Consider the following 71,199-nt stretch of genomic DNA (forward strand, 5'->3'; position numbering starts at 1 on the left):
AATGACGAGATCTTATGCTACGCTTAATTGGGTGTGTCCATTACATCATTCATATAATGATATAACCTTGTTATTAATAACATCCAATGTTCATGATTATGAAACTAATCATCCATTAATCAACAAGCTAGTTTAAGAGGCATACTAGGGACTTCTTGTTGTCTACATATCACACATGTACTAATATTTCGGTTAATACAATTATAGCATGATATATAAACATTTATCATAAACATAAAGATATAAATAATAACCACTTTATTATTGCCTCTAGGGCATATCTCCTTCAGTCTCCCACTTGCACTAGAGTCAATAATCTAGTTTACATTTGTAAAGATATAACACCTTGGCCTTCTGGTGCTTTATCATGTTTCGCTCACGAGAGAGGTTTTAGTCAACGGATCTGACATGCTCAGAACCGTATGTATTTTGTAATTCATTTGCGTCTCAACGCATCACTCATTTCCAAATGAGTCGGCATTAAATATGTTTGGTCTTCTGATGGAACCTTAATTCCGCGGTCTGAAATATGTTACTAATATTGTCACACACAATATAGCTTCAAAGTTCTGACTCTGTCGGAAATACACCAAGTTCTCAAAGAACCTTTTGACTTAACATCCTTTGTCATTGTCAAAACAATGACATACTCTGCCTTCTTTTGTAGATTCCGTCACAATATTTAGAACTCTTCTAAATCTAGCATAGACAACTTCTAGCTCATTGTGCTACCTTTTAAACAACACTTAGTCTAATTTGAGATTGAAATTATATTTTATATGTGACAAAACCAATATCGGTGTAACACCTTACAGCGATTTGTTTGTCATTTCATCATACAAAAATATATATATATCCTTAGTTCTTCTAAAGTACTCAAGGATATTCTTACTATCGTCCAATGATCATCATATGAATCATTCTGGTATATGCTCATAACACTTTATGGCACATGATATCTGATTGTGTACATATTATTCGTGATCTATAATCACTCATGTGTTTTTACTCATTGAGTGTCAGATACACTCAAGTCTTGTTAAACCTTCATATGACAAGAACATTTTCTTAACATTTCTATATTGAACTACTTCAATATCCATTCTATGTACTTTGACTTTAAACTTATTATGTGTTTCAATCTATCTTCATAGATTTTGACACTAAATATGTTTCAGTCCATATCCTTTCATTGAAGTTTAATTTTCAATGAAACCTTTTCAATCAAGTATATAATTACATCATTTATAACCAACTATATGTCATCTACATAAGTATTATAAATATGTCTCAGCGCTCTCACTTAATTTCTTGCAAATGCAAAACCTCTTCATCGTCTTTGATGAAATCAAAAACTCTTTGACTATTTCATCTGGTGAAGATTAAAACTCCGCGATACTCACTTCATCAAATTGAAGTTTGTATACCTATCTAATATTCCATGGATCAGCAAAACTCTTGGTTGTATCTTGTATACACCTTTAATACACACTTCTGATAAGTAATGTATTTTGCCATCCTACTAGCATATCTCATAAAAGAAATATGTAATGATTACTAGAATAATCCACATAGACTATAAGCATTGCTACGGAAGATCTAATCTTTATCGTAGTCAACTCTTTGAACTTTGTCATAAACAACTTTTCGACAAGTCGAGCTTCTTTAAGGATATTCCATCCAAGTCCATCAATTTTATAGATCCATTTACTTTCAAAAAGTATTTATCTATCTTGGATTTCATGGCATATAGCCATTTTAACGGAGTCAGGGCCCATCATAACTTCTTTGTTTGTAGTTGGTTTATTATTGTTCAAAATCAATCCTTTGTCCACAAATCATTTATTTGATCACAAAGTAAACCATACCTACAAGGTTCAATATGTACTTCGATCTCCATGGCTAAAACACTTTGTAGTCATGGGAACCATGATCGTCGTAGCCGCTTCCGAAACCAATTCCGATGCTGCGCTACTCTGATCATTATGCTCAGGTTCATAAACCTTATCAAATTATATTGTCCTCCCACTCAAATACTTCACTAGAAACAATTTCTTGGAAATAAGAAACATCGACAAACACTTTTGTCTTTGTCTCGTGGGAAGAATTCCCAATTAAATCTCTGGGATAACCAACAAAAGACATTCATCCGATTTTGGTTGTAAACTTTTAGACCAAAATTTAAAGAAAAGACTATTATGGTTTATACCCATGCCATAACTCGTATGGTGTCATTTCAACGGATCATGATGATGCTCTATTCAGTGTAAAAGCGGTAGTCACTAAAGCATAATTCACAAAAATATAATGGCGTCTAATATTTTATCTCATCATTAATCCAACAAGGTTTGGATACATATCTCGGATACTATATCATCATTATGATACTCCAAGAAATGTGAGTTGTAGAACAATTTCATAACTCTCTTAGATGTTCGCTAAAACTCGTAATTCAAATATTTCCACCATGATCCAATCATAGATATTTGACTTTTCTATTACGATGATTTCTACTTCATGCTGAAATTTATTTGAATCCATTCAAATGTTTCAAACTTCTTCCTTATTGAATATATCCACATATATATACTCAATTCATTGTTGAAAGTTTTCATGAAGTAGAAGAATCTCCCGCACACAACTATGCCCAGTGAACCACATACATCATCATGTATTTTTTCACTAAGTTAGTTGCCCGTTCAACTTTTGGCCTATGAACGGTATTTTAATCATTCTCTTTAGAAAAGATTTGCAAGCGCCAAATGATTCAAAATATCAAATGACTCCAAAAATCCATTTGCATGGAGTTTCTTCATGCGTTCCTTTCTAACATGACCTTAATGGCGGTTCCACAAATAAGTGGAATTCAAATCATTTGCCTTATGGCATTTTTAGCGTCAGTGTTATGTATGTGTGTTTCACCATTAAGATTTATAATAACTTGTCCATTGTACATGGAGTAATGTCATAATTTAAACAACTCATTGTTTTCATTTGACCAGAGCAAAATAACAATTATTAAGTTCTTTATTATAAATTCTAAGGGCTAGATAGAATGCTAACGACGAACACAATAACACTTTATTTTGTTCCAGACGTGCATTCCTATCATATTCCTTGTTAGTTACTTAGGCCATTGTATTCTTGTATTGCGTTGTTTTGTATGACACTTCATACCAACCAATATGGTACTTATACCCAAGAATTTCATTGTGTGACTTAACTAGGAATACAACCATAACATGTATATCATTTATATACACCTGAGCTAGACTTTCTAGTCTTTTTCTTTTCTTTTTGCCAAAATATCTTTTGCAGTTTCTCTTTTAGCTTTCCTCATTATTCAGAAAAACACTTCAACATCAATAACTTCTAGGTTTGTTGGTCTAATACCAATAACCTTGAGGTTCTTACTTTGAAGTTGATCATCATATGACAAGTGTTTCAGATTTCACTATTAGTAACTTTGTAATATGATGAACAATTTCACTCATAATTTTATCCATTGTATCATGATGACTTTCTGAGACCATGTCTGTACATGCTAGGCTCGTAAAGTTTTAACCTTGGTATTCGCATGTGCAAATCTGGCTTGCACCCGTTGTATGCACACGTAGAATCTATCACACCCGATCATCACGTGATGCTTCGAAACGACGAGTCTTAGCAACGGTGCATACTAAGGATGATAACTTCATGGATATGCGAATATTATTAGTGCCCCAAAAGTTGGAGGATTGTGACGCCTGGCGTCTTCAACCTTCATACATTCCCATAAAACTTATGAGTTTATGTAGTCTCACCAAATTTATATTCTATCATCTTGCAATAAGGTCTTAGATATCACATATATCTCATACCTTGATTATTTCTGAAAACTAAATTTTCAGCTCCTTACTTTTCAAACAGATTTGAACTTCAAGTTTCACGGAGACAAGATAACTTTAGGTACTAATAGCTTATTGAATCAACAATATGAGGTTTACTAAAAGTTTGCAATAGGACATAATCAATACTTGATTCTTTAACAATACGGTACTAATCCGTAAAGTTTCTTGTCAGATTTTAACAGTATTTCTATCTCAATAACAAGACTAGCGCATAGTAATAAACGGATGCCAAAACTACAAAATTAATTCAAAATACTACTCAGACTATGTTCATGATAATTAGTTCATGTTTTAATCTAATTACTAATGAACTCCCACTTAATACAACATCCCTCATAGTTGTTAAGTGGTACACGATCCAAATCCACTACACCAAAAACCGATCATCACGTGAGATGATGTAGCTTCAATGGTGAACATCAACATGTTGATCATATCATCCATATGACTCGTGTTCAACCTTTCGGTTTCCGTTGTCCCGAGGCCATGTCTGTACATGCTAGGCTCGTCAAGCAAACCCAAGTATTCCGCGTGTGCAACATTGCTTACACCCGTTGTATGTGAACATTGAGTCTATCACATCCGATCATCACGAGATGCTTCGAAACGATTTAACTGTACAACGGTGCATACGAGGGGAGAACACTTTATTATCTTGATATTAATGTGAGGGATCATCTTATAATGCTACCGTCGCGATCTAAGCAAAATAAGATGCATAAAGGATTAACATCACATGCAGTTCATATGTGATATGATATGGCCCTTTTGTCTTTGTGCCTTTGATCTTCATCTCCAAAGCACGGACATGATCTCCATCATCTTCGGGCATGATCTCCATCATCGTCAGCGTAGCGTCAAGGTTCATGGCGCCGTCTTCATGGTTGTTCACCTCATGTAGCAACTATTACAACTACTTTGAAATACTACTCAACATGAAAATTAAAGACAACCATAAGGCTCCTGCCGGTTGCCACAATACAATAATGATCATCTCATACATATTCATCATCATATCATGGCCATATCACATCACCAAACCCTGCAAAAACAAGTTAGACGTCTCTAATTTGGTTTGCATATTTTACGTGGTTTAGGGTTTTCGAGTAAGATCTAATCTACCTACGAACATGAACCACAACGGTGATACTAGTGTTGTCAATAGAAGAGTAAATTGAATCTTCACTATAGTAGGAGAGACAGACACCCGCAAAGCCTCTTATGCAATACAAGTTGCATGTCGAACGAGGAACAAGTCTCATGAACGCGGTCATGTAAAGTTAGTCCGAGCCGCTTCATCCCACTATGCCACAAAGATGCAAAGTACTCAAACTAAAGACAACAAGAGCATCAACGCCCACAAAACCATTGTGTTCTACTCGTGCAACCATCTATGCATAGACACGGCTCTGATACCACTGTTGGATAACGTTGCATAGAAAACAAAAATTTTCCTACCGCGAACACGCAATCCAAGCCAAGATGCAATCTAGAAGATGGGAGCAACGAGGGGATATCGAGTCTCACCCTTGAAGAGATTCCAAAGCCTACAAGATGAGGCTCTTGTTGCTGCGGTAGACGTTCACTTGCCGCTTGCAAAAGCGCGTAGAAGATCTTGATCACGATCGCTTCCGGCGCCACGAACGGGCAGCACCTCCGTACTCGGTCACACATTCGGTTGTTGATGAAGACGACGTCCACCTCCCCGTTCCAGCGGGCAGCGGAAGTAGTAGCTCCTCTTGAATCCGACAGCACGACGGCGTGGTGTCGGTGGTGGTGGAGAAATCCGGCGGAGCTTCGCTAAGCGTGCGGGATGTGGTGGAGGAGAGAGACCGCTAGGGTTTGGGGAGAGAGGGGGGTTGGGCGCCGGCCCTCTAAGGGGTGCGGCCAAGGCTGAGCCAAAGAGTGGCTGCCCCCTCCCTCTCCTCCTCATTATATAGGTGGAAGCCCCAAGAGTTCTAGTCCAAGTCTTCGAATAAGACCCCAACACTAAAACCTTCCATATGGAGGGGAAACCTAGCCAAGCTAGGACTCCCACTAGAGGTGGGAGTTCCACCTCCCATATGGGGGGGTGGCCGGCCCCCTAAGGGGGAGTCCACTTGGGACTCCTCCCCCACTAGGGTTGGCCGGCCATGGAGGTGGAGTCCCATGTGGACTCCACCTTCCTTGGTGGTTTCTTCCGGACTTTTCTAGAACCTTCTAGAACCTTCCATAGAACCTTCCGCGACATTTTAATTCACATAAAATGACATCCTATATATGAATCTTATTCTCCGGACCATTCCGGAACTCCTCGTGATGTCCGGGATCTCATCCGGGACTCCGAACAAATATTCGAACTCCATTCCATATTCAAGTACTACCATTTCAACATCCAACTTTAAGTGTGTCACCCTACGGTTCGTGAACTATGCGGACATGGTTGAGTACTCACTCTGACCAATAACCAATAGCGGGATCTGGAGATCCATAATGGCTCCCACATATTCAACGATGACTTTAGTGATCGAATGAACCATTCACATACAATACCAATTCCCTTTGTCACGCGATATTTTACTTGTCCGAGGTTTGATCTTCGGTATCACTCTATACCTTGTTCAACCTCGTCTCCTGACAAGTACTCTTTACTCGTACCGTGGTATGTGGTCTCTTATGAACTTATTCATATGCTTGCAAGACATTAGACGACATTCCACCGAGAGGGCCCAGAGTATATCTATCCGTCATCGGGATGGACAAATCCCACTGTTGATCCATATGCCTCAACTCATACTTTCCGGATACTTAATCCCACCTTTATAGCCACCCATTTACGCAGTGGTGTTTGGTGTAATCAAAGTACCTTTCCGGTATAAGTGATTTACATGATCTCATGGTCATAAGGACTAGGTAACTATGTATCGAAAGTTTATAGCAAATAACTTAATGACGAGATCTTATGCTACGCTTAATTGGGTGTGTCCATTACATCATTCATATAATGATATAACCTTGTTATTAATAACATCCAATGTTCATGATTATGAAACTAATCATCCATTAATCAACAAGCTAGTTTAAGAGGCATACTAGGGACTTCTTGTTGTCTACATATCACACATGTACTAATGTTTCGGTTAATACAATTATAGCATGATATATAAACATTTATCATAAACATAAAGATATAAATAATAACCACTTTATTATTGCCTCTAGGGCATATCTCCTTCATTCCGATGCTGCGCTACTCTGATCATTATGCTCAGGTTCATAAACCTTATCAAGTTCTATTGTCCTCCCACTCAAAAACTTCGCTAGAAATAATTTCTTGGAAATAAGTAAGAAACATCGACAAACACTTTTGTCTTTGTCTCCATAGTGGAAAGAATTCCCAATCAATTCTTTGGGATAACCAACAAAGACATTCATCCGATTTTGGTTCTAAACTCTTAGACCAAAATTTAAAGAAAGGACTATTAGGGTTTATACCCACGCCATAACTTGTATGGTGTCATTTCAACGGATCATGATGATGCTCTATTTAGTGTAAAAAGGTAGTCTCTTAAGCATAATCCACAAAAAATATAGCACCCTCCAGAATAGCACCCTCTATGTGAACTAACATGTTATTGGCTAGATTGTCATCTTCCATCTTATTACGCAACCTTATTTTAATAATCTTTAAACTAGAAAATGCACGTTCAACACTTGCCGTAGAAACTGGAAGAGTAATAAGAAAATGGAGTAATCTATCATTTTTTTTTTGAAGTAGTAATCTATCAATTAAATTGTAGACAATATGTCTTTCCGTCTCCGCAAGGCATCGACAAAGATCAATGAAGGTTGATCAGAGAGAGAGAGAGGGGAACGAACGAGGCAACCAACACTGGCGAACAGACGACCTGGAGCAGCCTACGGGGAGTGGAGGCACATGCGTGCTTGTGGCCTTGTGGTGTTGGGCTGGGCCATAGAGGCTTAGATGCATAGGGGTTGATATTTTCTTTTTGCAAAAATCATGGGCGGGCCATGATCCGGTTTAGCCCTAAAGGACCATCAGTGCCTATATGGTGTGCCCGTGCATGACATTGGGATGCTTGCAACTAACCTTGGTGTTAACCTCTCCATTTCAATGAATGAGTGGCCTCCACTTTTATGTGTTTCTTTGACTAAAATTTACTCTAAATATATATAGGTTATTGGTATAAAACTAGAATGATTAGAAAGTGTTTTTAACACGAATTCAACGGTACTAATTGCTCCCTCAATCCTATAAAAGTTGAAGTTGAAGTTGATCTAGTACATTTGGATATAACTAGACGCTAAATAATATCTAGATATATCTAAATTTTGACAAACCACAAATTTCATGGAACGGGAGTCCATATAATATAATTAAGATTTTGTTAATCATTTTTTTCGGTAAAAGGCAAACACACGCCCCCGTTGGGTATTAATGGTATACGGCTATACGCCAAACACCGAACTGGGTTCGCCCCCATCGGCCCATCCATTCTCAGTAGTCTTCTCAGTAGCCAACCAACCAAACACGGAAGACTGAACTAATGGCTGCCACCAAAAAGGCGCCACACCATTCCATCCATCCAGGCCTGGGCTGATAGATCGACATCCCAGGGTCGAGCGGCGGCGGAGGTCCCCTCCGACGGTGTATTCTCTAGCGCCGCTGTTTTTATCTCCCGGTCGTGCTGAAGGTACCGCAGTTTCTTCGTTCTCATGCCCCTTGTTCGTTGGTTCTCCGGCGACATGTACATGTTTTTTTTTTCCGATTCGATTTCTTGACTGAGACTTGCCAGAGGGAAACACGTAGCATCATCCAATTTATTTAGTTGTAAAGCCATTCTCCTAGGTAGAAAGCAAGCTTTCCGCGACGGACTGTTAGCCTAGGTTGCAGTAAACAGTATAATTTTCTAGTTGAACAGATACTAGATCGGCACTATTTATTGACTGCTGTGGACTAGTCGGTTGAGGAAAACCGATTTAAAGGACACACTCTGATGTGGCGTGATCAGCTAACTTCGCTTCTTGCGAATCTGTGAGCACAAGTTTGAGTAATACATACAGGTGTGGATCCTACAAAAAAGAAGATTGGTGTTATCTAGTAGAAAATCATTTTTAATTCGTTTTGGTTTAATTCCCTTCTTTCCTGCCCAAGAGCGACAAGTACTAATTTGCATGCTCTGGTTTTCATGTGATTAATTTGGTGCCTCCAAATAAGTAGGTTCAGATTAAGCAGTGAGTCTTCTTGCGGAATTGCTTGCTTCAATTCTAGTTTGTTTCTTTGTATTTGCTTCGTTCATTCATTATTCAGGCTCTCCTTATAGCGCTGTTTTAGTTTAATGATGTAGCGTGTAGCTTCATTGTGTTTTACTAGCAATCTACATACAGATAAGGTGCTGGCTACTTTAATTAATTTCCATTATTACGAAGAACGCACAAGTTTTGGATGGATACACTAAATGCTCAAAGTTCATCATTATATTCTTCGTGATTATTGTTGCCAGTGTGATCTCCATCTTCACATATATCATTAGTTTTGGTCCAGCTATTCGGTTGAGTTCTGAACCTTGACATTACCTGATTAATACAGCTGAATTTGTTCAATGGAGGATCTACCGGATGCTTTGGTGACAGAGATTCTCAAGAATATCACCAGGACAAGTGATCTGAATTCTCTTTCCCTCGTGTCAAAACAGCACTACAAGATGGAGGGAAATCAAAGGGGTGCTCTCCGTGTTGGTTCCGGTCTTTGCACTACTACGGAAGCACTGACATCACTGTGTGCCCGGTTCCCAAATTTGTTGAAAGTGGAAATCGATTACTCTGGCTGGATACCTGGACATGGAAATCAGTTGGACAACAAAGGCCTCTTTGTGTTTTCATCTCACTGTTCCTCGCTGATCGATCTCACCTTAAGCTTCTGCTCATACATCGATGACTCTGGGCTTGGTTGTTTAGCTTACTGCAAGACATTGGTGTCTCTCACGCTAAACTCTGCACCGCAAATAACGTCAATTGGGCTTTTCTCGGTTGCAGCTGGTTGCACGAGTCTGTCTGCTCTCCACCTTATTGAATGCGAGAAAATTGACAGCGTAGAGTGGCTGGAATACCTTGGTAGGAATGGATCGTTGGAAGAGCTTGTAGTGAAGAATTGCGAAGGAATCAATCATCATGACTTCGTAAAGTTTGGTTCAGGATGGATGAAGCTCCAGAAGTTCGAGTTTGAGAGGAAAAGAGAAAAATATGATCATCGTCTTGGTGGTGAGGTCTATGACTCCTCGTTTGATGCTCACAACACGGATATATATGATTTCTGCTGTGAGAGTTTGAAAGATTTAAGGTTGGCGCATATTAAAACTTGGCCAGAAAAAGGACTACGTGTTATCCTAGGTAAGTGTAAAGCATTGGAGAACCTCTGCCTTCAGTATGTTCGTGCCCTAAATGACAATGACATGATTGCACTATCTCGGAGCTGCAGGAACCTTAAAAGCATCTCACTTTGGCTCTCACTTCAGCGCTACCATTCTGAAGGCAGCCATTATGAAGCCAGGACGTCTTTTACGGATAACAGCCTGTACGCTCTAGCTCTCAACTGTCATATGCTTCAGACCGTAGACCTCAAATTTTTAGGATGTTCTCCTAGCTGGCCATCAGAAATAGCATTCACACAGAGAGGTTTTCTAGCGCTCATTCGGTCCTGCCCAATTCGTGTTCTCGTGCTGAACACTGCCAACTTCTTGGATGACGAGGGGATGAAGGCCATCTCGTCCTTACCACATCTGGAGACACTCGAAATTGTATTTTCTCATGCAGTAACAGATGCTGGGATGCGCTTCATCGCACACACCCCATGCTTGAGTAATCTCACACTTCAGATGTGTCATGAGTTGACTGATGCTGGAGTGGCTGAGCTGGGACGTGCTCATAAGTTGGAGTCTTTGGTCATCGAGTATTGTGGCGTGGTCTCTCTGCAAGCTGTGCAGGGTGTTGCCAAGTCAGTTCACTACTCCAAAGACTGTTCAGCCGCTCTTAGGAAGAAAATAGGTTTCGGTAACGGCTATTGATGAAATTGCCTCCAAAATTGTCAGTATAAATTTGCTGCTGAAGCCAATAAGTTGTTGAGTGTGCACCATTGGACAAAGCTGTGCATCACCCGACCCAGATCCACTGTCTGAACTCATATTGCCTTCAACCTTTACTTCAATGATTCTCTTATATGACAGGTCTAATGATGAATTCTTGTTGCTGTGGATGTAGTATATGACTGTTTGGTTTTATTGTTTCTAACTATCTAAGCAAATGCCATGAACCATTTTTATTACGGAAGTGATTTTGATGACATGCAGATCTGGCTGCTGTTTTGCGTGGAAAATTTGGTATGCATCAAGTGTAGTAATGGTCAAAGTTTCGTATGGACATGTACGATGGTGGCATGCTGTGTTTTTGTTGATATTGAGTCTTTTCGAGGATGTGTTTTCATTGCTTCTCAAAAGAAAAGGTACTAGTAGTTTTTTTTAACATCAAAGGTACTAGTAGTTACTAGCATAATTTGGGGTGTTTAGATGCCATGAAAACAAGGTCATGCAAAGATAGACTGGATGTCTTTCCATTGCTTCCCATGGATTTATTTTATCAGTAGACCTTGCATGACAACTTCGCATATAGGCTGGACGTCGAGAGATAACGGAAACTTGAGCGACCACTGAAGGAAAACTTCAAACAGAGGTCGAGCTACACGAATCCCTTTATTTTCAAACACTTAGAATTTGTATTTTAAAATTTTAAAAAATCTGAATCAAAATTCTAGAGATAGCCAATGATATATACTACAATGGTGTAAAATCTCAATGCAAACTACTTTATATTCTAGGCTACATAAAAATGACAAATTCTTACAAATTTTTTTAGTGAATATTACATATTTCAGGACTATTTATTTTGTGAGATTTTGTCAATTTCGTGTAGCCTATAATACAAATCATTTTGCATTGAGATTTTGCACCATTGTAGCATACATCATTAGCTGCCTCTAGGATTTTGTTTCAGATTATTTTAAAACTTTAAAATACGAATTTTGAGTCTTTGAAAATAAAGAGCTACATGTAGCTCGGCCTCTAAAACGCCACAGTCAACGACTGAAGGCATATAACACAGCTGTGATCTGATTGCTCTATGCTTCCACAAATTTATGTTTTTACCTTTTAGATTACAGGGTATAGGATTTCTCTTTACACTAATCAAGAGTATGGTTACTATGGTGAGTGTATGAGGATTGAGGAACCCAGAAACCGCGTACACCGTTGGAAGTGATGAGAATCATGTGTTTCAGTGTTTACATGATGCATCATTAGTTCGTCAGTTCAGTGTCGAGATCCTGAAATTGTGAAATTAACACACGTCTCAAAGGAGGTTTCTCACTCTCCAAATCCTGATTTCGACCAGCTCTCTGCCATGTCCTTGTACTTAATTCACGAACCCTGTACAAAGTAAGGGAGTAATTGTCCTGAGGCTGGGGTAAAATCTCACGGTATTGCTTGGGTCCCTTTACAGGAAGCCAGGAAGCATTTGTCATCCTGGTTCTGGGTGCCTCACTTGGTTGTTTGAAATTCTCTTGTTGATTCCGTTCCGAGTGGAGGAGTTGACTCCCCATCAGGTTCTCAGGCAACACTGACTGAATCTGTCAATTAGCTCACTCTGACGTTGCACCTAGTTGGCCTGGCCGAACTCACGTAACCTGCCGATCACGCCCTTTGTATATCCGTCCTTCTTGCCGATCACGCCCTTGACATCGCAGTAGTTGCATCGCACACCTCGCTTCAATTTTGTCCCGTCTGCTGCGTACGTGGTCATCGATGCATGCTACCTGTTTCTTATTTCGGTCTTGCCCCATGGTATTTCAGCTTCCAATTCTTTCCTTGTATTTTTTTTTGCGTGTTTGAACTGGCTGTATTTTTCGGTTCTACTGGGTAAAATCAAGAATTAATGGGTACTTCCTCCGTTCTAGCATAAATATCATGGATTTATCTAAATTCACATGTATTTTGATGTATTTTGGTGTTAGATATATATGAATCTAGTTAAATTTACGTCACGTTGGTGAATTCTTTCGGTCGATGATGTTCACATGCGCAAATTTGGCTACTTTTGATTTGATCGCACATACACGACGATTTTTCGCTTCATGTAGAACATGGAGCCTTTGAGAGAGAGTCATACACGTGAAGAGAGGACGTCAAAATGATACTCCCTTCGTTTCTAGATATGAGACATATAGTTTCTAACACAAAAATTAAAAACACACATTTTTAAAAAATATTAAATCAGTGACAACAAAGAAAGAGCAGTATATACGAGTAGAAAAAATATGAGCACAAAATGGACAGATAAATTAATCGAAATTTCATGCTTCGTACGAATTATGCGTCTCTCGACCAAACAAAGCATAACATCGATACGATGAACAAAAAAAGCACTGTGCCGATCAACACGAACTACTACCAATACTCAAAAACAGAACGTCTCCAGTCTCCTAGAACTGATTGGCCCTGTAGCCCAGGAAGAGGTTGAAGAGGCCGTCGTCGCCGAGGTGGTGCGCGGCGTGGATGAGGTCGATGGCCGCGTCGTGCGTCAGCCCGCCGACGAACCCGTCGTCGAACTCGCCGACGTCAGCGCCGCTGGCCTCGGCTTCGGCGCGGGCCTTGTAGTACTCCACCGCCGTGGCGAGGCCCTTGCCGGAGACCCCGCGCGGCAGCTCCACCACGCGCTCCCCGGCGCCCACCGCCGCCGCGACGCGCCCCGCCCGCTGCACCAGCGACGCTGGCACGGCGAACTTGGCCAGGTCCGCGCTCCGCAGCAGCACCTTCGTCTGATCCTCCTGCGCCATCTCGGTCCCAACGGCTGCCGGACCTGCCGAAGCTTTGATCGCTCCTTCGTGGAGGTGAGCTCGCTAGCTACCTAGGGCTTTTTATTTGTGTGTGCGTGGGCGGCGCGGGCCTTCCAAAGCTGCGACGACGGCGATTGATTTTCTTGGGGACGACGACGAGGGGAAGGCGCGCGTATATATGGGAGCACCCTGCGTGACATACGGCGGGGTTCATGTCCGACTCGGCCGCCGGTGCCGTGACATGATCTAGAAAGGAACGGCCGGCCGTAACTCCGTGTCTTTTGCTGCAAGAATACCGAACCCGTCTCAGTTTCGTCTAGGGTGTGCCCGTGTGCACGGTAGCGATGCTTGCAAGTTGCGACACATGTTCTTTTTCTCTTCTACCTTTTCTATTTTGGATTGCTTCGCAAGTAAGGCGATTTTTACAACTTACTTATACCACAATGTACCGCTTACTTTGATGACAATTAACATGTGGTTAAATGGTTAGAAAGGCAGTGGTAACTTTAGTCTCACATTTATCGTTTTGGTGTCAATAAAAAATGAAATATTTTTCTAATGGGAGGTGATGTTCCTGCCGATATCATGGCGCGAGATGCTCAAAGGTACCAACAATGTTTCTCAATAACATCCATTTTACACTTTCCTCCTCGACTTGCACCACCTTGTCAAACTTGCGCTTGGTGGCGCGCACGTATACCTAAGGTGTGGCGTTCTGCGTGACAATGCCCCTCTAGGAACACTTGCTTGTCTCCAAGCAAGAACACATGGGAATTTGACATTGAGGACGTCCCAATCTTCCGAGGTTGCAGAGTCGTATGGGAATTTGATCTTGAGGACGTCCCAATCTTGCCAGGTTGCAGAGTCGTCGAGGAGCCTAGACCATTTGATCAGTACTTGAGTAATTGTTGATATCCCTAAGTCACCCTATGGCGAAAACATAAATACGGTCTAGCAAACCCTTGGCGAGCATCTTATACCCTCGCTTCAGAAGCCGTCACCACTATCAACCGCTAGTGCATCTTTAGGGCAGAGATTCACATAGCCCTTGTCAGGCAAGTCGTTGATGCCACCATGACGCCCGACAAAGCTTCCACACTGCGCAGGTCCATCACATTGCGTCCGTCACCGAGATCCCACTACACCATGCTGCCGAGACTCGCCAACGTCGTCGCGATGGATGCACACCGCCCTACCACAACACCACCTCCAACCATTGTGTTCTCCAAAAATGACACCCTTAGCAAGGAGAACAGCGTCGCACACCGCCATCGTCAAATCCTGGAATCCCGGGTCTGAGTTTTCATCCCAAGCAGCCCAAACGAGAAGAAAATGCAGGTTGCAGGAACGATGACTTCAACAAGGTAGCAACCAAGAGGCGCCATCATCGTCCTCCATGACCCAAGTCGGGGCCGGTTTTCACCGGAAGCTGTGCATCCCCAACTCACCTCAAACCGCCCGACCACCTTCGCTGAAGGAGAAGACCACCACCGCCATGCCCAGATCAGATTCTTGGCTTCCTTAGTGATGCAGAACTAGCCTAGGGAAGACCCCGCTCGTCACCAACGAAGAAGCAACATGAGAGGTTGCATGCCTGCAGACCGACTAGGCCCATATCGGGGCCAACATCTGCACCACTAACCCAGCTACCGACGCCGAGGAATATGTGAAGAAAATATATACATGAGTAGTCTTTCCTACCTCTGGTTTTTCTTTCTTGAGCATGGAAAGATCATGGAGCCCCACAGATAGTCATACAGAGGATGCGCAACAAAATACGACACTGAAAATAATTACAACACATATTAAGTTCTTTTTATTAAGAATCATGATATACATGATCAATCGAGGCAACATCGATACAATGAAGAAAAAAAAAGAACTTCTCCCGATCAACACAAACTGCCAACAAAAGCTTTACTATACCCCCAAGATCTAAATCATCTAATTAACCCTGTAGCCAACAAAGAGGTTAAAGAGGCCGTCGTCGCCGAGGTGGTGCGCGGCGTGGATGAGGTCGATGGCCGCGTCGTACGTCAGCCCGCCGACGAACTCGTCGTCGAAATCTTCAACGTCCGCGCCTCGCGCCTCCGCGTCGGCGCGGGCCTTGTAGTACGCGACCGCCGTGGCGAGGCCCTTTCCGGAGACGCCCCGAGGCAGCTCGACCACGCGCTCCCCGGCGCCCACTGCCGCCGCGACGCGCCCGGCACGCTGCGCGAGCGAAGCCGGCACGGCGAACTTCACGAGGTCCGCGCTCCGAAGCAGCACCTGCTGATCCTCCTGCGCCATTGATATCTGCGGCTGCTGGACCTGTCGAAGCTTTGATCGCTCTCTCGCTAAGAACCTCTAGGGCTTTGTGTGCGCGGAACTTCCGAAGCTGCGACGAGACGAGGTTTGATTTCTGGGTACGACGACGAGGGCAAGGTGCGAGTATATATGGTGAGCCGTGCGTGAGACACGGGCGGGGTTCCACTCCGACTCGGCCGCCGGCGAGGAGAGAGGACACGCGCAGCGCCCTACGTGTGCTGTTCGGATCGAGGTGTTCTTTTTCCGTTCCGTTCGTGGCATGATCTAGAAGGAACGGCGCTGATTCCGTATCTTTCGCCGCAAGAATAAGAAATAGGAAACCCGTTTCAGTTTCGCCTACGGTGTGCGTCCGTGCACGGTAGCGATGCTTGCAAGTTGCGACGCGTGTTCTTAACTTCTTTTTCTCCTTTTCTAATTTTGATTTGGATTGCTTCACAAGTAATAAGGGAAATTTTCGGCAAGATTTTATTTTAGAAACTAGGTATTCCTGAAATTATATACTCCATTCCAAGATATAAGAGCACCTCTACTAGTGCCGGTATAAACATGAACCAAAAACTCCGAGATCAGTCCCCCGAATTATTCGGTTTCGACGATTTTAGTCGCGACGCAGAATAGAAACTGAAAACACGAACTGAAAAATAGAAATCAAACGTACCGGAAAATTTTGCTCCGATCAACATGTGAAATGAAACGAGGCTTTTTCTCCGATCGAGCTACATTCAAACACAATTTACATATAGAAATGCGAGCTAATTTGACCTAAAATTGGCCCCGGGATAGTCACCAGGCTCTACGCGCGGAGAAGGAAGAGGGTTTTCGCGCCGGACGACGCCTAGGCGGCGACGACTGCGGCGACCTCGAACAGCGCCGCCTCCGCGGAGCTCGCGCAGGTCTGGGGAAGAGTCGGCACATCTTCTTTGTCGTCGTCGCTGTCGCCTCGCGTCGGAAGCATCGGCAGCGGCGGGCTGCACGAGCCAGACGGGGCCTCGGCTTCCCCATCACGCGCCTCAGAGCGCGTCGGCCGGTGCGCGAACCTACGCGGCCACCTACGGGCCGCCCGCTTGCGCGCTCTCTCAGACCGCGCCCACCTCGCGCGGTCCGCCTCCGACTGCACAACTGTAAGACGCGGCGGCAAGCCTCCGTCACCGATTCGGCCCCCTCCCCTACCGCACCGTCGTGCGCGCGCCATTGCAAATGGAGGGGAGGTCGCGGCGGAGCGGCTAAGGCAAAGACGCGGAAGGAATTGCCTGCCGGAAGAAGACCCTTTTCGCGGCGGAGCGGCAGCAGCAGCGGCGGGAAGTAGGGTTTTGGAACCCTACTCCCCTCCGCTGCCTATATAAATACGAGGCGAGCCTCGCGTTTCTTGGGCCCCGAACTGAGTTTACAGGCCACACCGCGAGTTTAGGCTCTAGTCCGAGCCACTTTCGGCCAGAACGCCGGAAAAATACGGTTTTGATAGGTTATTCAGTATCTAGTATCCGTTAGAGTTGCTCTAAGGTCATCTCCAACGCCCCCGCTTCCAGACGTTAGCGTGATCCGATGCGGCCGAAAACACAGCCCCAACGCTCCCCACATCCGGATCACGCACTTTGGACAGGTTTCCTTTAAAGCAAACCTAGCCAAGATTTAGGCTGAGTTTGCGGCAACGCGGACGGGCCGAGAGTCCGCGCTACCATGGGCGGATCCTGCCTATTGACACAAGGGGACCAGCTGCCCCCACTCAAATCTCTAATCTCCTTGTAAAAGCTAGCTTAAATGGTTGTTTGCCTCCACTTAGCAAATAATTTTTTTTCAATAACCATATTTTTGCTCCCTCTCATTTTTTAGTGTAGCTCTGCCCCTGGGTGCTACTTGTTTGCCCCGGTCCCTCTAGCCAGGCAGACAAGCAAATATTCCTTTTTCCTAGCTCCCACCCCCGACCGCGCTACTCAGATATTATTATTTTGTGTAGCCTAGAATACAAAGTAGGTTAAATTGACATTTTGCATGTTTGTAGTACATACATCATTGGCTATCTCCAAAAAATTTCGGATTTTTTAAAGCTTTGAAATACCATTTTCAAATATTTGAAAATAAAGGGTTATATGTAGCTCAGTGTACATGTGTGGTATGTTCTAAAACCACCCCGTAAGATGCGGATTTGGTCGACCTGGATCCATGTGAACCTGGATAAATAGTGAAGTCATAAAAAAATACTAAGTAAAATAAAAAAAAACACGATATAAATCATGTGTATAGAGAATGTATATAGTTATGTGCATGTCAAGTTACCTTTTACCTCCTCAGATTCACAATTGTTTCACGAAAGCTCTCGCGACCATGGAGTGCCGGGGCGAGCTGCCGCCGCCACCGGCTTGATCTCCTCCTGCCGGCGCCCTCTCCGTTCGTCGTGACCAGATCCGGCATCACATCACCGCCCTCTTTCTTCTCCCCCTCGCGACACCTTCTTCTTAATTAATAGATGAGGCAAAGCTTTTGCCTCCGTTTCAAAAAAAAAAAAGTTACCTTTTACGATGATGAACAGCAGCCACTCCACTTTTGCATTAAAGATGGGAAAAAAACCTAATTACAGGGGTTAGAGAGCAAAACAAACTGACCCAAAAATGATCAGAGGGAACAGGATGTTACAAGATCCAACTCAGGTGGCTAACAAGAACAACTAGAGACTGGATTTCTTCTTTGCTAACTCTAAAAGGTTCAAATCAGCTTTAGAGATTCTTTGATTGATAGAATTGGTATAGTAATTGTGTAGGATTTAGATCTTATAGGATTTTTTCTACACTAGTGTTTGATTCATAGGAACATATCTTACTCTCAGAACCACAAACGGACGGTGATGGAAACATCCACACCCACATATGTAAGTACAAAATCGACTCTTGAAATTAAGGAAATAATCCTATAGAAATCTTGTAGTGCAAATCGGTAGGTCATACCTCATGACAAATTTCTTTTGGCACAATCAAATACAACTCATCTTTCTATATAATTCAACTAGCCATAACATCTCAAAGCTATGCTTTCCCTATTCCTTCCTATTCTATGAATCAAATCAAAGGAGCCCTTAATCATCTCCACCTCCACCGTTGCAGATGCAGATTTTCGTTGGAAAATTCGTCTCTTATGCTCTTTCCAAATATGTCAGATAATGTAGATTGACAGGGTTTGTGCTTTTCTTTCTTACACTTACGTTGCTCTTGCACTTGTCCCACCACCAGCTGATCGATGAGGAAGGGCCAGCTGGGCAGCAGCCAGGCACTGGGCTACGACGTGCGGCTAATTGGTACTACCCAGCAAAGGTGCAATCAAAATGTGACGATGCATGCTTCGTATACAGCTTATTGGAAATCCACACAAAACAGCGCACTGTACATCATGTCACACTTTATACAACTTCTGCTCAACAGCAAGCAGCGACGATACAATGAAGAATTCAGCTATTACAACTCCAGGGTTTGGCAATGCAGAAGACATGCCTTCCTGTGGACATCTGGCAAATGATGCCCATGTAGTTTTCACAACAACTGACGACACAATCTCCTCTGTGCGCTCCATGCTCACTTATCAGATCCTTTCTTCGGAATGATAGCCTCAACGATAGCCTCGATCTCTTCCTTGGCACGTTCAAACACATTGGGGCCTTTCACTTTGTCAACTGGGGTGTCCTCGCTTATATCATTGCTTGTACCATGAGTTTCGGTCTCATGGGTCTTGTTATGCGTGGTTGCATGAATGGCTTCCTTGGAGTCCTTGTGCAATTCTGCACGAAATTCAGAGTGGTGCAGAATAATCAAGACAATGTTCTTAACAGAGTGCTAATTAAAGAACACAGCTATACTACCCTACTACTTGTGATTTGTGAAGCAATCCATAGTAAAAAGAACTGGAAATAAATGAATTAAAAACTAGATTCAGAGGGGGTACTATTAATTTATTATCTATTCTTTCCTCCTTGCATATACTTTATTTCTCTTTCCTTCTATCAAAATGGAAGACATGTACTGTATGTAGCATCTAGGGTAGCAATATTTCAGAAACATCTTTTATACCTTAATTTCTTCCCCAAAGTTCTAATGTTTCAACTTTCAAAGTTTTAGGGATGGTAAGTCTCAAAACTTAAAATCATATGCTCAAGAAGTCTCAATTATAAGTTACACAAATGTCCACATGTTCTCGATATCTGGGGAAACTCTGGTACAATGGTGCACGCAACACTACTCGTTCTCAACAAGGTGAAATCAATTCCACACATACATCAAAGTAATGGCTCAACATTGTAAGCAAATCAACTGAATATGCATTATAAGAACAGCAAGCGGAAATGTCATGTTTGCACATGTTTTAGCATTCTACACAGAAGCAGTGTTTTTCCCCAAAAAAGAATTAGGCTCCATTGTGTGAAATCTTTCACCTGTGCGATGCCTCTTTAATCCTATCATCTTCTTTTATTCCCACCTAATTCCTATTTCAAAATCCTACGCTCACTATGACTATACCTGAAGGCATGTAAGAGGAAGCGATACTTGTAGAAATTTAAATCAAGTCAGGCAACAGTGAGATCAAGTTCAGTAAATTACCACCCTCCTTCCTGCGGGGACTGGAGTGGTGCTCCATCTTGCCGTGGATAGCTGACACGAGAGCTTCGATCTCTTCCTTGGCGCGTTCGAGCAGATTGGGGGCCCTCACGCACTCCACAGACGTTTCCTCGCTTATGTCGCCGCTGGTTCCGTGAGTCTCCTTGTGGTGGGCACTGCCTTTTTTCATCACACGCCAGCACTCTGTCAAAATACGCAAGAGCTTTCAGTACGTTGGAGAGGTACACAAGGGGTTTGCAAGCTTTTGAAATTGGCTACTATAAAACTAGGAAAGTACTACTCCCTCCGTCCATTAATAGATGTCTTATATTTGTCTAAATTTAGATGAATCTATACACTAAATAGTGTCTATATACATCTAAAATTTGATAAATCTAAGACATGTATTTATGGACAGAGGTAGTACATAGGTTGAGTATAATCACTTAATCAGCACCAAGTAACACGAGAAAAGAGGAGCAAGAATCTTCTAGGAAATAAACCGAGAGTTGCTAGCAGCCTACGGCTCCAGAAAACGTGGACGGAGCCACATGGTTAGCTTTGACGAGGTCCCCGCTAACTTCCACCCAGAGATCGCAAGAAACGCTTCCCGTCTACTCGATGATCGCAGAATCGTACTGCTGATTCCTAAATGGCTAAATGGGAGCGCGCGTGATCTCGCTGGCATGCCCCACGACCGATCTAGCCTATCCCCGGATCGGGCAAAGACGAAGCACCACCTGTAGGCTGGAGCGCGAGTATGGCACGCGGATTGTTTGAAATTCGAGCGAGAAGGAGAGGTACGTACCTTTGGTTGCTGTCGTCGCCGGCGAGCCGGCGCGGCGAAGTCGATCTCCTGGGTCTGGGTGCTCCGGGAAGGGAAGGGGAGAGATCCGGCGATCGATGGTGGGTAAACGGTAGAGGAGACGATATGAAAGGAAGGGAAGTCGCACAAGGAAGAGCTGGTACTGGTATTATTCCTTGGGCTAGCCCAAAAGCCCATTGGCGAACAAGCACCTGTTCACGGCGAATATTATCTTTTTCTTTTTATCTGGAAGCGGCGAATATTATCTGCAACCCGAATCTACACCCCGACATGTGGGCCCCGTGGGACCCATCGAGGAAAGTCGTCTTTCCTGACAGTCGACCAGAGAAGACCGGGCCCACCTGCCAGCGTCACCCCTCCGGTCCCCGCGACAAGTCGACAGGTGGCCAGCGCCCGGGGAGACCCACTCGCCCGCCGCCCGCCGCCGGCAGCCAGCCAGACGCGTCTCCGCTCTCCCGATGTCAGGGGCGGCCGGCGCCGGCGCGATCGCCGCGCTCCTGCGTGCGCACCGCCTGCCCATGCTGCATTCGCCGTTCCCGCCGCGCTCGCTCGCCGCGGTCCGCTCCCTGCGCGCGCGCCTCCCTCTCCCGCGCGCCCCGGCGTCCGCCGCGCCCCGCTTCTCCCTCCCGAACCTCCGCCTCGGTGCTGCATCCCGTAAGTTCAATCGTGCTACTACCGCGCGCGTACATTGTTAGCCTTCGCGCATGAGCTGTTCGACGTAATGCGTAGCCCTCATGAACCCTTCCAGCGCGCTCCTTCTCCACCTCCTGCCGCGTTGCCCCCGGCGGCGGTGGCGCGGTCTCCGCCTCGGAGGCGGAGAAGGAGCGCACGCGGCAGTCGGAGCTCATCTTCCTCGGCACGGGCACCAGCGAGGGCATCCCGCGTGTCAGCTGCCTCACCGACCCCTCCAAGACTTGCCCCGTATGACACCCCTCCACCTCTAGTCCTCTATCTCGGTATCAGCCACCAGAGTCCTTGCTCCGGTTCTGCTTTCTTTTCGCAGTACTCAATGTGACGATGGCTGTTTGTTCTGCGACGTCCTGCTTGAAGGTTTGCACTAAGGCGATGGAGCCGGGGAGCCCGAACAGAAGGCGCAACACCGGCATCATGCTGCGCCACGTCACGCCGTCTGGCACCTCCAACATCCTCATCGACGCTGGAAAGTACGCGCTATTGTTTGCACTGCTGGTCGCCTCAGTTTTTTCCCGATCAAAGTACCGAGTTACCATTACTGAAAATAAAAGGAGTGGTGACTTATCATGCTGGTTGCTCTGTTTCTTCTGTCAGGTTCTTCTACCACTCCGCAATCCAGTGGTTTCCTGCTTTTGGGTACTGACTGCTCACATGCTCCGGTGTTTGATACCAAGTAACTTAATCATGCTAACCAATTGCTCCTGATCTTCAGGTTAAGGGAGATTGATGCCGTGATTATCACCCATTCTCATGCTGATGCGATTGGAGGTATGCAGTGTCTTTCAACCTTATCAATTCCTATGCGTCCCTGTTATGCACCTTTTAATCGAATAGTTGGGCCATTTTTACCAAATATCTCTCCTAGCGTCTATCCTCTTAAACTACTTTCCTTGAGGCAGTTTTGCTTCCATTAACTGAGACAAGAAACCATTGTTCATATGGTCTTGTTCTTTCCGGAAAGATAACTTATTCTATGGTGCAGGCCTTGACTGCCTTCGTGATTGGACGAACAATGTCCAGCCATCCATCCCAATTTATGTGGCACAACGTGATTTTGAGGTTGGAACATCTTGCGCTGAGTTACGCTATACCTTATTTTTTCTCTACTATTAAAGCTTCGGAAAATCTGATGGAATACACGAAAAAGCCTCATGCTAAGTGAAATATGATCTACTAAATTATTTTTTGCTCTAGATTTTCTGTTTTAGATATTAATTAACAATTGGCTCAGTGTTATTCCTTCCTTTCTTTCTTTTTCCCATTTTCTGGTTTGTATCAGGTGATGAAGATGACCCACCACTACTTGGTTGACACAAGTACGGTAATACCTGGAGCCGCAGTTTCAACATTGCAATTCAACATTATAAAAGAGGAACCATTTACAGTTCACAATCTTGAGGTTGGTAATGTGAAATTATAACTTCAGTACATATATTGTTATAGATGAAAAGTGTTTTCCACCAATATTGTTTATAAATTGCAAAAGGAAATCCCCTTTTCAACTCAGTGAGTGTAGGACTAGTAAGAAAATAGACCATGTGGTCGGGTAGAAAAACGGATGTTTATCTCTTTACTCTAATTCAACTATTGTGGGATGATATCACTTAGATAGTTGACAGTATTCTTAGTAGCATCTGATAGGGCCCATTTGTTAGAGCAATTTAGATGAGATGAAATGCTTTTTATTAAGTTTGAGTAGTTTTTTTTATTGATGGCTGAAGGTAATATGGGGAACTTTTGTATACAAACATAATATGGGGAGTTTACCAACCTGTCATGAACTCGTTATCAATTTGGCATGCTCAAATGCAATTTACTTTTCGTTATGTCAAAATTTCAATATGTGCTGAGTATACTTGACGCTCATAATAAACTGAACTGTTCAGTTTATCTTGCTACAAAAAACTGCTTATGTTTCAGGTGATTCCTTTGCCTGTATGGCATGGTCAGGATTACCGTTCCCTTGGCTTCCGGTTTGGTGACACATGCTACATAAGGTCGATTGAGCTCACTGCATGGCTCGTTTTGTTGTATTGAATTGTAGTGTGGAAGGCATCTTGTCTGAATTTGCTCTGATCTTTGCAGTGATGTCAGTGATATCCCTGAAGAAACCTACGGACTTCTGGAAGACTGTGAACTCCTTATATTGGTATCCTTTTTTATTTGCGTATCTCTGTTAAATCATGAAATTGTTGGTTTCATTAGAAAGCTGTACATGTGTTGCTTTCTAGTTTTATTTCTTGCAAATATCTTATTGCTAAATAATGAAACATCTGGATTCTTCGGATGGCTGTATATTTCTATTAACTTACTTCTCGTGCATATCTGTTAACTGTTGAGTCTTGAATATTGGCCATTTGACTGATCTTTGTTTTATGTTAACTTCGTACAGGATGCTCTGAGACCTGATCGGTCTTCTTCAACACACTTTGGATTACCTAGGGTAAGTTCTAATACATCAGTTTTACCTTCTTACTGCTCCACTGTATTCAGTTATGATATATTCTTCAACTGTTCAGGCCCTTGAGGAAGTCAGGAAAATCAAACCAAAGAAAACACTCTTTACTGGTATGGCCTGACTAGCTAACCATTCTATTTTGTTATTTCTTTTATGATTTTATAGCTAAGTTCTTCTTTAAAAATAGCTTTTAGTCGCAACTCTGTAAGTACATTTGGATTTTCACTACTGGTTTACAAAAACACAGCCTACTCTTAAATAGACTTTACCATTTGGAACAAAAACTTTTACATGATTGAATTGTCTGGTTGAGAAATGCTACCCCCCTGCCTTTTTTTTAATAATGTGCCCGATTTCATCTGAAAGAAAAAGCAAAGCATTTGAACTAAAAAAATCATCCAGTTAGTTGATCTGTTTAGGAAACTGTTCAATAGTTTGATGATTTCGTGTCTGCGACACCAAGCAAAACTCTCACCACAGGTAGATGTATGCCTTACTCTTTTTTAGCTTTTCTTGTTAGATGTTACGGTTCATATACTTGTCAAAGAAAATAAAGTTACCTCTTGACACATTAAATCTATACGCCAATGTCAGGAATAAAGTGTTAGAAACTCAGCTTCAATCTCTCTTCTTTATGGGGAAATTTGAGAGTCCTATTTTTTCTAATTAGATCAAACAGCACATGTCTCATCTTCCATTGTTTACATTATGTTGCTATTCAATTGGATTTAATGGTATCTTCAGGAATGATGCATTTAATGGACCATGAGGAAGTAAACGGTGATCTTGCGAGGCTGATGGAAACAGAGGGGCTTGACATCCAGCTTAGCTATGATGGTCTCAGTATACCTGTAAGGCTCTAGAACTATTGGGAACACACTATGTGTTTATCTTTTAGGCACTGTCAAATGATGGTTATAGATTTTCTGTAGTGTCAGTTGAGTAAAATGATCACAAAATGTAATATGTTGAATTCCTCGGTCCAAGCTTTCGCATTACTTAGTTTTCTCCTTCACCCCTCCCCCTCACCCTGAACAGAGGAATCATATGTGGCAAATTTACGCCTTCCAATCATCTATGAATAAAGTTTTTTGCACAATGATTTCTTCAACATTTTCTGAATTGATAATTTCTATTTTGTGCAATATATTGCATTTCACCATGAAATGGATTTTGATTTGTAAAGGAAAATCAAATAATTTTAAGATGTTTAATCGATCCTTTTGTTCAAAATTAGTGAGCATATACTGAAGTAGTTCATCAGGGCTTGTGTCTCAGAACTCTTTTATTTTCCTGACATTTCTTTGTGTTTCAAACTCTACTTAAGAAGGAAAAGAGAAAGGGGGAGTCGATAAACAACAATCTAATGCAATATCATACGGGACAAATAGTTACTGGGTACAGATGAATCTCCTAGATTGTCTTTCATTAGCGATTCACACTGGAACCCAGCAAAAATTAGTAATTTCCTTTCTAGCTCACACACACACATCATAGAAGACTGGTGTTGACGAGTCTACTACACTCCGCATGCCTGTCCTAGCCGTTCTCTTAAGATCTTCACTCCAAAGTATCTGAGCATAAATTATGATTAGAAGTCATTCAGTCTAAATTAAGAAATTGCTTCAGTAAATAGGTAAGTTATGTCTGTACTGAAGTACCTGCCCATCATCATGACCGTGGCTTGAGGGTTGGTCCCTGGTGATTTAGAAAATGTTGAGCCATCAACAACACGGAGACCCGAGACGCCAAGCACTCGGTGTTGCTGGTCAACCACCTTGCCTACATGACATCCACCATGATAGTGCCAGATGGTGATTACTGTGTCCTTGCAAAATTGCTCCAGGGATTCAGTGGTATTGGCATGCTTGGGTATCAGATTTACATTAGCCCGTACACTCATGTTGAGCACCCTTTCCATTCCAGCACCATCAGGACTCAATTGAGCGAAACGGTTTGTCTTCAATATTTTTTCAATGGTCTTGATACCATACACACAACGACTGAGATCTTGTGGATGGCTGAAATAGTTGAAAGTAACTGCCGGGTTGTTCTTGACATCAGTGTCTATGAGGAGAAGGTGGCCTGTGGACAGTGGACCATCGATCTTCTCAAGGATAAAACCACCTTGAAATACCTCTTTGGGTAGATTAAGTTTGTTATGTGCATACATCTTGGCTAGTTCCAGGCTTCTTTGCTTTGGAGGAACTGTAGATAGCTGTCCAATCTGCATTCATAGGAATGTGCATTAGACCAAAACAGCAAAAAAGGGATAGATTCACATAATTGTGGAAAAGTGATGACATAGTTATATTTGCTTCCGAGGCCAATAAGTTTTATCTTGACTCCTAACTCACGAAAATTGAAAGATAAATTTATGATTTAGAACTTGAATAACTTTTTTTCTTGAAATCTACGGTACCATGTATATTGCATAGTGAGACCCATCTAGAGTTTGTGGTACCGAGGTATTTCAAGAGCTTCTTTTTCTTGAAATCTATTGTAACATGCATATTACACAGCGTGACGCATCTAGAGTTTATGCACCTAGGTACGCAAATGCAATGATGATATTATGATTTGGAACTTCAAAAACTAATATTTCTTGAAACATACAACAATATATGCATGCAAACTAGTAATAAGTGGATGGTGCTAAATTTGTGTTCCAAGTGTTCCAAGATATGACTACATGTGTTGTTTTACAGTTTACACATTTCAGAATGTTCCTAATTGTTTGTGCATTTCTCTCCAGTCTACACATTTTAGATTGTGTAAATAAAAAGCTTCTCACAGTGCAACCTAATATACGCAATTTCGAACTAGTAAGCAAGTACGATGGATGCCAAACCTCAGCCGACATGATTCCGTGGTGGCACTGGATGCTATCTGGTGACTGGCCAAAACCACTGCTGGCCTCGATGAAAACACCAGCTTCAGTTATTCCGACAGTCTCAATCAGTGACTGCCGAGGGGGGCTTTTCGTAGGTATGAATATGGAGTTCATTGGATTGTCGGCCATTCCTTTTCCCACAAACTTGTTGTGGAGAACAACAGGAATGTTATGTTTCTTAAGATCATTCTTGGGCCCAATGCCACTGAGGAGTAGCAGCTGGGGACTGCCAATTGCACCAGAAGAGATAATGATTTCACTATCTTTGTTGTTGTTGAGTAGTGCCTGGTGGAGTCTCCCGTCCTCATCGGCAAATTGTACCCCAACAGCCCTTGGTTTCAGGCGTCCTGCATCGAAATCCATGTTCTTTTAAAAGGTTACATGATAACTCTAGTATCTACTCTTCTGTTGTAGCCTTGTAGACATTCCTGTTAATACTGTGATACTGTTCGAAGAGAATTAAGCTCTTAGGAGCTTGGCTATACCTTGTCGCGAGTTGAACACTATCTTGTGCACACTAGCATGAAGCAGCACCCGCAGGTTGTTAGGATCTCCAGCTGCAAGTAAGTCGGCTGCTGTGTGGCGGTGGCCATTTGCATCAAAGATGGTGCCGCCAACCTTGGTCCCAGAAACATGATCATAGGTGTACCCATTGAAAGGGGACACTCCTGCTTCAACAAGCCCATCCCGTAGTGCAGCCTGCCAAGGCGCAATCTTAGGCCACTGGACAACCTTATCCTCTACCCAGGGGTAGGACTCGTTCACCAGATCTGCTTCCCAGCCAACATCTTGCACGAAGCTGTTGGTCCAACAAACAAAAGGTTAGTAACTTTGAAGTTGCAATAAGTTGATTGGCGATATGGAATATCGACATGATATATTACTTTCTTTAAGACTAGCATGATTACTAATTATGAATGTTTGCTAATCGGCTTTCATGGATATGGTTCTGCTAATGTGATATATCTCAGAAACTTAATTCTTGGTCCAAACTTTAAGTTGCACTGAACTGCATTGGGTTTTGGTTATTTGTCAGTCTTTGCTTAGCTAACATACCATGACATCAAAGAATTATTGATAGGCACATGAAATTTATGCTTTCTAGCCCCCTTCAATCTAGGCTTCTTCGGTAATATATATCTTATGATTCAAACATAATTCTTGGTTCAAACTTTAAGTTGCACTGGACTGCATTGGGTTTTGGTTATTTGTCGGTCCTTGCTTCGCTAAGATAGTTATCATGGCATGAAAGAATTATTGATAGGTCCATGAAATTTTATTTTGTTGCCCCCTTCAGTCTAGGCTTCTTCGGTAATATATAGTTTATGATTCAAACATGAAGTCAATTCTTATATGATTTTAAATCTATGACAAGGGAAACAAAAACAAAGCACGTGTTACTGTCAGACCAATTACTTCTTTGTACTAGTACTACCAGAGCTGAGCCACTTAAATGCAAATTAATGCAGCATCTAGTACTTGTTTTTCTGTACGTGATCAAGTTACCACAAGTGCTCATTTTGTACGCAAGTACTTATGTTTGAAAACATTGCCAATTTTACAACTGCACTGCAATAACCAAAAACTAGGATCAGTACCAAATTGTGAACCAAAATACAAGTCCTAATCCAGTCAAGCACAGCGTTGGACTGTTGGGTATGGTAATGCAGAAGATAATTTCCTTTACCATTGCCTCTTTTGGTAGACTTCTGTGTTATTGTGTGTACTGCTGTGGAAAGAAAGTAACTGGCAGGTACTTAAAAACAATTGTTCCTGCTGCCCATTTCAGCAATCTGCAGACGCAGGGAGTTAGCTACTCCTACTATAGCAGCATACATTGCTAGGATGGCATTACTCCACCAACCTTTACATTTATTTCCTCCTGGCTCTATCACTGCTCTGCGTTTACCCTAGATCTGACATTTACTGGCCTGAAAGTGACAGTGTCTTGTGCTGCTTAGACTAGATAATGACATGACATTTTAACTGAGGATCGGTTTCAGACACTGCTATTTAGAGCTTTGAGCTTGCCTCTAATTTTTTTCTTATAAATAAAGTCTTTACTCCTGAAAATTGTTGAGACAAGACGGGGTGGGGAAGGCTGAAAATCTGACGGAACCCGCTTGGGTGTGCCGTGTGCGTAACCTCCGCAGTAGAAAAAGCAAATTTTCTTTTGTAAAATCCCTTCGCTGTGAACTTCTTGGCGTTAAAGTGTTTCTTGTAAAATATCTTTGTCATCCATTGGGAAGAATGATAACCAGTTGAGAGCACTGATAGGCAACATAACAAGGCATTACGCACCTTGAGCTGGCCCGGCTGTAGAAGCCGGCGTTGATGCAGGTACCACCGCCCAGCACCCTTGCCCGGGCGTTGATGACGCCATCGGTGGAGACGAAGGCCTGGGATGAAGAGTCTGGCGCAGTATTGCTCAGGCCGATGTGGAAGTTCTCCATGTACGAGATGTTGCGGTTGCCATACGGGGATCCGCCTCTCTCCAGCACGAGCACCTTGTACTTGAGCGACAATGTCGCCGCCAGGGGGCAGCCGGCGGTGCCCCCGCCGACGACAATGTAATCGTACGTCGTGTGGCGCATCGCAGGGAAGCTGCTTGCCTTCTCGAGGGGAGGGAGATTCCTCAGCGTGAATGGCTGCTTGGCCGTGCCTTTGCCTGCAGGTACAATTGTTCCACACTGTTGTCATTGCCCGCTCTGTTGGGGACACTAAATATTTGCATGTTTTAGCTTAGTTTTGTCTTTTGGAGAAAGAATGTCCCATTCTAGGTGAGCTAATGTACACATTAAACTATTCATCAGGGTCGGGAATACCGGATTGACAGGTACTCCTTTTTATAGTAGCATATTCTTTGTCCATTTCTTTACATACTTTATTTTTTAATAAATAATGCAGATTTCTGTTACAAAACAAGAAAAGAAAACACAATCCGAGGAGACACGGACTGGAACCAAAATGCCCGAGGAGAGAAGTCTGTTGAATGAGCTAGTGAATAGGAGAAGGAAGGAAAAAAGAAGCTGGGAAACATAGCTGCAGCATCTCTAAGCGGCTAGTCTCCCAGCAATGCAAGTTCTTATTTCAAAGGTGAAGCAGAAATGCTGAAGAAACACAGATAGGAATGATAGGAATGGCAGAGGCCCGAACCTTGAGATAATCTGAAGAAGCAGAGGCATACTACGACCTTGAAGAAGAGCATGGATATCACTCCAATGCTCGAAGCCATCGGATCTGAGCAGCACCTGGCAAGCTAAGCTTGCTCCCCTTTCTTCCTTCCAGTGGCTCTACCTGTCTACTTCCAGCTAGCTCTCGACCTCGCACACCGGACTTGACCCCGTTTTTGTAGACGGCGCAGCGCCAGAGGAGTGCTGGAAGCCAATTGAGTATCGTGTCTGCATTGAATGGAGCTCAACAGCCGCAGTTATGCTCTATTCAATTCAATGCAGAGGGAGCACTGCCCTGGTACAACTGTGATTTATGGGCTTCATCAACCAACCAACCAATGCTAGGCTGCGACGAAGGTGCCCATACCACCCCCCTTCGTTTACAAGAATGACTGTCGTCCCTCTCTCTCTCTTTCAGTTTTTCTTATATTTTTATGTGCCTCTTCTTTTGCCAATTGGTTAGGCTTCACGGTAGTTTAGTTGTTTTATCTTACAAAAAATATGTTTGCTGCATTTTTAAATGGACACAGTCCTGCTCTGTAGATGCTGCCGTGTATGAATGCCACTTATTCCATAGAAAATAGCCAGCTGTAGAAAATGCATGGTGCTGATTTTATATACCAGTTGCAGAAAGCGTGTGTTGCCATCTTGGCGCACCGTTTGCCTGAAATATATGCTGACAAATCTCCTGGCAGCTTGAACTCCGAGACATTGGCTCAAATGAAGATTATGCATGGCATAAGTTATTGTCTTGAGAAAAATCACATTGGATCTTAGGCAACAGTGCTTCTGCTGCGAAAAAAAATATTGTTCGAATTTTATTCGTTTTTTTAATATAGTAAAAAACATTCACACACCTAGTAATCTGCATGCCTGTTTAGTTGATATCTCTGCATCCAATAAATCAAAAGAATGTGACCTGTGAATCATGTGCGTGTAATATACGTATTTGAATTCGCTTTTTTGACCCTGTTGCTTGTTATTTTTGTAAGGCATCCAAATTTGAACATTAATTTCTGAAACATTTTTCGATGGTAATGAATATTCTCATGTAGTAGGGGAGCTTCAACATAATTATAGGGCGGGCTATTAGTTGCAGTGAATATTTTTTATAAGCTATTGGACATTACTTAAGCCTCTACTTAATCTAAGTTTAGAAACGTTGGGCACTTGGTCGGGCCATGGCCTTGTTTTGTTTCAAGGAAGCTCCGCCAGTGTTCTCATGCATTAGCCAATACAATCAAATATACGAACTGATGGAAAGAGCTAGTGCACTTCACTTATACTCCTCACAACACATTGTCACATTCAAATCTGCATGCATGACTTTTTTGAGATTATTTTGTTGAAAATATCTTTTTTGCACTAGAGCACTAGTGCCTGGAGCAAAAAAGCTTTGATCCTCGACTTGTTGTTATATTTATTTCAGTTCATCAGTGTTAACTCCACTAAAATTAAGAGCCAAATTGTGGAATAATCTATTTCACTAAGTTATCATCAGCATATGCAAAGTACTCCCTCCGTCCCATGAAGATTGTCTGATATTTGTCGAAATTTGCATGTATATAGATGTTATTTAGTGTCTAGATACATCCAAATTTTAACAAATCTCAGACAACCTTCGTGGGAAGGAGGGACTAGTTTTTGTTTTCAAAAAAATAGTACTCCCTCAGTTTTTATTGGCAAAGGAAGTTAAGAACCAAACAGACGTGAATTGACCAGTTGTGTGACCTATGTTGTTTAGCATATGTCAAATTGTCAATAGCACTAACAAATTAAATAGTACCATTGATGTCCATTGCAAGAGCGAGTAAGCCATATTTAATGTTGTGTTCTTCATCTGGTTAAGGAGGATACGTCGCAAGCCATAACTGTAGCCGGGATCAACATACCCGGGGCTTGGTACAATGGTGGTTTGGAACCCTCATGTTCATTGGGCGGTGCTCACTTGAAAGTACACCACAAAAGCAGAACAAACTTTTTAGTGGGAAAAGCTGATGAGCATGACCACCAGTCCACCAGCAACTGCCTCTGTATATTTCTGCAGCAAAATAAGTTGGCACACAAGAAAAGAGTGAAACCTAAAGTATCACGGCTGCCTCCACGGTTCTGGGCTGCTCTCTTTTCATTTACCTGCTACCATGGAACCTGTGAGCTCCTCAAAAGAGTGGAAATAGAAGGCATACCACTTATGCCAAGTACGTGCGCTGTGCTGCTTTCTTTCCATTTCCCTGCAATCCATTAACTTAGGGCTTGAAAAGCGAGGAATATTATTGTTTTGCACATGAATGAATGAATGAATTAGCTTGCGAATGAAAAACGAGGAATATTAACTAGAGACTGCTGCTTGGCATGGAGCATTACTTAGAGGTTGGTTTTAACGTAGTATCTGTTTCTTTTGTTCTGAAATTGGATCTGGTTGCCTGTCTGCAGATTTGGGGAAAGAGACATACATCCTCCTCCTCTCCTCTCCGCTCTTTAAAGATCGTTAGAGGACAGGGGAAGGTCCGGCAAATGTCACATCTCCACCATCACATGATGACCGCTAACTACCTGATCAAGGCAGTCTTGTGACCGGTACGAATTACAGGTTAGTTAATAAGTGCGTGTCAGTGCTTAGACCGTTTCACCTGCACACGATGTGACCCTGTGATACAAACACACACCAAGTGCATGCAGAACCAGCTGGAAAAAAAAGCAGGCATAATCTAAGGACATCTCTAACGGGAAGACGGAAACGCTGAGCATCATTTACGTCTGCGTGGATGAAAAATACGTTAGAACCAGGCCTAACGGTCCGATGCATAATGTTCGGACTATCCGCAGAGACGCAAATCTAGCCCAAATATGCTCCTCAGATGCGTATCTGCGGACGCTAGGCGGCCACGTCGAGTGTCCGCTCTCGTCTGGCGGATGTTTCGTCGGGCACACCTGGCAGCAATCTAGGGTCGGTGCATCTTCTCAGGAGCGCCGATGCGTCGCTTCGGTAGTCTGCGGCATGTTTATGGCGATAGCCTCGCGTGCCGAGCGGCCGTCGCCCAACTCTGCGCACAAAGTAATGGAAGTAATGGTGATGCCACGCGTGCCGTGCCGGTCGCATGCCTCCGTCGTATATAAAGAGGGGTGTGCACATCTCATCTCCTCCCACACAAAACCCTAGCCGCCGCACAACCGAGCTCTAGCGGCTGCAAGATGGGCGGCGGAGAAGCAGATGAGAGACGGATGCAACGACGGGGCCGGGCCGTCGCTTAGGGCTTGTATCTCTTTTAGTTTGTAGTACATTATGTTTTTTACTTGATGAATGAAAAATATTATTGAAAAAATAGGTCGTCGCTGGAAACACACCTAGACAGAAATGAACGCGCGGTCAAAATATATCTGCAGACTGCAGGGCGACACAAACGAAGGCGGGTGACCACTTTTAAGCGTTCGATATGCATCGCCCCGGAGATGTCCTAAGAAAGAAATTAGTAGCAACTAAGTGTAACGGCAAGGTTGCCGAGTTCTTGCTAGCCACGCGCCCACGCAGCTAGCACTGACTGATGATGCCGCCTGCAGGACCTTCAGGTTTGCCCTTGGCTTTCTGCATCTTCAAGATCCCATCTGCCTGGGATTCCAGACGTATCGATCAACCATCAAGAAGGCGCCATGACCGCAAATCAAAGGTATCGTACGCTCTTTTAATACACCGGCCGTCTTGTTTCGTGTGAGCTTGCGCTTAAATACGCCAGTTAGTATGTCAGGTAAACGAGGGATGGCTCGGTGGATCCTAGTAAGATAAAACCTGGCGTCGACCGATCTCGATCACTCGATGGAATTAACTGGTCTGGGGTAATTCGCAACGCCCTCCCTGCCGTGGACTTGAATGTGGATCGATCATGGCATGCAGCGTCTTGGCCGGGACTTGTCGTCGCACCTACCAGTCCACCGCGCCGGCCGGGCATCCTCGAGGGCGCTGCTCGTACGAACCAGTCCATCGTCGTCGCCGGGATCGCAACGGACAGTACCTTGCCGCTGCGCCCCGCTTCCTCGCGCGGGGCCATGGGCGATTCACTGTGCGGTCGCCCGGCCGGCCGGCGTGCCCACAGACGGCAGTCTGTTCATGGCGGATCTTCCTCCAGAAGTTAAACTGGTTGCCCGGACGCCGGGGACTTGTCGACCGATCCGAGTGAATGAACAGAACGACGGAGGTAGCACGCAAGTGGCTGGCGGTAGAGTGCTTGCTGAGCTGTGTGACCTTGAATGAGGTGGTAGAGGCGCACATGGCCATGGCCATGGAAGGTTTTACGCCTGTGCGCCCCAGCTCTGGCCGCTTGCTCCCCGTTCACTGGCGCACCTACGCCGCCGCGCGTGGCCTGCGTGGTTTACGTACTGGTGATGATTCTTCCAGCGCCTGAACTTGGATGTGACCAGCAGTAGATACAGCTAGCTTCTGACGAATGGTCGCTAGATTTGCTGTGAAGACGCACCGCTCAAAGGCAAATTGACAAGGGTGACACTGGAGCCATGCTTCTCCGGCGGGGAATCCTAGCCACTTGCTCCCGCTGTTGACGCAATCGTGCTTATGCGTGGCCCCGCTTTGTGATCGGAATGATGCCTCCTTGGTCTGAAGAAAGCCGCCTACAGTTTTTGTAAACCATGCCGATTGCCGACGAAGTGATGAACATACTCGGGGTGGGGTTGGCCATGTTAATTGGGAAAAATTGCTATGTGACATCATTATATTATGGTTTGCTGAAACACACTGTATGATTGGATCTTTCCTAGGTATCATTATAATTTTGTGGCACATTCGTTAAAACAGACCGCATGGCCAAAAATGAAAAGTTTTACACTTTTTTCTTCAAAACAGTCATACAAAAGTGCTAAACTTTTCAATCTCGGTCATGCGGTGTGTTCTGATAAATGTGCCACACAATTATAATGGCACATATAAAAATATAATCGGGTGGTGTATTTAAGTAAACGCTAGAAAATAACAGTGTCCTATATTATTCCCTGTTAATTTCAGGACATGTTTGGTTGCCCACATGCCCTGTATAGGCTCCCGGAATCGAAATCCGGCGGTTTTCTCGGAGCCACCCTTACCGCATACAAGTAGGGAGAAAGTGACGCCGGGCTCGTGCGAGCAAGGAGATGGCGCATGCTCACATGCGTCCCCTAATACCGCAAGTGAAATTTCATCGCCTCCTGCTGAACCTCTCGCCCTACCCTTCGGCTCAGCGTCAAACCCCCTTCATCGTTTTGCCTCCTTTGAGCTCTCTGTTTAGGGAATCTTCTTCACCGACAAGCGGGTAAGCTGCGCAATCTACTTCGCCCGGCGGTGGTTCCTGGCATGTGGTAGATCTAAGTACATATGAAGGAAGTATATATGGCAGGTTTTTGCAAGCATTGCATCATGATGTTTTGTGAGGGTGTGGTAGATCGGATACCGTGTTGGTATTATGGTAGGTTTGCTTGTCAGTGGTTATCATGTTGATGATGTAGTCGTAGATCTATGCTTATTTGCTACCATGATAGGTTTTGTGTGTCCATTTTATGAGTTTCTTTGTCGATGTGGTACATCAGGTGATATCTTGGTCATGTGTAGCATGCTAGGTGCATGTGTTGTGGTTGTGTTAAGCTTCGTGTCATTGTCGTGCAATCCATGCATAAGTGTGATAGTTGGTACAAGACTTGGTTCTACATAGGGCAGTTCTTGTCCTTGTACCAACAATCTACTTAGACATAACAACATGCAATGAAGATCATTCAAGCTTAACCGAGTAATTCATGCTCAACTCAACACTAATTTTTTCGCATTTTACCAAGCTCTATCCCCTCCCCCCCCCCCTTGTTGATGACTACCAACTGTTGTTTCCTCATAATGCGGAGGTTCTCGAGGCACCGCGCATGTGTTCTTTTGTGGTGGAGATTCCTGGAAATTCGCCTGTGAAGGAGATAACTAAAAATATGGCTATCAGGACAGGTAGGGCACATATGATGGGGTCAATGAGGGGAACACCAATTAAATGATCTTCTTCCCATCCACCTTCATCCGCAACAAGATGTGTGTAAGGGTATATTGCCCCTATGTGTGGTTTTGGTAATTAGTGAAAACCCCTATGGACTAATGTTTTCATTGAGTTTATATGAAGGAATATTCTATAGGTACTACTTGTATTCCATGTGTTGGATTCAAGTATGGATGTGATGAAGATAAAGATATACCTTGTGTATTGGCATCAAGATCATCGATCTGAAGATATATATGTGGTACGATCAAGAAGAAGAAATGAAGATGTAGTTCTTATGTGAAACTCAATATTAGCCATGCTCTAGCTTATGTTATAAGCAATGAATGATCAAGATCTTGAGTGCATGATTCCAAGTGAAGAATTCAAGTTATGGCTCTAAGTCGGTGTCATGATAGTCTCATAAGTTGAGCTATGGTTGACTAAGATTTAGAGCATGCAAACAAATGAAGAATTCTATATACACCCCAAGATAGTATGATAGAGCATGAGAAGATACAAGGTTGACCAATACAAAGAGTGAAGAATCGATTCAAGTTTGGTCAACACATGAAGCATGAAGAATGTGCCACGTGAAGTCATGTGGTATGGTAAGCCTTGTTAATTATGCTTTATGAACTAAGTCATCATATATGTGCCCTTGTGTTGTCTATATGGGTTATGTATCTTTCCATGGGCATGCATCAAAAGTGAGATCTCATATAGTCCATGAGAGGATGACATAAAGTGGTGATCGTCATCAAGGTTAAGTTGGGCAAGTTCAAGTTGAGCATCTCAAGAGGATCATATGCTTGAATCTTGCCGTCCATTTGATGATAATGGACATGTGAAGATGTGCATCAATGGAGCTTTCCCATCATGGTGTATGAGGAGAATTTGTGAGTCTTCGCAAAGTAACAATGATCAAGTGAGACTTTCCGGTTTGAATGAAGCATGAAGCATCATCATCAAGATCAAGTGGAATGCGCAAGGCAAAGGCATGGCCTTGCTAGCTTTTCCTTTTACCATTCTCAAGGTGGTTGTTGGGAGACCGGATTTTAGGATAGATAGCCGCACTATCAAGAGAGCTTTCGGTTGGGTAACTTGAACACATCGTCTTAGGGAGCTCAATCTTTTCTATACTTTGCATATCCCTATTGCTTCTTGGTGTTTCTCTGTGTAAGGTTCTTGATCTTGTTGCTAGCTTTACAACAAGCCCAAGTACGTCGAAAACGGAATCCGCATGCATCTTCTACTGTGTTTTCGAGTTTGGACGTCTTCACCGTTTCTTGATGGTGGGAGACTCCCTCTCTAGAATCTCTAAAAATATCCTGTGAGGAGTCTCCATAGTTCCAACAAAATTGGTTTCATGTCAATCAAAGTTCGGGAGCATTTTCTGATTAAAAGGAAAAGAAAAGGTCTTCAGGGGTCCTGCGTATTCCGGCACCATGCCCGACAGTGCCGGCTGTCTCACCGGATGGCCCGACACATGCCGGCTCCCACACCGGTGCTATCCAGGCACATTCCAGGGAGCCTGGCACCGTCGCCCGGTGCCCGCCCGGCCTCACGTCCGGTTTCAACCGGTCGGCCCGGCGCCTCGCCCGGCGACGCCGGCCTGTGGACCGAACCTCCTGGCACACGCTGGCCCCTGCACCGGTGCCATCCGGGCACATGTACTATAAGCTCAGAAGCAACCCGGTTCTGGCCCGGCGCACGCTCCGGTTCCGGCCGGATGGTCCAGTCTGTGGCCTGGCCGCACCGGCCCCTGCGCCGGATGGCCCGGTCCCAGGCCTTGCAGACCGGCTCCCTCGACTGATGCTGAGCTGGACACTTCCTCAACGGTTAGATTTCGGCTTGGGCAATAAATAGGCCTTCTTCCACCTTGGGCTTGGTAATTTTTCCATTCTCTCTCCTCCATTGTTGACTTTGAAGGACTTGCCATATATCTTGATTCCCCCCATGATTCTTGCTCATTCTTGAGGGATCTAAGAGACGAGATCTTGATCTACAATCCCCACCAATCCATTTCTCCTCTAAGTGAGAGGAACCCTTTGGATCTAGATCTTGGAGTCATTTGTTGATTTCCTCTTTGTTCTTCCTCTCTAATCTCATCCTAGCATTTGTTGCTTTGGTGAGATTTGAGTGTGAAGGATTTGAACACCTCTAGTGTACTTGCTTTGCATCATTGCAAAGTGTTGAGCTCTCCACCACAATTAGTTCGAGTGAGAGACTGTGAGCTTGTTACGCTTGGAGGGAGACTTCCTAGTTGGCTTGGCGGTTGGTGCTCTGGTGATCTCTTCAAGGAAGATTGTGAGGAGGCTCAGACTTCTCCTTCGTGGAGCTTGTGAAGTGGTTTTGGAGCTTTCCATCTCCGGAGTGGAGGAAACGCTAACCATAAGGAAAAGAGCTATTCCTTTGTGGGATAGGCTCAGGAGAAGAAGGTGAGCCTTCGTGGCGTTGGGGAATCCTTTGTGGGACCCCCACCTCTCCAAACGTGACGTACCTTCTTGCAAAGGAAGGGAACACGGGAATACATCTTCGTCTCCGCGTGCCTCGGTTATTTCTATACCCGAGCTTACTTTCCTTGTGATAGCCATCGTGCGAAGTACATATATCTTGCTATCACTTGTGCTACATATATCTTATGCCTATCTTGCTTAGCTCTACTTGTTGTTGTGGCACTTAGTTGAGCCTAGCATATTTAGGGTTTGTGCTTGTAAAATAAACGTTAGTTTAATTCCGTGTTCTTACAAGCCAAATCCGTAAGAGTTTTTTAAAAAATGCCTATTCACCCCCTCTAGGCGACATCTCGTCCTTTCAATGTGTGATATCATCACCATCGGGGTGAGGACTGAAATGGCTTCAAGGCGGTGCACCTGAATGTTGTTGCCTAGATGGTTTTGAGTATTTTGGCATGGAGGTGTCATCCCAAAAGGTATGCAACCATCTTAGGAAGTGGAGAACCATGTGGCTCTAGCTCAAAGCTTGGAGACCTTAGCGGTGCACAATGGGATGATGAAACCTTCACCGGTTTGTTAAAGGATGACCGCTATAGAGCGCACATCATGATTAGATAACCTACCCTAAGTACCTCAACAAGCTATTCTCAGATGCATACCAACTTCTCTTTCATTCTGGCTACCAACAAGTTTGCCATGGGCTCCGGTGTGCCTCTCCGTACACCTTCACATGACTATCTAGACACCTAGGAGCGGAGACCATCATCCTTGATGGCCCTCAGAAGGCATGGGCGCCCTTGGATTCAGTCTAGAGGCTCTGATGATGGCTCCGAGCTGCCTCCTCGATAACAAAGCTCATGGTCTTGGATTTGTTGGGATGGCAGAGGACCGCATGCCGATCTAGCTTAGGACCAACCCAACCTAACACTACTAATGTTTAGTGCTTGAATCCTCTTGTGGTGGTGATGCATGCATGCATCATGGTGATGATGTACATTTGGGATTAGCTGAAACTTGATGAAAATTGATGCCGTGGCCTGTATATTTTTTTGAGATGGTATACACTAATCCCTTAGATGGTGTTGCAGTAGGATTACATCCTCTTTTGATGTGGTGGTAGGATGACACCACAGTAAATGTAATGATGTGGTCGTATGATCACACCATGGTAGGTAGCATTGACTTGTGATGCTTTCACTATGTGATTCACGCATGCTTTATGCTGCATATGTTCTTATGAACATTTTTGCTTGCCCTACATGTTGAAATTTTGGTCTTCTCTCTTGGTAAATGAAGTTGTATATGGAGTACACGGGGACGCTTACAAGAGTCTATAGTTGACTGAAGACATGCCATGAACAAGTGAACGGTTACAAGAATAGTTGATATAGAGGGTTTGAGACTAGAGAGGCGGCAGAAAAAGGTTACACCAAGTTTGGAGTAAAATAGAGGAGCAATCGTGGATTTGGCAATGGTGAATGAAAGATGTGGTTAAGTAGACTAAATGATTTTATATTCCGCGCCTAGTTTGCCGTTATTGTGCTTTTGTTGTTATCCTAAGCAAGCAAACGAAACACAACAATCCACATCAGTCATCGCTAAATCCCAAAACCCGGCATCCAAACAGTTGATGCCCTCACGTAGCCAAGGCCTTTGTGGACAACCAAACAGGCCACAAATTGACCTAGAGCTAGCATTAGCCCGTCCAGGCTTCACTGGAAGGCATGCGTGCAAGAGGTTAAAAGAGGGTCCGAGCAACCAAACACGCCCCCTGTACGAGTGTGTTTGGTCCTAGTTGTGTCGGTTTTCATTCAATTTTAAAATAATTATTCCCTAAATTTGAAACCTTTGCCTCATGTATCATTTTCCCCTTAGGATAACCACTAAAAGCATTGCACCAATGTTTTTTCCCCTTAGGATAACTTTTTTCGAAATAAAGGTTGAGACCTCCGGCCACTGCAACGAAGAGATTCATACGCCCTTTAGGTTTCTTAAGTTAACCACTAACTTGATGTTATTAGGTGCCAATGTCAATTTGGACGTACATACATTGAGACACGTATGAATAGGGCTCGATCTCTGGCCACGCGAGTAAGTAGAGATGGAATGCAACACTTACTTTGTTCTTTAATATCAGATGTTTTGATGAACTGAATTAGGTTGATAAAACCTCTAATATTATTATTTTTTTCGAGGTTGATGGGGGGGAACCCCACCGTTTGTTATTATAACTCGAGTGGCCAAGTAGCTGGTCTATATGTACATGGTGAGAGGTACAAGAGGGGGAGGAGCAGTAAGAAGACGTGGCTCGGGTAAGCTTGGTCAAGACATATGACCGCAGCCTATCCAAGCCGTCACGGTCGTTTGGCGACAAGCTCCATCGCCAAAGAACAAGGTCGTCGCAAACTCGGAGCAACGTAGAACTCGGGGTCGAGGGTCTTCCGTTGAAGACAAGATCATTGCCACTCTTCCAAATAGCCCATAGAGTCGTCGCAACTCCCATACGCCAGGTGGGGACCGGAATCTGGAGGGGGGCGGATGTCCCAGATGGAAAACTGCCCGTCCGGGATTGAGACTTCTAGAAGGGTCCATACCGAGGCGGCGAGGCTGCAGTCGAAGAACAAGTGTCTCCCAGTCTCGGCGGTGGGGCAGGAGGCACACATCTCGGACGGCGCGCAGTGCTTGTAGAAGAGGTTCGCACGAGTGCTCGACCGGTCGATATCGAGGAGGTATGCGAAAATCTTCAGCTTGGAAGGGAGGCGTAGAGCCCAGGTGATGCAGGCAGACTCATCCCTGGGGCGCGGGGGAGAAAGCATTCGGTATGCTTCCCGCGAGCTGAAGCGGGGACCCGAAGGGGAGTCGATGAAGCGGTCGTCGGGGAAGGGTGCAAGGCGAGTGTCGTCGATGATCTGGCGGGTCAGGGCGAGCTCGGCCGCCGCAGCTCCGGTAAGACGTGGCTGCAGGTCCAGCCCCAAAGCCACCACGGTAGCCACCGAGGCCTGCTGGCGGGTATAGTGGGAGAAGAGGGCGGTGAAGCGCTCGGCGAGGGGGCTGCCTGGCAGCCATTTTTCCAACCAGAAGGACGTGGAGCGGACATTCCCGGACAATCTTCTCTAGGAATGAGGGGGCCGCCGAGAGTTCCCCCAAATCCCGACCTATGTGAGCAAAGAACCAAGATTTCCAAGGCAACATAGTAGGAAGGTGGAGCTGATGGACAAAGTTTAGTAGCAAGCATCTGTTCTGCCGGTGGAGATCCTTGACGCCAAAGCTACCCTCATGCTTAGACAAAACAACCTTATCCCAAGCGGTTAGACAACGAGCACCAGAGCAAGAATTCTTCCCGGTCCAGAAAAACGCCCGACGTATCTTATCTATGTTGTTAATAACACCACGCGGAAGCAAGTACGAGCACATAAAAAAAGTCGCAAGGTTATTCAGAACCGCATTACACAGAACGACCCTCCCCCCGGAGGACAACAACTGGGCACGCCACCCAGAGAAATGATGGTCAAAGGAGAGAAGAAGGGGACCAAAGGCCGAGCTGGGGAGTTTGGTAGGAGAGAGGGGGAGCCCAAGGTAGGGCTGAGGGAAGGTGGAGATGGGGCACCCAAGGACGGCAGCCATGTCGGTGGCCGCGTGGGGGTGGACATTCATGGGGATAAAGCAAGACTTGTGGAAGTTGATAGCCAACCCGGTAGCAGCTGCAAAGTCCTCCAGCACCTGCCGGAGGCATGCAGTAGCGCTGGGGGAGGCTTTACAGAGAATCAGAGTATCGTCGGCGTACTGCAAGACATGATGGGGGATATCCATGGCAAGGGGGTGGGACATGATCCCCCTAGCCCAGGCCTGGCGGATCAGGCGCTGGAGCACATCCGCCACAAGGATGAACAGGTAGGGGAGAGGGGGTCCCCCTGGCGGAGGCCATTTTTGCAGCGAATCCATTCCCCCGGAACCCCGTTGAGGAGGATGTCAGTGAGACCTGAGCGAAGGATATCTCCCATCCAGCCGCACCACCGGTCATCGAAGCCACGGACCGCAGGAATGGATAGGAGGCTCTCCCAGTTCACAGAGTCGAAAGCCTTCCGGAAGTCAATTTTGAAGACAATGGTTGGCGCCTTGCGCGAATGGCAGCAGCGGAGGAGGTCAGCCGCATAGACAATATTTTCTGAAATACGTCGTCCAGAAAAGGAACCTAGTTTGGTCTGCGTCCACCAAGGTTTGGATAGCAGCCTGAAGTCTAGTGGTGAGAACTTTGGTGATAGCTTTCATGACGCAGTTTTGGAGCGAGATGGGACGGAACTGAGAGGGGTGGGTGGAGGCATCCACCTTAGGGAGGAGGACGAGGAAGGCGCGGTTAATGCGAGCGAGGTCAATGGTCCCATCATAGAAGGAGGAGAAGAGCTCTTCGACGTCAGATGCCAGAGTGGACCAGAAGGTTGAGAAGAAAGCAGGCCCAAACCCGTCGGGCCTAGGGCTGGAAAGCTTGTTCATAGCAAGAAAGTCCCCTTTGATCTCCTCTGGTGTGAAGGGGGCACTTAGCCCCTCATGGAGGGAGGAAGCGCCGGGGTATAAGGAGTTGAGGTCGAAGCGCCAGACAGGGGGTAACCGACCCAAGGATATCAGAGTAGAAGGTTTTGAGAGCGGCAGCTTTATCAGCATGCTAAGACAGTTCTATCCCGTCCACCGACTGCAGCGGGATAGAATTGCGACGCATACGACAGGTGGCGGAGGCATGGAAGAACTTTGTATTCTCATCCCCTTCTAGAGCGAAGCGGACCTTTGCCCTAGTTTTCCAGTAAGCAGTTTTTTCTTTGATGGAGAGATGCAGGGCGTCCATAGTCAGGGAGCGCAAGCGACGTTCTGGTGGAGAGAGGGGGCACCCCTCCTCCAACAGGTCCAGAAGGTTAATGAGCAGGCGTCAGTCGTTTTCCCTTAGGGCGCAGTGGGAGGAGCGCCTTTGCCATTTTTTTACAGGAAGAGCGGCAGAGGTGAAGGCGGGCAACAACTCTGGCTGTGGGATCAGAACGATAGGTGGCCCCACAGGCAGCAGTGACGGAGAGACGGAAGTGCTCGTGGAGGGCCCAGGCGGGCTCATACCTGAAGTACCCTCCCTTCTGAATGTGAGTCGAGATTCTAGCAAGCAGGGGGAACATGGTCGGAGGTGTCTCTGGATATTGAGGCCAGGGAGGATGCGGGGAAACGATCGTTCCAGGAATAATTAATGAACACCCTGTCGAGGCGAATAAGAGTTGGAGAGGCGCGTCCGTTAGACCAGGTGAAGCGCCTGTCGCGGAGGGGGAGCTCAATGAGCCCGAGGGCGTTGATAGTCTCGTTGAACAGCTCTGCTTCGGATGTAGAGAAGATCGCATTGTTTCTGTCAGCCGGGTCTCGGGTGAGGTTTAAATCGCCTGCAACCAGCCAAGGGACATTGTCGCCAGGGTCATGGAGAGTTAGATTTTCGAGGAACTGGGGTTTGTCAGCATGTTCACAGGGGGCATTGACGTTGGCGTAGCGGAAGGTGCTACCGTCGCTTGTTAGGGAAAGGTCGAGAAAGAGGATATGACGCGATGGGACGGAACGGACGAATGAGAACAGCTTATCGTCCCAGGCCGTAACTAAACCGCCGGAAGTACTGAGGGATCCGACTGATACGTCTCCAACGTATCTATAATTTCTTATGTTCCATGCTACTTTTATGATGATACTCACATGTTTTATACACACTTTATGTCATATTTATGCATTTTCCGGCACTAACCTATTAACAAGATGCCGAAGAGCCAGTTGCTGTTTTCTGCTGTTTTTGGTTTCAGAAATCCTAGTAAGGAAATATTCTCGGAATTGGACGAAATCAACGCCCAGGGTCTTATTTTTCCGCGAAGCTTCCAGAAGACCGAAGGAGATACGAAGTGGGGCCACGAGGTGGCGACACGCCAAGGCGGCGCGGCCTAGGGGGCCCCGCGCCGCCCTAGCGTGTGGGCCCCTCGTGACGCCCCCGACTCTGCCCTTCCGCCTACTTAAAGCCTTCGTCGAGAAAACCCCAGTACCGAGAGCCACGATACGGAAAACCTTCCAGAGACGCCGCCGCCGCCAATCCCATCTCGGGGGATTCAGGAGATCGCCTCCGGCACCCTGCCGGAGAGGGGAATCATCTCCCGGAGGACTCTTCATGGCAATGATCGCCTCCGGATCGATGTGTGAGTAGTTCACCCCTGGACTATGGGTCCATAGCAGTAGCTAGATGGTTGTCTTCTCTTCATTGTGCTATCATGTCAGATCTTGTGAGCTGCCTATCATGATCAAGATCATCTATTTGTAATGCTACATGTTGCGTTTGTTGGGATCTGATGAATATGGAATACTATGTTATGTTGATTATCAATCTATCATATATGTGTTGTTTATGATCTTGCATGCTCTCCGTTGCTAGTAGAGGCTTTGGCCAAGTTGATACTTGTAACTCCAAGAGGGAGTATTTATGCTCGATAGTGGGTTCATGCCTCCATTAAATCTGGGACACTGACAGAAAGTTCTAAGGTTGTGGATGTGCTGTTGCCACTAAGGATAAAACATCAATGCTTTGTCTAAGGATATTTGTGTTGATTACATTACGCACCATACTTAATGCAATTGTCTGTTGTTTGCAACTTAATACTGGAAGGGGTGCGGATGCTAACCCGAAGGTGGACTTTTTAGGCATAGATGCATGCTGGATAGCGGTCTATGTACTTTGTCGTAATGCCCAATTGAATCTCACTTTACTCATCATGATATGTATGTGCATTGTTATGCCCTCTCTATTTGTCAATTGCCCAACTGTAATTTGTTCACCCAACATGCTATTTCTTATCGGAGAGACACCTCTAGTGAACTGTGGACCCCGGTCCAATTCCTTTACATCTGAATACAATCTACTGCAAACATTGTTCTTTACTGTTCTTCGCATACAAACATCATTTTCCACACTATACATTTAATCCTTTGTTTACAGCAAGCCGGTGAGATTGACAACCTCACTGGTAAGTTGGGGCAAAGTATTTTGATTGTGTTGTGCAGGTTCCACATTGGCACCAGAATCCCTGGTGTTGCGCCGCACTACACTCCGTCACCAACAACCTTCACGTGCTCCTTGACTCCTACTGGTTCGATAAACCTTGGTTTCTTACTGAGGGAAAACTTGCTGCTGTACTCATCATACCTTCCTCTTGGGGTTCCCAACGGACGAGTGCTTTACCGTTATAAGGAAGCTACTTTCTGGCACCGTTGCAATCCAACTTCCACGTCAGCAGCTACTTTTCTGGCGCCGTTGTCGGGGAGATCAAGACACGCTGCAAGGGGAGTCTCCTACTTCCAATCTCTTTACTTTGTTTTTTGTCTTGCTTTACTTTATTTTATTTATTGCTTTATCTGCTTTCTTATATAAAAATACAAAAAAATAGTTACTTTCTTTACTTTATTATCTTGTTTGCGTTCTCTATATTAAAAACACAAAAAATTAGTTACTTGCATTTACTTTATCTAGTTTGCTTTATTTACTATTGCTAAAATGAATACTCCTGAGAATACCAAGTTGTGTGACTTCACTAGCACAAATAATAATGATTTCATATGCACACCTATTGCCCCACCTGCTACTACAGCAGAATTTTTTGAAATTAAACCTGCTTTACTAAATCTTGTTATGAGAGAGCAATTTTCTGGTGTTAGTTCTGATGATGCTGCTGCCCATCTTAATAATTTTGTTGAACTTTGTGAAATGCAAAAGTATAAGGATGTAGATGGTGACATTATAAAATTAAAATTGTTTCCTTTCTCCTTAAGAGGAAGAGCTAAAGATTGGTTGCTATCTTTGCCTAAGAATAGTATTGATTCATGGACTAAATGTAAGGATGCTTTCATTGGTAGATATTATCCTCCTGCTAAAATTATATCTTTGAGAAGTAGCATAATGAATTTTAAGCAATTGGATAATGAGCATGTTGCTCAAGCATGGGAAAGAATGAAATCTTTGGTTAAAAATTGCCCTACCCATGGACTGACTACTTGGATGATCATCCAAACCTTTTATGCAGGATTGAATTTTTCTTCGCGGAACTTATTGGATTCAGCTGCTGGAGGTACTTTTATGTCCATCACTCTAGGCGCCGCAACAAAGCTTCTTGATGATATGATGATTAATTACTCTGAATGGCACACGGAAAGGGCTCCACAAAGTAAGAAGGTAAATTCTGTTGAAGAAACCTCCTCCTTGAGTGATAAGATTGATGCTATTATGTCTATGCTTGTGAATGGTAGATCTAATGTTGATCCTAATAATGTTCCTTTAGCTTCATTGGTTGCTCAAGAAGAGCATGTTGATGTGAACTTCATTAAAAATAATAATTTCAACAACCATGCTTATAGGAATAATTCTGGTAACAACTATAGGCCATATCCTTCTAATAATGGTAATGGTTATGCCAATTCTTATGGTAATTCTTACAAGAATAATAGGAGTGTACCCCCTGGTCTTGAAGCCATGCTTAAAGAATTTATTAGTACACAAACTGCTTTTAACAAATCTGTTGAAGAAAAGCTTGGCAAAATTGATATTCTTGCTTCTAAAGTTGATAGTCTTGCTGCTGATGTTGATCTTTTGAAATCGAAAGTTATGCCTAATGAAACTAAAGATATTAAGTCATTTGCTACAGCAAACGCCATCCAAGTTCGAATTAATGAGAATATTAGATTGATGGCTGAATTGCATGCTAGGTGGGAAAAGGAAGAAAATGCTAAAGAGAATAATGTAGCTAAAGTTTGGACTATTACCACCACTAGTAATGCTAATGCTTCACATGTTGGTACACCTCCTACTATCAATGGTAAAATAATTGGTGTTAGCAATGTTTCTACTCCTAATGCAAAGCGAGCAAAACTGCCTGAAACTGATAAAACTGCTGAAATTTTTCAAAATATTGGGGATAATGATCCCATTGCTTTAGATCATAATGGTTTGGATTTTGATGATTGTCACATCTCTGAAGTTATAAAGTTCTTACAAAAACTTGCTAGAAGTCCTAATGCTAGTGCTATAAATTTGGCTTTTACAAAACATATTACAAATGCTCTCATTAAAGCTAGAGAAGATAAATTAAAACTTGAAACTTCTATTCCTAGGAAGTTAGAAGATGGTTGGGAGCCCATCATTAAGATGAAGGTAAATGATTTTGATTGTAATGCTTTATGTGATCTTCGTGCAAGTATTTCTGTTATGCCTGAGAAAATCTATAATATGCTTGACTTGCCACCATTGAAAAATTATTATTTGGATGTTAATCTTGCTGATAATTCTACAAAGAAACCTTTGGGGAGGATTGATAATGTTTGCATTATGGTTAACAATAACCTTGTCCCCGTTGATTTTGTTGTCTTGGATATTGAATGCAATGCATCTTGTCCCATTATTTTGGGAAGACCTTTTCTTCGAACTGTTGGTGCTATTATTGATATGAAGGAAGGTAATATTAAATATCAATTTCCTCTCAAGAAAGGTATGGAACACTTCCCTAGAAAAAGAATGAAGTTACCCTTTGATTCTATTATTAGAAAAAATTATGATGTTGATGCTTCATCTCTTGATAATACTTGATTCACACTTTCTGCGCCTAGCTGAAAGGCGTTAAAGAAAAGCGCCTATGGGAGACAACCCATTATTTTACTACAGCAACTTTGTTTTATATTTGAGTCTTGGAAGTTGTTACTACTGTAGCAACCTCTCCTTATCTTTGTTTTACTGCATTGTTGTGCCAAGTAAAGTCTTTGATAGTAGAGTTGATACTAGATTTGGATTGCTGCGCAGAAACATATTTCTGTCTGTCACGAAATTGAGTCGCCCCGTCTGTAGGTAACTCAGAAAAATATGCCAGTTTACGTGCGTGATCCTCAGATATGTACGCAAATTTAGTTAAATTTGAGCATTTTCATCTGAGCAAGTTTAGTTCCCCAGAAAAATTCGTCTTTACGTACTGTTCTGTTTTGACAGATTCTGCCTTTTATCTCGCATTGCCTGTTTTGCTATGTTTGATGGATTTCTTTGTTCCATTAACTTTCAGTAGCTTTGTGCAATGTCTAGAAGTGTTAAGAATGATTGTGTCACCTCTGAACATGTGAATTTTTGATTATGCACTAACCCTCTAATGAGTTTGTTTTGAGTTTGGTGTGGAGGAAGTTTTCAAGGATCAAGAGAGGAGGATGATACAATATGATCACGGAGAGTGAAAACTCTAAGCTTGGGGATGCCCCCGTGGTTCATCCCTGCATATTTCAAGAAGACTCAAGCATCTAAGCTTGGGGATGCCCAAGGCATCCCCTTCTTCATCGACAAATTATCAGGTCACCTCTAGTGAAACTAAATTTTTATTCCATCACATCTTATGTGCTTTACTTGGAGCGTCCGTATGTTTTTATTTTTGTTTTGTTTGAATAAAATTGGATCCTAGCATTTATTATATGGGAGAGAGACACGCTCCGCTGTTGCATATGAACACATATGTTCTTAGCTTTATACTTAATGTTCATGGCGAAGGTTGAAACTGCTTCGTTAATTGTTATATGGTTGGAAACAGAAAATGCTACATGTGGTAATTGGTATAATGTCTTGAATAATTTGATACTTGGCAATTGTTGTGCTCATATAGATCATGTTTAAGCTCTTGCATCATGTACTTTGCACCTATTAATGAAGAAATACTGTAGAGCTTGTTGACATTTGGTTTGCATGATTGGTCTCTCTAGAGTCTAGATATTTTCTGGTGAGGGTTTGAACAACAAGGAAGACAGTATAGAGTCTTATAATGCTTGCAATATGTTCTTATGTAAGTTTTGCTGTACCGGTTCATACTTGAGTTTGCTTCAAACAACCTTGCTAGCCTAAGCGTTGTACTGAGAGGGATTACTTCTCGTGCATCCAAACCCTTGAGCCAAAAACTATGCCACTTGTGTCCACCATACCTACCTACTACATGGTATTTTTCTGCCATTCCAAAGTAAATTGCTTGAGTGCTACCTTTAAAATTCCATTCTTTGTCTTTGCAATATATAGCTCATGGGAAAAATAGCCTTAAAAACTATTGTGGTATTGAATATGTACTTATGTATCTTATTTCTTAATAAGTTGCTTGTTGAGCGATAACATTGTTCCTGGGGACGCCATCAACTACTCCTTTGTTGAATATCATGTGAGTTGCTATGCATGTTCGTCTTGTCTAAAGTAAGGGTGATTTATCATGATCAAATGGTTTCAGTATGCATATTGTTAGAGAAGAACATTGGGCCGCTAACTAAAGCCATGATCCATGGTGGAAGTTTCAGTTTGGACAACAATCCTCAATCTCATATGAGAATTTTATCTGTTGTTGAATGCTTATGCATTAAAGAGGAGTCCATTATCTGTTGTCTATGTTGTCCCGGTATGGATGTCTAAGTTGAGAATAATCAAAAGCGAGAAATCCAATGCGAACTTTCTCCTTAGACCTTTGTACAGGCGACATAGAGGTACCCCTTTGTGACACTTGGTTAAAACATATGCTATGCTATGATAATCCATGTAAATCCAAGCTAATTAGGACAAGGTGCGGGCACTATTGGTAATCTATGCATGAGGCTTGCAACTTATAGGATATCTTATACATAACACATACTACCTCCGTTTCAAGGAATAAGGCGCCCTCGTTTTACGAGCTTTTTGTTTGACCAAGAATTACTTAAAATAGATAAAGATTGTTTGTATGAAATTAATATTATTAAAAAGTGCTTTTCAGTACGAATCCAATGATACTAATTACATATAATACAATCAAGATTTTGTTGCTTAATTCTTATGGTCAAAGTTCGTCTTGAAATGTGCGTGCGCCTTATTCCTTGAAATGGAGGTAGTATGAATTATTACTACCGTTGACAAAATTGTTTCTATGTTTTCAAAATAAAAGCTCTAGCACAAATATAGCAATCCATGCTTCCCTCTGCGAAGGGCTATTCTTCTACTTTTATGTTGAGTCTGTTTACCTACTTCTTTCTATCTTAGAAGCAAACACTTGTGTCAACCGTGTGCATTGATTCTTACATACTTGCTTATTTGCATTCATCATATTACTTTGTGTTGATGATTATCCATGAGATATACATGTTGAAGTTGAAAGCAACTGCTGAAACTTATATCTTCCTTTGTGTTGCTTCAAAGCTTTCTACTAAGAATTTATTGCTTTATGAGTTAACTCCTATGCAAGTCTTATTGATGCTTGTCTTGAAAGTACTATTCATGAAAAGTCTTTGTTATATGATTCAGTTGTTTACTCATTGTCTTTACATTGCTTCGAATCACTTCATTCATCTCATATGCTTACAATAGTATTGATCAAGATTATGATAGCATGTCACTTCAGAAATTATTTGTTATCGTTTACCTACTCGAGGACGAGTAGGAACTAAGCTTGGGGATGCTGATACGTCTCCAACGTATCTATAATTTCTTATGTTCCATGCTACTTTTATGATGATACTCACATGTTTTATACACACTTTATGTCATATTTATGCATTTTCTGGCAATAACCTATTAACAAGATGCCGAAGAGCCAGTTGTTGTTTTCTGCTGTTTTTGGTTTCAGAAATCCTAGTAAGGAAATATTCTCGGAATTGGTCGAAATCAACGCCCAGGGTCTTATTTTTCCACGAAGCTTCCAGAAGACCGAAGGAGATACGAAGTGGGGCCACGAGGTGGCGACACGCCAAGGCGGCGCGGCCTAGGGGGGCCCGCGCCGCCCTAGCTTGTGGGCCCCTCGTGACGCCCCCGACTCTACCCTTCCGCCTACATAAAGCCTTCGTCGAGAAAACCCCAGTACCGAGAGCCACGATACGGAAAACCTTCCAGAGACGCCGCCGCCGCCAATCCCATCTCGGGGGATTCAGGAGATCGCCTCCGGCACCCTGCCGGAGAGGGGAATCATCTCCCGGAGGACTCTTCATCGCCATGATCGCCTCCGGATCGATGTGTGAGTAGTTCACCCCTGGACTATGGGTCCATAGCAGTAGCTAGATGGTTGTCTTCTCCTCATTGTGCTATCATGTCAGATCTTGTGAGCTGCCTATCATGATCAAGATCATCTATTTGTAATGCTACATGTTGCGTTTGTTGGGATCCGATGAATATGGAATACTATGTTATGTTGATTATCAATCTATTATATATGTGTTGTTTATGATCTTGCATGCTCTCCGTTGCTAGTAGAGGCTCTGGCCAAGTTGATACTTGTAACTCCAAGAGGGAGTATTTATGCTCGATAGTGGGTTCATGCCTCCATTAAATCTGGGACAGTGACAGAAAGTTCTAAGGTTGTGGATGTGCTGTTGCCACTAAGGATAAAACATCAATGCTTTGTCTAAGGATATTTGTGTTGATTACATTACGCACCATACTTAATGCAATTGTCTGTTGTTTGCAACTTAATACTGGAAGGGGTGCGGATGCTAACCCGAAGGTGGACTTTTTAGGCATAGATGCATGCTGGATAGCGGTCTATGTACTTTGTCATAATGCCCAATTGAATCTCACTTTACTCATCATGATATGTATGTGCATTGTTATGCCCTCTCTATTTGTCAATTGCCCAACTGTAATTTGTTCACCCAACATGCTATTTCTTATCGGAGAGACACCTCTAGTGAACTGTGGACCCCGGTCCAATTCCTTTACATCTGAATACAATCCCATCGCAAACATTGTTCTTTACTGTTCTTCGCATACAAACATCATTTTCCACACTATACATTTAATCCTTTGTTTACAGCAAGCCGGTGAGATTGACAACCTCACTGTTAAGTTGGGGCAAAGTATTTTGATTGTGTTGTGCAGGTTCCACGTTGGCACCGGAATCCCTGGTGTTGCGCCGCACTACACTCCGTCACCAACAACCTTCATGTGCTCCTTGACTCCTACTGGTTCGATAAACCTTGGTTTCTTACTGAGGGAAAACTTGCTGCTGTACTCATCATACCTTCCTCTTGGGGTTCTGATGTCTACGCACACTTCTATTCCTGTAGACAGTGTTGGGCCTCCAAGAGCAGAGGTTTGTAGAACATCAGCAAGTTTCCCTTAAGTGAATCACCCAAGGTTTATCGAACTCAGGGAGGAAGAGGTCAAAGATATCCCTCTCAAGCAACCCTGCAATCACGATACAAGAAGTCTCTTGTGTCCCCAACACACCTAATACACTTGCCAGATGTATAGGTGCACTAGTTCGGCGAAGAGATAGTGAAATACAAGTAATATGGATGGATATGAGTGGTAATAGCAATCTGAATAAAATATGGCAGCAAGCAAACATGTAGCAAAACAGTAAATAAACGGAGATTCGATGTTCAGAAATAAGGCCTAGGGATCCTACTTTCACTAGTGGACACTCTCAACATTGATCACATAACTGAAACTACTCTACACTCTCTTGTTGGATAACAAACACCATTCATTGTGTAGGGCTACAAGAGCACCTCAATGCCGGAGTTAACAAGCTCCACAACACCCGATGTTCATATTTAAGTAACCTTAGAGTGCATGATAGACCATTGCAATTATACCGAGTACTAACATAGCATGCACACTGTCAACATCAGCTATGAAAGGGGGAATAGATCGCATCAATAATATCATAGTAATAGTTAACTTCATAATCTACAAGAGATCACAATCATAGCTTATACCAAGTACTACATGATGCACACACTGTCAATGTTACACCATGGAGGAGGAATAGACTACTTTAATAACATCACTAGAGTAGCACATAGATGATATTCAACTAGATCACAAAGAGAGAGATGAACCACATAGCTACGGTAGATGTCGTCGTGGTGAACAGACAGATGCCATAGGATGGCTTAGATTGGGGCCGAATGGACGCAAGAGGATTCGGGGGAGGGTTTGTGATCAGGTGGGAAGAGATTCCGGATGGTTTCCTCAAGAACTTGGCCAAGGCCAGAGGTTGAAGAAGAAAGGCACAAGGAAGAACTCCCTCTAGATCACCATGTTCATAGATTCACACAGGTTACAGGCTCTTTGTTCATACATACATGCGTACATACATCGTCCCCGCAAAGGGGGCTGCCCCCTCTCCTTATATAGGGGAGAGGGTGGCTTACAGTGCAAGAAACCCTAATGGCATCTTTGACTGGACAAACTACTTTACAGAGTTACTGTACAAAGCTACTTTAATCATGAGTGACGCCGGACTCCTCTTTAATCAGGGCCGCTGATGTCCTCCGGCTTCTTTGGACGTCACCTCTCTCTTTGGCGCCAGGGCTCTGAATAAAGTTACTTTGCTTAGCTCACCCTTGTCTTCTTGCTCTGAAGAGAATCTTTGACCAGTTCTGCCAACAGGCACTCCTTTCCGGTATCTTCTATACCGGGTTCCGGCATACCCCTTTGGGGATACCGGCTTAGCCTTGCTCTCCCGGATTCCTGCTAGGCTTCCGGTAAGAACATTAAACCGGTATCCTGATGGCTCAAACCATCCGGTTTGGCATGCCTTTGGCATACCGGGGTTATCCCCCAACATTAGTCCCCGAAGCTGGTATAGCCTAGAGGATTCTATCCTACAGACCATGCCAGGTTTTCATCTTTTTAAGATACCGGTTTAATCACTCATGTCTCGAGCTTAGTTCCGGCACCTTTACCCTTGTTCCTTTTCTTCTCTTTGCAAGGCTCGTTCCGGCATCTCTTTTTCCGGCACCAAGTGTCTTTACTCTTTCCTCGGCGAAGTCGAGAATATCTCGGGCCCCGCGCCTGACAGACATGCGCACTGTAACTGACGCGCCAGTGTCCGTTGTCACATCGTTTCGACTCCCGCGCGCGCAGTTAATGCACCTCTGCGGATCCCACTACCTCTTCGGGATCCCATGCGCGCCTCCGTGTGGCCTCCATTTTCTCGCGTGTATCCCTCCGCCACGTGGCGGCCCAAGGCGCGAACCGTCGCGGGCCGCGAGGCGAACCGCCGTGGCCCAGCGGTTCCACGCCCACTTTCTCTCTCTTATATAAACACAACTGCCCGTTCCTCTTCATCTTCTTCGCATTCTCCTCCTTTGCGCACAGAGCTCCACGCCTCTGCGCCTCCGCCGCTCTCCGTCCGCCGTCGCCCGTTCAAGCTCCGGCGCCCGGCGAACTCACGCCGTGCCTCCGCCGGACTTCGCCGTGTGGAGATCTTCAGCAGCAACTTCTTCGCGTCCGCCGCATTTGTGCTTCTTCGCGAGCTTCTCCGCCTCGCCGTCGACGGTGCTCGCCGGCGGCCGCAGACCCGCTTCACCGCCAGCAAACCCTTTCCCCAGCGACCGCGCCGCTCAAGGTTGGTACTAATTTCACTTTACTCGCCGTTCGCTTGCTTTCCAGATCTTGAGCTTTTGGTGTTCTTATTTGCTCTTTTTCTTTGGTTTTCTTCTTACTCGTAGATCTTCACGCGGGGTTCAAGTTTGGGATTTCTGTTTCTTCGCTCATCCTCGCCATGTCCGACGAGGAATCTTCCTCCGCATCTTCTTCTTCCCTTTCTCTCAAACGCCGTAGACCTTCTCCCGGCGAATCCACAGCGTCAGATCCAATGGAGACCGATTCCGGCAATCAGCAGGAATCCGGTAGCCTCCAAGAGTCCGGCGGCCACCTAGAATCCGGTAGCTTTAGCCAAGCTTCCGGTAGCCAAGAGGCCAGTAGCTCTGGCCAAGCCTCTAGCAGCTCCAGCCAATCTTCCGGCGAGGAGCCTTCCCCAACCACCCGCGGAGCCTGGATGGGCTCCAACGTCATCGAGTTTGAGATCGGTGGCTGTACCGGTCTCGGAGGATTCCGGAAGGAGTTTCCTGCCGGATTCCGGATGACGAGATCGAACCGGATCCGGAAGACGACGAGTATGTTGTTTTTCTTGCTCACTTTGAGCGTGGCTTCGGCCTTCCTGCCTCTACTTTTTTCCGGGAGTTCTTAGATTTCTACGAACTCCAACCTCACCACCTTCCTGCCAACGCCATTTTCTATCTTTCTTGCTATGCCACCTTCATGGAGGCTTACATCGGCATTCGTCCCACTTGCGAGACGTTTGCCCGTTTCTTCAACTTGCGGATCAACTCCGTCCAGGGCAAGGAGATCCCTAAGCCCAAGCCGCCCGTGCAATGCGGCTCCTGCATCGTCGGCTCCCGCCAAGGGAGCACTTTTCTTAAATTTTCCGGCCTCGAGTCTTGCCGCACCTGGCAAGGAACTTTCTTTTACGTGAAGAACACCGGCCGCGCCGATCGCATCAATCTTCCTCCATACCAAGAGGGGCCCCCCAGCAGAGCCAACTGGAGCTACAACCCGAAGACAGAACATGCCGAAACTAACTGGGTAGTGCGCTTCTTGGCCTCTTTGAAGAAGGAGACCAACATCTGTTCTGATGATATCATCCGGACTTTCATATCGCGCCGGGTGCTTCCTCTTAAGCGCCGCGCACATAGGATGAGCGAGATGTATGGCCCAGGCGATCCTACCAAGATCACAGGCCGTGCTCTCAGCAAGAAAGACGTTGTCCGCAAGGCTAAGCAGATTTGTCAAACTGCTATGCCTTTTGCGTGGGAGTGGGGCCTCCTTCCCCTCAGTTCCTCTAACCCTCCGACTCAAGAAGTAAGAGATTGCGCAAATTGGGGTTGTCTTTGCCGGTAACTTCTGCTTTTGTTAACCTTCCTTTTTATCTTGTCTCAGGCCAGGGAGCGCTTCCCCTCTATCCAGGCAGAGCCGCGAAGAACTCTCCGGAAGCGCGCCTTTGACTCCTTCGACCCGGATCCCTACATCTTTTGGAAGGATCTGAAGATGGGGAAGACTCCGGCCGCGCGCCTTGGCCGGGACCCGCCGGAGCCCACCGGAAACCCCGAGGAGCTGGTTGTGCTCGAGGTACTTTCGTTTCCGGCTTCCTATACTTTGCCACTATTACTTTCTTGCGAATTGCTTCTTAGCCAACATCTAACTTACAGATCCACAAGCGTGTGCCGCCGCTGCGCGCTGAGGCCGGCACTGAGTTTGTGGACAAACTCATGTCCCAGGGCCAGAAGAACAAGCAGCCGGCGTCTACTGCTGGCTCCAGTCATGCTCCTCCCTCTAAGCGCTTCCGGACGGAGCCCGTGGGGGAGAAGGAAGTGGGCGTGCGCCGCTACGGGCGCAAAGCGATGCCAACCGCTTCCGGGTAATTTTATTTTCCGGCTTGCCTCCTTTTTTGCTAAGTTCTTTTTCCGGTTGCTTCTTCTCAACCAGTTGCCTTTTTTCTTTTTCTCAGCCCCGCTCTGAAGCTTGGCCCAAGGCCATCGGGCTCTGAGGGATCCGCAAGGACCTCAACCCCTCCTCCTCGTTCAAGCCCGGTACCATCTGGTGCCGGCAACACCTCTGCCTCCCTCTCGGGGGGCACAACAAATTCGGGGCGTGCGGCCCCTTCACTGTCAGATCACCGCACGGAGGAGGACCTTTCCTTCCTCCCGGAACACCAAGACACCGGCACCAGCAACACCGGCGCCGGAGAAGAAGAAGCTGCCGGGCGGGCGGAGCCTCCTGCTCCTCCCGTCCTCGAAAAGACAACTTCCGCGCCGGAATCTTCCGCGCCGGAAGGCTCCAACACGGGTGACGCTCCTAGCGCTCCCCCTTCTCCACGCACCATTCTCATGCCTCCGCCGGAGGCTCCTCGCGCCCAGCCTTCCAAGGCCGCTCCTGGTGCGCCGCCGGCCAAGACCTCCGGGGCCTCCTCTACCGCGCCGCCGCCCAAGCCTTCCAAGCTCATCAAAGGGAAGACGACGGCCTCCAGCGCCCCTTCGGGCGGCCAGCAGCCCTTGGTGCTGCACGTCTCCAAGGCTGCCAAAAGCACCAGCATGAAGGCCACCGGCCTCCTCGGCCGTATTACGGAGTTCCAGCGCCAAGGCCGGGACCTGGGGCACCTCCTGCCCTATGCTCAAAAGTGGAACGCCGCGGACATCACTCCGGCGACCCGCGGAATGGGCAAGGACCGGCTGCCGGCACCTGATCCTGTCGGGGATCGGTGTTCTGAGGAGCACTTCATGCGGCTCCGGGCTGCCGTAAAAGAGCTTGACAGCGCGTGGTACGATTCCACGAACAATCTGACGGTATGTTCTACTAACTTCCAATCTTTGCCGGTTTCTTCGTTTCCGGCTCTGTTTTATCTTTTCCTTAGTTCTATGCCGGTTTCTCTCTTGTCTATCTTCCCAGTCCCCGAGTTTTGTGGTGAGAGCGCAGCTCTTAGCGCAAAACTTAACTTAAGATTTTAGCATGAAACCGGCCTTTGCGATCCCGAGTTTTGTGGTGAGAGCGTAGCTCTTAGCGCAAAACTTATCTTAAAAACGCGCAAAACCGGCACTGCCAGTCCCCGAGTTTCGGGTTAAGAACTTTGTTCTTAGCGCAAAACTTATCTGCAAAACGCGCAAAACCGGCACTGCCAGTCCCCGAGTTTCGGGTTAAGAACTTTGTTCTTAGCGCAAAACTTATTTGCAAAACCGGCACTGCCAGTCCCCGAGTTTCGGGTTAAGAACGTTGTTCTTAGCGCAAAACTTATCTTAAAAACGCGCAAAACCGGCACTGCCAGTTCCCGAGTTTCGGGTTAAGAACGTTGTTCTTAGCGCAAAACTTAACTCATTTCTTCTTTTTCTTGAACAGGTCACCGCTGACACCCGGAAGGCCCTCTTCGAGGAGCTTTTATGGGAGCACCGGGAGCTCGCTGAGGCACATGACAAGTGCCAGGGTAAGTTTTTGTTCCACCGGCATCTTTGCTACCGGAAACCTTTTTTCCTTGTGATATTGACAATTTCTGTTCAACAGTGATCCCGGAAGCTTCCATCGATGCTCTGAAGGAGCAGCTCGCTACGGCCCAACGTACTATCTTTTCCTTTCTCCTTTGAACTTGGTTTCTTTTCATTTTTACTAGTAACCTTGCTAACACTCTTTTTTCCAGTTACAGGGGAGAAGGATGAGCTCAGCCGGCAGCACCAGGATGAGCTGAACGCGCTCAAGACCAGCTACCAGGAGCTCAAGTCTCAGCTGATTCAGCTGGGGCTCGATCACGCCAAGGCCCTCAAAGCCGCTGAAGTGAGCGCAGCGGCCAAGTTGGACGAGGCTCTGGAGGATGCTTCCAATGCCACTGTGGTGTTGCGGGCAGAGCTGGAGGAGATGGCCAAGGCCCGGAAGGGCGCCGAGGAGAAGGCCGCGCGGCTGGAGGAGGAGCGTAAGGAGTGCGATCAGCTGATCCTGCAGACCGATACACTTGCCCTCCGTAAGTTGTTTTCTTTTACATTTTGACTACTGCATACGAGCCTTTTTTCCTTCGACCCCATTCTCTTTCCGTTATCTTTCATTCCGGACTCTTTTCCTTCCGGTCTCTTTTTCTTCCGGATTCTTTTCCTTCCGGTCTCTTTTGCTTAAACTTTTTCTTTCTTTGCATAGGCCTCTTTCCGGACTCGCAGAGGTACGCTGTCAAGAAGGTCGACGCGCAACGCAAGGACAAAGGCCAAGCGGATCTTCTTGTGCCATGGACGCCCAAGGACCATCTGAGGTCGCGCTTAACGCGGGTGTCCCATATGCGCTGCATAGACCGCAATCTTTCGGACATCCCTGATGTAGCTACCCGGCTATACGAGGACTTTATGGCCTGGCGAGGAGGTGCGGACACCTTCTCCCTCATCGGCGACCGTACGAAGGGTGCCGGCGGGAGGATCCGCGAGTGGCGGTGCTGCTGCCCGCGCTGGAGCGGACTCCGCCCTCCGGGTCGCGTGCTCTTGGTACCGGAGCTCAATGCGGACGCTCTTACCGGCGTGCGCGAAGGCGCAGAAACGGATCTGGACCCGATCCTCTACGCAGCGGCGAGGATCGCGCGTGCCGCATCGCGGAGTATGCCGACAAGAGCAACTTCATCCCTCCCCCTCCGGGCGTCACGGACTATCTTGACGAGGAGGAGGGTGAAGCCGAAGAAGAGGTCCTGGCGATGCTGATGCCGGTGCTGCTCCTCAGGAAGCCCCTGCGTGATTATTCTCTACGAAGTATTTGTCATTATATCTGTTGGTCTGTTGCCTTAAGACAATATCTGTTAAATTCTGCCCCGGTATGCCGGGGTCTATGATGTAAGACTTTAAGTTTGCCTGTGGTTGTGCTACAACATTCCCTGCCGGTAAGTTATGCCGGTAGCTAAGTATTTATGAGTTTGTCTTAGCATAATTCTGCTTTTGGTTCTGCTTTTATCCTGCACTGCAAAGATTTCTCAATTGCTTCCGCATCCAATTTGATGCATACTTGGTTCCTTTGCCTTGGCTCTGCCTGCCTTCTCTGGACGTTCTTTGGCGTATGAGCACAAGGTTCTTTCACCAAACAAGCATCTTCTTGAACTTAGAAATAACTTTGAAATTTTGCAAAAAACCGGTTTAGCCGGGGTTAGTTATATTTTCCGGATTGTTCTTTCCTGCTCTCCCTTTTCGCAGTTCATGTGCTTATCCCCTACCGGTTTATCTTGCTTGCCATGAAGCCGGTTTGCGGACAGCAGCAGAGTCGAAGACTCCGGTAGGATTTAGCACACTACTAAACCGGAAAGAAAAAACATTCAATAAGCAACCGGTAAACTGAAAAAATAAACAAGTTCCATGCAACTTAAGTTGGGGTAGTCCCCGAGATTCATTCGAGGTTCCGGCATCTTTTATTCATAGCATATAAGGTACAAAAAGGAACTTCTTACACCACCGCTTCAAGAGTAGAAAGGACGCAACAGAGCTACGTTCCATGGACGCTTGCTCTCCTCTCCAGACCTGTCCGCCTTTCCTTTCTTCCACTCCTGTGCATCGATCAAGTAGTATGCATCATTGTGAAGCACCTTGCTTACAATGAAGGGACCTTCCCATGGTGGCAAGAGCTTATGCCGGCCTTCAGTGCGCTGCACCAGGCGAAGTACAAGGTCTCCTTCCCGGAAAACTCTCGGGTTAACCTTCCGGTTATGATAGCGTCTTAGGTTTTGCTGGTAGATGGCTGTTCTTGCCAAAGCTAGCTCTCTTGCTTCTTCCAGCAAGTCCACATCATTTTCTCTGGCCTCTTTGACCTCTTGCTCAGTATAGAGCTGTACCCTTGGTGAATCATGAATGATGTCGGTTGGTATGACTGCTTCTGCTCCATAAACCATGAAGAAAGGAGTGTACCCGGTAGACCGGTTTGGGGTTGTTCTTATACTCCACAGGCGATGGTAGCTCATCGAGCCAACATCCCGGTGACTTCTCCACTTTGCATCAATTAGTCTAGGTTTGATCTGGAAAGTACCAAAGCATTCATCCTTTCCACCTGGCCATTGCCTTGTGGGTGTGCCACTGAGCACAAATCCAACCGGATGTTGTTGTCTTCACAGAACCTTTTGAACTCACCTTGAGCAAAGTTGGTTCCATTATCAGTGATGATGCTATGCGGGTACCCATACCGCAAAATGACATCTTTTAGGAATTTCACCGCAGTATGCCCATCACATTTTGCGATAGGTTTTACTTCTAGCCATTTGGTGAACTTATCCACCATTACCAAGATGTGGGTCATCTTTGCTTCTTGCAGTTTTGAATGGTCCAACCATGTCAAGGCACCAAACGGCGAATGGCCATGTTAATGGTATTGTCTTTAAACCGGATCTTTGGGGTATGGTTTTGCTTGGCGTACCTCGGCAGCCGTTGCATTTTCTTACCAAATCCTCGGCGTTCTCCAAAGCGGTGGGCCAATAGAACCCATGCGGAAAACCTTCGCCACTAGCGCCCTTGATGAAGCATGATGCCCACATTCTCCTTGGTGAATTTCCTCAAGCATTTCTTTCCCTTCCTCCGGTTCCACACATCTTTGAAGGACACCGGTAACGCTTCTCTTGTACACCTCACCATTGATGAATGTGTAAGCTTTGGACCTTCTTTGTATCCTCCTTGATTCATTTTCGTCAGCCGGCAAAGTGCCGCTGATCAGGAATTCCTTAATAGGTTTAACCCATGACGGTATCTCTCGAACCAAAAACACCGGCGCATCTATCTCCATGCTATCCACCAGCATCATCTCTTCCGGTACGGGTACAGCAGTCCCCGAGCCTACGGAGCAGATCCCCGAGCTGCGGAGCAGTCCCGGGTTCCCTTCATCGATATCCATGGGTACTACGTGTGACTCCGGTACAAAAATGGATTCTGATTCCGGGCTTGGTTTGATTGATGGCACTCTTAGGTGAGCCAAAGCTATTCCGGGAGGAATTTCTTGCCTAGATGAGCCCAGCTTGGACAAAGCATCCGCGGCTTCATTTTCTGCGCGTGGCACATGGTGGAACTCACACCCTTCGAAGAATCCGGCAATCTTTTGCACGTGAAACCGGTACGAGGCCATGTTGGCATCTTTTGCATCCCAATCTCCTGAACACTGTTGCACCACAAGATCTGAATCTCCATAGCAAATGATCCGGTGTGCACCGATTTCTTTTGCGACCTTAAGCCCATGGATCAAAGCTTCATATTCAGCGACATTGTTCGATGCCCTGAAATGCACTTGCAAAACATACCGGAGGTGGTCTCCTTTTGGTGAAGTAAGCACCACGCCGGCACCTAGACCTTCCTTGAGCTTAGATCCATCAAAGTGCATCTTCCAGTATTCTATCCTCTGATCTGGTGGTTTGTATTGCATCTCCGCCCAATCAACAAGGAAATCAGCCAACGCCTGAGATTTTATGGCATCTCTTCTTTCATACACCGGCACGTATGGTGATATCTGGATTGCCCATTTTGCGATCCGCCACGGCATCTTTGTTGCACATGATGTCGGAGGTGGTGCTTCGCTCACCACCTTCATGGGGTGCTCCTCGAAGTAGTGCTTGAGCTTTGTGGCGGCCATGTACACGCCATAGGTCATTTTCTGGAAGTGGGGGTAGTTTTGTTTTGAGAGGGAGAGCACCTCGCTCAAGTAGTATACCGGCCTCTGGACGGTTTTTCCTTCCTCTTCTCTTTCAACTACAACCACTACACTCACAACCCGGTTTGTTGCTGCTATGTATAACAGCATAGGCTCCCTTTCTAGAGGTGAAGCCAGTATGGGTGCTGTGGCTAGCATTGTTTTCAGCTCTTTAAACGCTGCGTCTGCCTGAGGGGTCCAGACGAACGTGTCAGATTTTTTCATGAGAGCATAGAGTGGCAGAGCTTTTTCTCCCAACCTGCTTACAAACCGGCTCAGCGATGCCAAGCTTCCGGTAAACTTCTGCACATCTTTTAATTCTCAAGGGATAGCCATTCTTTCTATTGCCCGGATCTTTACCGGATTAACCTCTATGCCCCGGCTTGATACCAGGAAACCGAGCAGCTTGCCGGCGGGGACACCGAAGGTACATTTTGCCGGATTGAGTTTCATCCGGAACCGCCTTAGGTTATCGAATGTTTGCCGGATGTCATCGATTAAAGTGTTCTTTACCTTAGTTTTTATCACGATGTCATCCACATAGACTTGCACATTTTTTCCAATTTGATCAAACAAGCATTTTTGCATACAGCGCTGGTACGTTGCACCAGCGTTGCGCAACCCAAAAGGCATAGTGACATAGCAATAAGCCCCGTGCGGGGTAATGAACGCAGTTTTTATTTGATCTTCCTTTTTCAAGGGAATTTGGTGGAAACCGGAATAGGCATCCAGGAAGGACAACAACTCACACCCAGCAGTTGAATCAATCACTTGATCGATTCGTGGCAAAGGAAAAGGATCTCTTGGGCAAGCCTTGTTCAGGTTGGTGTAGTCGATGCACATGCGCCACACCTTCGGAGCTTTTGCCTCCAGGTTCTCATCTTTCTTCTTTTCAACCATTACCGGATTGGCCAGCCATTCTGTGTGCGTGACCTCCACAATGAACCCGGCAACAAGCAGTTTGGTTACCTCTTCTCCTATGATCTTTCTTCTATCTTCAGCGAACCGGCGCAGTGGCTGCCGCACCGGCTTGGCATCTTTCCGGACGTTTAGAGAGTGCTCAGCCAGCTCCCTCGGAACACCTACCAAATCATCAGTTGACCAGGCAAAGATATTCCGATTCTCACGGAGGAAGCTGACGAGCGCGCTTTCCTATGCTTGGTCAAGGCCGGCACCGATACGAACGGTGCGCTCTGGGTAAGCCGGATCCAGCACGATGTCCTTTGTTTCATTTGTCGGCTTGAATGCCGGTGTGCCCATGTTTTCACTCATTGCCGCTAAGCTCATTTGTGAGGATTGAGCCAGCGCAACAGCTGTCTGCATTCTTTTCTTTTCCTCCGCGATCACCAGCGATTCTGCTAGGTTTGATCCGGCAGATGCAGTTTCCAGTGAGATCTTATAGTTTCCCACCACAGTCAATGGTCCACGAGGTGCCGGCATCTTCATCTTGAGGTAAGCCGTATGGGTTGTGGCCATGAAGGCTGCCAATGCCGGTCTCCCCAGCAATGCATGGTAGGGACTGTCTAGATCCACCACCTCAAACTCCAGATTTTCCACCCGGCAATTGTCACGTCCTCCAAATGCCACGTCCACCCGAACTTTTCCTATCGGGGCACAGGACAAGCCAGGAACGATCCCATGGAACGTTGTGCGAGTTGGCTGAAGCATGTTTTCTGTTATGCCCAGCGTTTGCATGGTGTGCTTGTACATGATGTTGATGCTACTGCCATTGTCTATCAGCACCTTGCTGAACTTCACTCGAGTTTGCGGCCCTTTCATGATCGGGTCCACAACAAGAGCATATCCACCCGGATTCGGCATGATCTTAGGGTGATCCTTAGATGACCAGGTAATCTCCTGATTGGACCACATCATGTACTTGGGAGCGCCGGCATCACAGCATTGACCTCCATGGAGCGCCGGTGTACACTTTGCTTGGTCTGTTGGCTCAGTGACAAAGACAACACAGCACAGATGCGGATCTTCGTAAACATTCCGGCCTAAAGGTGCCGGTGGAGGTGGCTGGTTATCATTTTGCTCCACCCGGTTAACTTGCTGGTACTGCTGCCGGTTTGGCTGCACCGGTAAGGCGTTTGCCCGGTAAGTGGTGGTGGTGGCGGTATTGTTATTCTTCTTTGCGGCATGTCTTGCGGTGGCCGCGCATCTTTCACTTTATTCCTTTTTGCATCAAGTACTTGGTCCAGGTACAATCCTTCGTCGATGGTTTGACGGATGTGCCGGATTCGGCGTGTGCCACCGGCAAGGTTTGATCCATGGCAGCTTCCATGGTGTATTTTGCGGGTTCTTGCCGGTTCTTCTTACGGACCTGTGGTTTCTTTTCCACCCATTGTTTCTTAGGACCCGCCCATGGCTGCGATCCGGTTTTTTGCCTCTGGCTGTCGCTGGCCTCAAAGTTTTCCTGCACAGCAGCAACTTGCTGCGGACCGTACCTTCGATCCGGAAAATCTTCTCTTCTTTTGTTATTCCGGTTGTCCCGGTGTTGTTCGTGGCGCAACTGTTCCGGCTCCGGTTGCCTTGCCGGCTGCGTTGGGTCTCCCAACGCATAGCTATCAGCCACACGTATCATCTCTGCCAACGTTGTCGGCATGTTGCGCTGCAACTTTTGCCACAAGGGTGAACCGAGTCTGCATCCTCTGCTAAACCAAGCAATGGCTTGTGCCTCAATCCCCCCTGCCCAGGAGTTCCGTGTGGTGTTCCACCGGGCTAGATAATCCCGGTCTGTTTCGTTCGGCGCTGCACGCCTGAGAGCAAGTTGTTGCGGCCTGTTTGGCCTCTGATAGGTGCTGCTGAAATTGCTCACAAAGGCCTCCTCAAAATCCAGCCAGCCATTTATGCTTCCTGCCGGCAAGTTGTTTAGCCAGATTCTTGCTGGTCCAACCAAAAACGATGGTATGATCCTCACGGCCCAACGCCGGTTTCCTCCTCCTGCTACGGTTCCTCCACCGCCTGCAACGTATACCGCGGTCACGTAATCCGCGAGCCAGTCTTCCGGCTTGGTGGTGCCGTCATACGTCTTTGTGTCACGGGGCAACATAAAGTTGCGAACTGGTGGTTTTTCTTTCATGATCCTTGGGCCAAAACACTTTGGACCTGGAGGACCTTCCTCCTCGATCATTTCTGACAAGTACACTCTATCCAGACGGTGCCTCGCATCCCGTTCCGGTAAGTATCTCTCTCCCAGGCGTTCTCCCAATGGGTTCCGGTATGCTGCCGGTCTCGTGGAATCGGCTTCATCGTAACATTCCGGCACCGCGGCCCTTGCCTGCCGGTACCTTGGGGGATCTATTTCCTCCTCATCGTACGCTGCCCTTGCAGCTCGATAGTTTTGCCCGGTCTCATGTCTACCGGCATGATTGTTTCCGGCATAGCCTCTGGCGTAGCCGCGTTCTGCCCCTTGGCTTTTTCTACCGGCATCATGTTGCCCGGCTTGTTGCTTTCCGGCAAGAACCGGATCATACACAGTCATCTGCTGTGCATTCACTTCTTTTTCTCTCCTTCTATCCGGATGGGGGGACGAAGCCTGCCCATGGGACTTGCTACCGGCATTCTTTGTTGAACGCGCGGATTTTGAGGCCGCTGCCTTGTTCAGCTTAGCCAGCTGCTCAGCATTTTGCTGCTCTATGGTTTCCAGCAGCTCTCTAACACGCTCTTGCTGCTTTACCAGAGCCTCTCCGGAAAGCGACTCGCACAGCTCTACCGCAGCCTTAGCAACTTTTATAGTTTTATCCGGGCTGCTGTACTTAGGCTTTTCCACGATGCTAACAGATGCAGAAGCGCTCTTGCCGGTAAGAATCTCTTTGCGCAAATCTTGATCTAGGTTGCGAGCCTTTAGCCGGTTTTCCGGCATCCTAGCAGCATGCGCGCTAACAGAAGCAAAGCCATGGGCAGCGTTATACTCACGTACGGTTAGGTTCAGCTCGCGCTGCGCCCTGACGATGTCCTTGCCGCTCTCCAGCATCTTCTGGCGCTGTGCCTCCAGCTCCGCCCGAGCCGCTGCCGGGTCGATGTTACGCGCGATGGGGGTGGCGAGGACGTTCATCGCCGCACTGGAGCGGTGTCTCCGGTGGCGCGGATGATGCTCCCGCTGCGCTGCGCCGCGCTCAGCGGTGGCTTAGCCGCACGGGTCGAAACCGCGCGACCGGCACCTTCAGCCGCGACCTCCTTTCCTGCACCAGCCACACCGGTCATCATTACCTCGATGCTGCCGGCGGCGCGACCAGCACAGAGCCATCTTGGCGGGTCCGGTGCCACCAGCACCGGCGAGAGGCGCTGGCGCACGGGGATGGTGCCGAAGTAGACGCGGTGGCTGCCGAACTCGATGATGCGGCCGTTCTTGGGGAAGACGCCGCCGTTGGCGAAGCAGCCCGCGTTGTCGTTGATGAAGTCCATGGCGTAGATGCTCTGCACCAACGCGGACACCGTACGCTCGCCGGAGACCTCGAGGACGCCCGCCCGAATGTGAACTCCATCAAGCGCCACTTCATGCCCCACGGTGGGCGCCAACTGTCGTCGTGGTGAACAGACAGATGCCATAGGATGGCTTAGATTGGGGCCGAATGGACGCAAGAGGATTCGGGGGAGGGTTTGTGATCAGGTGGGAAGAGATTCCGGATGGTTTCCTCAAGAACTTGGCCAAGGCCAGAGGTTGAAGAAGAAAGGCACAAGGAAGAACTCCCTCTAGATCACCATGTTCATAGATTCACACAGGTTACAGGCTCTTTGTTCATACATACATGCGTACATACATCGTCCCCGCAAAGGGGGCTGCCCCCTCTCCTTATATAGGGGAGAGGGTGGCTTCTGATGCAAGAAACCCTAATGGCATCTTTGACTGGACAAACTACTTTACAGAGTTACTGTACAAAGCTACTTTAATCATGAGTGACGCCGGACTCCTCTTTAATCAGGGCCGCTGATGTCCTCCGGCTTCTTTGGACGTCACCTCTCTCTTTGGCGCCAGGGCTCTGAATAAAGTTACTTTGCTTAGCTCACCCTTGTCTTCTTGCTCTGAAGAGAATCTTTGACCAGTTCTGCCGACAGGCACTCCTTTCCGGTATCTTCTATACCGGGTTCCGGCATACCCCTTTGGGGATACCGGCTTAGCCTTGCTCTCCCGGATTCCTGCTAGGCTTCCGGTAAGAACATTAAACCGGTATCCTGATGGCTCAAACCATCCGGTTTGGCATGCCTTTGGCATACCGGGGGTTATCCCCCCAACAGTAGAGCCCTCAGCCTCGGGGGAGAACTACTCCCTCCTCATCATGGGAAGCAGCGATGGCGATGAAGATGGTGGTGGTGTCGATGGAGATGACTCCGGGGGCAATTCCCCGTCCCGGCAGGGTGCCGGAACAGAGACTTCTGTCCCCCAAATTGGAGTTTCGCGATGGCGGCGGCTCTGGAAGGTTTTCTGGTGCTTCATCAATCTGTGTCGAAGATTTAGGTCATGACGGCTTAAATAGGCGAAGAGGCGGAGTCGGAAGGCTGACGGGGCCACCACACAGTAGGGCGGCGCGCCTGGCTCCTTGGCCGCGCCGCCCACACGTGTGGGCCCCCTGTGGCCCTCCTCTGGTCCCTCTCGGGTGTTCTGGAAGCTTCGTGGAATTTTAAGATTCTGGGCGTTGATTTCGTCCAATTCCGAGAATATTTCCTTACTAGGATTTCTGAAACCAAAAACAGCAGAAAACAGGAACTGACACTTCGGCATCTCGTCAATAGGTTAGTTCCGGAAAACGCATAAAATCATCATAAAGTGTGAACAAAACATGTAAGTAATGTCATAAAACAAGCATGGAACATAAGAAATTATCGATACGTTGGAGACGTATCAGCATCCCCAAGCTTAGTTCCTACTCGTCCCGAGTAGGTAAACGATAACAAAGATAATTTCTTAAGTGACATGCTATCATAATATCGATCATACTATTGTAAGCATATGTAATGAATGAAGTGATTCAAAGCAATGGTAAAGATAATGACTAAACAACTGAATCATATAGCAAAGACTTTTCATGAATAGTACTTTCAAGACAAGCATCAATAAGTCTTGCATAAGAGTTAACTCATAAAGCAATAAATTCTAAATAGAGGCATTGAAGCAACACAAAGGAAGATATAAGTTTCAGCGGTTTCTTTCAACTTTAACATGCATATCTCATGGATAATTGTCAACATAAAGTAAAATAATAAGTGCAAATATGCAAGCATGTAAGAATCAATGCACAGTTAACACAAGTGTTTGCTTCTAAGATGGAAGGAAATAGGTAAACTGACTCAACATGAAAGGTAAAAGAATGGCCCTTCGAAGAGGGAAGCATTGATTGCTATATTTGTGCTAGAGCTTTTATTTTGAAAACATAGAGAGAGCATAAAAGTAAAGTTTTGAGAGGTGTTTGTTGTTGTCAACGAATGGTAATGGGCACTCTAACCCCCTTGCCAGACAAACCTTCAAAGAGCGGCTCCCATGAAACATTTTTATTTTTGGGTGGCACTCCTTCCAACCTTTGCTTTCACAAACCATGGCTAACCGAATCCTCGGGTGCCTGCCAACAATCTCATACCATGAAGGAGTGCCTTTTTATTTTAGTTTTATTTAGATGACACTCCTCCCCACCTTTGCTTTCTCAAGCCATGGCTAACCGAATCCTCGGGTGCCGTCCAACAATCACATACCATGGAGGAGTGTCTATTTTTGTAAAATTATGAAGGTTAATTAATTTGGGACTGGGAATCCCATTGCCAGCTCTTTTTGCAAAATTATTGGATAAGCGGATGAAGCCACTAGTCCATTGGTGAAAGTTGCCCAACAAGATTGAAAGATAAACACCACATACTTCCTCATGAGCTATAAAACATTGACACAAATAAGGGGTAATAAATTTTGAAGTGTTTAAAGATAGCACTCAAGCAATTTACTTTGGAATGGCGGAGAAATACCATGTAGTAGGTAGGTATGGTGGACACAAATGGCATAGTTATTGGCTCAAGGATTTTGGATGCATGAGAAGTAATCCCTCTCAATACAAGGCTTAGGCTAGCAGGGTTGTTTGAAGCAAACACAAGTATGAACCAGTACAGCAAAACTCACATAAGAACATATTGCAAGCATTATAAGACTCTACACTGTCTTCCTTGTTGTTCAAACACCTTTACCAGAAAATATCTAGACCTTAGAGAGACCAATCATGCAAACCAAATTTTAACAAGCTCTATGTATTTCTTCACTAATAGGTGCAAAGTATATGATGCAAGAGCTTAAACATAATCTATATGAGCACAACAATTTCCAAGTATCAAGTTATTCAAGACATCATACCAATTACCACATGTAGCATTTTCTGTTTCCAACCATATAACAATTAACGAAGCAGTTTCAACCTTCGCCATGAACATTAAAAGCTAAGAACACATGTGTTCATATGAACCAGCGGAGCGTGTCTCTCTCCCACACAATGAATGCTAGGATCCAACTTTATTCAAACAAAACAAAAACAAAAGCAAACAGACGCTCCAAGTAAAGCACATAAGATGTGACCGAATAAAAATATAGTTTCAAGAGAAGTGACCTGATAATTCGTTGATAAAGAAGGGGATGCCTTGGGCATCCCCAAGCTTAGATGCTTGAGTCTTCTTGAAATATGCAGGGATGAACCACGGGGGCATCCCCAAGCTTAGACTTTTCACTCTTCTTAATCATATATCATCCTCCTCTCTTGATCATTGAAAACTTCCTCCACACCAAACTCAAAACAAACTCATTAGAGGGTTAGTGCATAATCAAAAATTCACATGTTCAGAGGTGACAAAATCATTCTTAACACTTCTGGACATTTCCTAAAGCTACTGGAAGTTAATGGAACAAAGAAATCCATTCAACACAGCAAAAGAGGCAATGTGAAATAAAAGGCAGAATCTGTCAAAACAGAACAGTCTGTAAAGACGAATTTTTTAGAGGCACATAAATTGCTCAGATGAAAATGCTCAAATTTAATGAAAGTTGCGTACATATCTGTGGATCACGCACGTAAATTGGCAGATTTTTCTGAGTTACCTACAGAGAAC

The 71,199-nt window shown here is 45.5% G+C and overlaps 4 protein-coding genes across 4 annotated transcripts; 2 read left to right on the top strand and 2 right to left on the bottom strand.

Annotated features, from left to right (window-relative positions):
• Positions 1–8,358: 8,358 nt before the first annotated feature.
• LOC127301132 (F-box/LRR-repeat protein 14) lies at positions 8,359–11,235 on the top strand. The gene is made up of 2 exons (XM_051331355.2): positions 8,359–8,584; positions 9,481–11,235. Exon 2 carries the CDS (start codon positions 9,494–9,496, stop codon positions 10,952–10,954), a length of 1,461 nt encoding a protein of 486 aa, XP_051187315.1. The 5' UTR covers positions 8,359–8,584; positions 9,481–9,493; the 3' UTR covers positions 10,955–11,235.
• Positions 11,236–19,396: 8,161 nt separating this feature from the next.
• On the bottom strand, positions 19,397–21,625 carry LOC127301136 (uncharacterized). The gene is made up of 3 exons (XM_051331359.2): positions 21,466–21,625; positions 20,661–20,861; positions 19,397–19,843 (listed from the first exon to the last, which is right to left on the bottom strand). Exons 2-3 carry the CDS (start codon positions 20,845–20,847, stop codon positions 19,641–19,643), a joined length of 390 nt encoding a protein of 129 aa, XP_051187319.1. The 5' UTR covers positions 20,848–20,861; positions 21,466–21,625; the 3' UTR covers positions 19,397–19,640.
• A 201-nt stretch (positions 21,626–21,826) lies between these two features.
• Positions 21,827–25,733, top strand: LOC127301135 (putative hydrolase C777.06c). Its single transcript, XM_051331358.2, has 12 exons — positions 21,827–22,137; positions 22,232–22,404; positions 22,534–22,646; positions 22,771–22,812; positions 22,889–22,944; positions 23,159–23,235; positions 23,456–23,575; positions 24,097–24,173; positions 24,262–24,325; positions 24,569–24,619; positions 24,696–24,744; positions 25,379–25,733. Exons 1-12 carry the CDS (start codon positions 21,942–21,944, stop codon positions 25,495–25,497), a joined length of 1,137 nt encoding a protein of 378 aa, XP_051187318.1. The 5' UTR covers positions 21,827–21,941; the 3' UTR covers positions 25,498–25,733.
• Positions 25,734–25,986: 253 nt separating this feature from the next.
• Positions 25,987–30,916, bottom strand: LOC127301134 (protein HOTHEAD). Its single transcript, XM_051331357.2, has 6 exons — positions 30,684–30,916; positions 29,829–30,195; positions 28,013–28,326; positions 27,486–27,874; positions 26,296–26,861; positions 25,987–26,208 (listed from the first exon to the last, which is right to left on the bottom strand). Exons 1-6 carry the CDS (start codon positions 30,760–30,762, stop codon positions 26,154–26,156), a joined length of 1,770 nt encoding a protein of 589 aa, XP_051187317.1. The 5' UTR covers positions 30,763–30,916; the 3' UTR covers positions 25,987–26,153.
• Between the last annotated feature and the right edge of the window lie 40,283 nt (positions 30,917–71,199).

The sequence above is a fragment of the Lolium perenne genome, chromosome 5 (genome assembly GCF_019359855.2).
Source record: "Lolium perenne isolate Kyuss_39 chromosome 5, Kyuss_2.0, whole genome shotgun sequence".
NCBI lineage: Eukaryota > Viridiplantae > Streptophyta > Magnoliopsida > Poales > Poaceae > Lolium > Lolium perenne.

Excerpts from the sequence above, each read along its gene's own strand:
- LOC127301132 (XM_051331355.2), top strand. The coding sequence starts at position 9,494 with ATGGAGGATCTACCGGATGCTTTGGTGACAGAGATTCTCAAGAATATC.
- LOC127301136 (XM_051331359.2), bottom strand. The coding sequence starts at position 20,847 with ATGAAAAAAGGCAGTGCCCACCACAAGGAGACTCACGGAACCAGCGGC. Across the intron at positions 19,844-20,660 it reads TCCCCGCAGGAAGGAGGGTG|AATTGCACAAGGACTCCAAG; the intron begins GTAATTTACTGA and ends AATTTCGTGCAG.
- LOC127301135 (XM_051331358.2), top strand. The coding sequence starts at position 21,942 with ATGTCAGGGGCGGCCGGCGCCGGCGCGATCGCCGCGCTCCTGCGTGCG. Across the intron at positions 22,813-22,888 it reads CAGTGGTTTCCTGCTTTTGG|GTTAAGGGAGATTGATGCCG; the intron begins GTACTGACTGCT and ends CCTGATCTTCAG. Across the intron at positions 22,945-23,158 it reads TCATGCTGATGCGATTGGAG|GCCTTGACTGCCTTCGTGAT; the intron begins GTATGCAGTGTC and ends TCTATGGTGCAG.
- LOC127301134 (XM_051331357.2), bottom strand. The coding sequence starts at position 30,762 with ATGGCTTCGAGCATTGGAGTGATATCCATGCTCTTCTTCAAGGTCGTA. Across the intron at positions 30,196-30,683 it reads CTTCTTCAGATTATCTCAAG|GCAAAGGCACGGCCAAGCAG; the intron begins GTTCGGGCCTCT and ends TTGTACCTGCAG. Across the intron at positions 28,327-29,828 it reads TACAGCCGGGCCAGCTCAAG|CTTCGTGCAAGATGTTGGCT; the intron begins GTGCGTAATGCC and ends TTGGACCAACAG.